At 40.4% G+C, this 72,089-nt stretch overlaps 1 protein-coding gene across 1 annotated transcript; it reads left to right on the forward strand.

The window, feature by feature from the left end:
- Nucleotides 1–10,159: 10,159 nt before the first annotated feature.
- On the forward strand, nucleotides 10,160–54,300 carry KIF5B (kinesin family member 5B). The gene is made up of 26 exons (XM_082648167.1): nucleotides 10,160–10,704; nucleotides 17,368–17,455; nucleotides 25,128–25,201; nucleotides 26,200–26,304; nucleotides 26,800–26,848; nucleotides 27,371–27,426; nucleotides 27,511–27,598; nucleotides 27,761–27,885; nucleotides 29,351–29,455; nucleotides 29,766–29,911; nucleotides 31,167–31,315; nucleotides 31,931–32,124; nucleotides 32,996–33,064; nucleotides 35,063–35,269; nucleotides 37,162–37,305; nucleotides 42,481–42,669; nucleotides 43,318–43,435; nucleotides 43,982–44,047; nucleotides 44,142–44,247; nucleotides 45,001–45,102; nucleotides 46,119–46,179; nucleotides 46,288–46,359; nucleotides 46,502–46,606; nucleotides 47,530–47,746; nucleotides 48,318–48,434; nucleotides 51,844–54,300. Exons 1-26 carry the CDS (start codon nucleotides 10,579–10,581, stop codon nucleotides 51,858–51,860), a joined length of 2,895 nt encoding a protein of 964 aa, XP_082504293.1. The 5' UTR covers nucleotides 10,160–10,578; the 3' UTR covers nucleotides 51,861–54,300.
- Nucleotides 54,301–72,089: the final 17,789 nt, after the last annotated feature.

Here is a 72,089-nt window from a genome sequence, read left to right on the forward strand (position 1 = left end):
CCCACCTCAATTATCCCCATGGTCTAGTCTTTTGCACTGAACTGCTCCAGGCCTATTTTTTTTTCTCTGTGGTAACTCCAGGGCCTGGTGTCTACTAGGTGGTGAGTAAATATTTGTTGAATGAAGACCTCAGTCCTGGGAGATACGCTGTGGATCGGAGGATTTCCGTGATCCGTGCTGTTGCCGAGGTTTGGAGCCAGGGAGCTGAGTCCCGAGTCCACCCTCTTTTCTGTTCCTCATCAGCTGAGCTAATGCAACCGTCACACTGACTTCTGACGGCAAAGAAACAAACTCAATGATGAGTGATGAGTGATGCGAGATTATCCTGACTTCATTCAGTGGCTGACAGAGCTCCCTTGAAGATTTGCAGGAACAGAATTTGTGGCTGTTTGTTCTTCCTAAGGTTATTACAAGTGGGACAGGGAAGTAGGATTTGAGGGGGTCAAGGAGGAAATAATAATGTAGAAATAAATGATGGACCCCAAATTACAGATTATATGCACATAAAGTATGCATCACAGATACGTGTGTAATAGAGAAAGCCCGCGCGCAGCAACGAAGACCCAATGCAGCCAAAAATAAATAAATTTATTAAAAAAATAACTCTTCCCTTTATTTTAATACATAAATCTATATAACCTTTAGAATAAATCAAAGAAGATGAAGAGTTGCCAGTAAAAAAAAAAAAGCTTAATGCCAGAGATTCCTCCTACCTAAAATCTTTGTTTTTACTGTTGATTTGAATGAAACGACACATTTTCCTTCTAGTGGTTTCCTCATTCATCTGTAGTAGAGTAGCTCTTTATCCTCATGAGCATGAGAACTACCAACTGCAAATGGGCTGAGTACAAATCACCTTTAGAAACTTCAAACAATCACGTCCATTTAAATGTTGTTGAATAAAAGGTTTGAAACCTGAGAGGTTCCTCCAGCCAACAAGCTATTCTAATACTATTTTACTGCGACTTGATTTAATTACCACCCGTACAGGATATATTTACCATCCCGGATCTTGAAAAAGACCATAACCCTTATAAAGATTGTATTTATACAGCTTTGTACCTTAGCTTGATTACTTTGCGTATTTGTACAGGTGAAACCCAAAGGTAGGACACTCCTGCAAAAGGTTTAACCGGAATAGACATGCTACAGCACGATCAGGATTAGGGTAAGAGATACGTCATCTTCTTGACTTAAAGATTCTCCTCGTTTAGTCCTGTCTGTAACTAAGATGCCTACGATAAAATATCAGACTCTATTCTTGATCATTATCATACTTCAGGGCCTCCAAAATTAGAGAGACGTTTTCATTACCTGTCCAAATAGGCTTTGTCCTGACTTCTAGTCTTGTGGAGTGACAGTCATGAACAGAATCGAAAGGCAGGTGGGCAGTGGTGACACATCAAGGTTCAAGGTTCCAAAGGTTCTTCAACATTAAGAAACATACTTGGAAGGAGTTGATTCTGCCGACCAGTTAGAAAACCTGGAAGTATCTGAACTCCACGAAGGTATTCACTGAGAATGGATTTCGAGTTGTCTGCCTTGTAATTCAGCTTATTCAGACATTTGTTTTTGTTGTGTTTTTGATAAAGAAAAGAGCAGTTGATGGAAGGGCACAGACTGACTGTCCTTACTATGTTAAAAATCAAGTCTTTAACAGAAACGGACAACATAGAGACTTCCTAAGTGACCCGAGACATTGGTGTAGTGGATGCTGTGATGTACCATCCAAACTCCCGAATTTCCCGTTCTTGCCTGAGGGTGACGGTGGCTCAGCACATCTGTGGGAACTGCCCTCCACAGAGGCAGCTGCCTCACCTAAGATTAGGCCCCCTCCCCAGGGGCAGCCAACATCCAATGATCAGCCCTTTGTCTCGATTAGAATAACTCCCTGCTCCAAAGCTTTGCCATAAAATCAACTGAGGCCTGTGCTGCAACAGCACCCCAGGCCAACTCCCCTTTAAACCTGCTTCCCCCACTCCCTTGCAGGCAGTGCTGTCGAGAGCACTGCCCAATTTACCTCCTGTGAATAAATTTCTGCCTCAGAGACTTTCCCCCATCAAACCCAGCTAAGACATAAGGCAAAATTCTTTGGTAGGATTAGAGATAACCATTTTTATGTCATTGCAGATTATTACTCAATTAAGCTGAATGGACTGGCTGCAGTTAAATTCCTGATGGCTCTCCTGTGGATTTGTTCTGCCTACTCCTAGGGGTACAGACTTGGTTGTATATATGTTCATTTGAAAAGGAGTCTGCAAAAATAAAAAATTGTAGAATATATACAAGTCTGGTTTTTAGAAAATAGAATTAACAAGCTTGTCAAATCACAGTAAATATATGAATGAATAGGAGACACTTTAGTTTCTACTTTCTCAATTATGTGTATTTTCCTTATAATACAATTAATTGTTAATATGGAGTGACTCTCTGAAAAAGAATGAGACCTTGGGCATTGAAGACGTGACCAAGATGTACCTGGTCAAATCATGGTACATCCAGTCCAATGTTCTGGCAGATTTTGTGAAAGATCTTGACAGTCATCCCTGATATCAACTTCAAAATGTCAGGAAGGGGCTTCCCTGGTGGCGCAGTGGTTGAGAGTCCGCCTGCCGATGCAGGGGACACGGGTTCGTGCCCCGGTCCGGGAAGATCCCACATGCCGCAGAGCAGCTGTGCCCGTGAGCCATGGCTGCTGAGCCTGCGCGTCCGGAGCCTGTTGCTCCGCAATGGGAGAGGCCACAACAGTGAGAGGCCCGCGTACCGCAAAAAAAAAAAAAGTCAGGAAGTTTACCCCAAATACCCATTCTTTGTGCTGTCGTGGCACTGCTTTTACAGAACCTATCCCTGTGATGTACACTTATTCTAATTCCCCCACTAGACTAGGCCTTCCTCAGTGGAAATTATGCACATCTGTATCCCTCTACCTCTTGAGCGTAGTAATTAATAGGCCCTTACTGAATTCCAGTTTCAATCAGTAGAGGATTTATTAGCACTTATGAGATCTTGGGCACCAAGCTAAACATTGTTTGAGAAAATGAGTCACAGTTACTACCCTCCAGGAACATATTATATTCCTGGGGTTATAACCCACTTAAACAGCTAGAGACCATTTAAGGGTGGCCAATTACATATGATAACCTAAATATTCACATTTATCTTTGATTTCCCCTGACGCTCCACTAAAGTAACAGTACAGAATTACAAAACTCCTAAAGCCATAAGTGTAGAGAAAACTTGAGAACAGATCATCAGCAAACAGGATTTCAGCAAAACGTTGGAAGTGTGTAACTGCCTAAAAAGCCCCAAGGTTGCTAAAACCTAAGCTTGCAGGGCGGAAAGCCAGAAGTCAGTCAATTCTCCACACAGAAACCCAGAAAGCTTGCAGACATCAGGAGGCGGGCGTGCAGGGTAGAGCTGAGAATAGGAAGAGTTAGTTGGAAGTTTATATAGGGAGCTGTTAAAATGCAATTCCCCCGACCAAAGCGCCAGAAGATTGCAGCTTCCCCAGCACAACACGGGGAAGGAAGCTCACTGTGGAGAAGTCGAACCAGAAAACCTGTGGAGTCTGGGACACCAGACTCTGCTGAAGAGAGGGGTGAGTTGCCTGACTGAAAATAGGGAGACACAATAAAATTATACAAACTGAATGTCGACATCGCCCAAACCTACTCACCTCAGAGAAAACTGGCCACGAGACTCATGTTCACCTCCCAAGAAACTGGAGAATTCCTCTCTCAGGAAACTAACCAGTCCAAAAGAAATGTCTACGTAAAATGACAGCTTAGAGTTTCCCTGATGAAATTGCTAGGTCCTGCCCAATCACACAATGGTGAAGAACATCACTCTCCAAACCCTACTCACATGTACAGAGCTTCTAAGTGTTTAAGTTTCTCACTCAGCGTATTAGGACACCAAGGGCCACCACACGTTTGAGAAAATCCTCTAACGTGAGTGACAGAAACCAAAACAAACCACAGAAAAAATTCAGAAAATTAAAAAACAAAATAGAGCCTCAGAATAAGAGAAGATATTGTTCTATGAAGCAAGAACCAATTTCACTAAAAACTCCATTCAGAGAATAAAAATTCAGAAAGTTATATCTATATAAATATATATATATATATACACACACACACACACACAACAGAAGAGTTGAAAGTAAAGTTGAGAGAATCTCTCAAAAAGGAGAACAAAAACCAAGGAAATGGAAAATAGGAAAGAAAAGAGAAGTATAGATAAAATGATACTAAAAGCTGCCTGGAAGAAAAATGCAGATCACGCACAAATGATCAGGACTCAGGGGAAATCAGACTTCTCCACCACTGCAGTAGGAGCTAGAAGACAGTGGACAAATGCCTTCAGACTATCAAGAGTAGCTTTATTCTTCTAATGAAGATTTGGAATGTGTCAGCAGCAAACAACTGGGGGAAAGTGAGGCAATTATTAACTCCAGGAAAAACAAAAAATTGTACAAGATAGAAAATGTAATCATAGTACATTACATGGCTAAGCTGTGAATAACGATTATTTAGAATGTAAACACTGTACACTAATTTTAAAATGGTGATAGAAATACATTGGGAAGGGACTGCTCTGGTGGCGCAGTGGTTAAGAATCCGCCTGCCAATGCAGGGAACATGGGTTCGATCCCTGGTCCGGGAAGATCCCACGTGCTGCAGAGCAGCTGATCCTGTGCACCACAACTGCTGAGCCTGCGCTATAGAGCCCGTGAGCCACAACTACTGAGCCTGCGTGCCACAACTACTGAAGCCCATGTGCCTAGGGCCCATGCTCCGCAACAAGAGAAGCCACCGCAATGAGACGCCCGTGCACCGCAACGAAGAGTAGCCCCCGCTCACCACAACTGGAGAAAGCCTGCATGCAGCAGTGAAGGCCCAACGCAGCCAAAAATAAATAAATAAAAAATTTAAAAATAAATAAATAAAATAGATAACCAATAACCAACAAGGATTTACTGTATAGCACAAGGTATTATTGAGTACAAAAATACTCAATATTTAGTAATAACCTATAAGGGAAAAGAATCTGAAAAAGTATACACAAACACACACACACACACACACACACACACATATATAGCCGAGTCACTGTGCTGTAACCTAAAACTAACATGATATTGTAAATCAACTATACTTCAATAAAGAAAAAAAAATAAATGAAAGCATTTGGCAAAATCTAAAATAAAAAAAAAAAGAGAAAGAAAGAAAAGAAAACAAATATGAAGGGAAATACCAGAAGAGATTGCTCAGAGTTAAAGTGATTGCTTTAAAAAATAGAAATGGGGATTGGACTGGGTGGAGGAAGAACTTCTGTTTTTCACTGTTGTAATTTTACTTTTAAACTAGAACATGTTGTTTGTTTGTTTGTTTTGCGGTACACGGGCCTCTCACTGTTGTGGCCTCTCCCGTTATGGAGCACAGGCTCCAGACGTGCAGGCCCAGCAGCCATGGCTCACGGGCCTAGCCACTCAGCGGCATGTGGGATCTTCCCGGACCGGGGCACGAACCCGCGTCCCCTGCATCAGCAGGCGGACTCTCAACCACTGCGCCACCAGGGAAGCCCACATGTGTTATTTTTATTAAAATATTTTAGGGACTTCCCTGGTAGCACAGTGGTTAAGAATCCTCCTGCCAGTGCAGGGGACACGGGTTCGAGGCCTGGTCTGGGAAGATCCTACTTGCTGTGGAGTAACTAAGCCCGCGAGCCACAACTACTGAAGCCCACATGCCACAACTACTGAAGCCCGTGCACCTAGAGCCCGTGCTCCGCAACAAGAGAAGCCACCGCAATGAGAAGCCCATGCACCGCAACAAAGAGTAGCCCCCGCTCTCTGCAACTAGAGGAAGCCCGTGTGCAGCAACGAAGACCCAACGTAGCCAAAAATAAATAAATTAATTAATTAAAAAATTTTTTAAATGTCCTAAAGAATTAAACTATGATAGTAAATACAGTACAGGGGTTTTCTGTCTGATCTGTAAAATAATTCTGTGCTGAAAAACCATTTGCAGATGGGGAGACTTGACCAAAGATGGGTAGGATTTGGATGACACAAGGGAGAGACATTCAGGGTGGGATCAACATGACCTTGAAATTAGCACATTATAAGGGCGGGGGGTGGGGGGGGCAGTCAGTGAAATGGCCAGTTGCCAGGAGTCAAGAAAGTAAGTTGTGGAACAGTGGGAAAATCCTGCTTACATAAGGGGAAGTCAGATGGAAGAAGGACTTGGGATTTAAGTAGAGGAACTTGAACTTGTTTGAGAAAAAAGGGACTTGTAGATTCTTGAGAAATGAAATTATGTAATAAAAGCAGTATTTTAGGAAATTTAATCTGAAAATTGTATGCAACTAGTGGATATGGGAGGCAATTGTTCAGTCTTTTTCATCATTACATCCCCAGCACCTATTGGGTGCTCATAGGAGCTCAACCTGTATTTCCTGAATGATCAAATGTGAAAGAGGCTGGGAGGTGTTGGAGGCATATAAGCATGAAGTAGTAGGGCCATGGACCAGGAATGAGTAGTGGCAATGGAAAGGAACAGGTATTTCCTGAACACATTTGAAAAAGAGAAATACTCTAATTTCCTATTCAAAATGCCCATTTTTTAAAAAGTCACTTCACATTAAATATGAAACAAATTTTCTTATAGTAATGTTACAAACAGTGGTTATGTTCTCAGACCCCCTCCAACTATTTATAATTACTCTAAAATACAGTCCAACCTAAATACACCTATTATACATAAGTAACATTTTATAGGATTATTTCCAGGAGATAAATTTTAAGTTCCAAGTTGTAGGTGATTATTCCAGTTATCTATTGCTATGTAACAAATGTTCAAAATTGAGTGCCTTAAAACAATAACCATTTTATTACAGCTCATGATTCCATGGGTCAGGAATTTGGGCAGGCCTCAGCTGGGTGATTCTTTTGCTCCAAGGGTACCAACTGGGATTACTCACTGGTACTAAAGCGGTGGGTGTGCTGGTCTGGACTGTACAAGGTGGTTTCCTTCACAAGTCTGGTGCTTGGGTGGGGATGGCTGGAAGGCTGGGATCAGCTGGGTCCTATTGACTCCAGCATGGTGTTCTCAGGGTAATTGGTCTTCTCATGTGGCATTTCAGATGCCCCTGAAGGAGTGTTCCAAGAGAACTAAGTGGAAGCTACAGGCTTCTTCTCACCCAGTTTCAGATAGCCCACAGGATCACACTTCTGCCACCTTGTACTGCTTACAACTGAATAAAAGGGCCAGCCAAGAGTCAAGGAGAGAGGCTACACAACAGTGTGATCCAAGTAGGCATGGTTTACTGGAGGACATGCTTTGGAGGTTAACTTGAACAGTGGAGACTTAATGTTCTAAAACTGTATAGGTGGGGCTTCCCTGGTGGCGGAGTGGTTAAGAATCCAACTGCCAATGCAGGGAACACGGGTTCGAGCCCTGGTCCGGGAAGATCCCACATGCCGCAGAGCAACTAAGCCCGTGGGCCACAACTACTGAGCCTGCGCTCTAGAGCCCGTGAGCCACAACTACTGAGCCCATGAGTCACAACTACTGAAGCCCATGCACCACAACTACTGAAGCCTGCGGGCCTAGAGCCTGTGCACCGCAACGAAGAGTAGCCCCTGCTTGCCCCGCTCACTGCAATTAGAGAAAGCCCATGCACAGCAACAACGACCCAACGCAGATAAAAATTAATTAGTTAATTAAAAAAAAAAATCTGTATAGGTGAAAGTACCACTCACATTTTCATAAGAAAAAAGTTACGTTGATGACTCTCAAACTATACCCTCAAGGAAACCTACTGTTTCACTGCTAATGTTGAATAATGGTGGTCTTTTCTATATTTGGAAGAAAAACTGAGATGAACCATTTTAAAAAAATCATTCTTTTATTTTCTTATGAAAATATTTCTTAAACCCTTTTGCCTGATAGTCCTCACTCGTGTGATAGGGCAATTTTTAGAAATACTTTGGTTTTGGGAATTCCCTGGTGGTCCAGTGATTAGGATTCGGCGCTTTCACTGCCAGGGCCTGGGTTCAATCCCTGGTCAGGGAACTAAGTTCCCGCAAGCCACGCGGTGCAGCCAAAAAAAAAAAGAAAGAAAGAAAGAAAAAAGAAAAAGAAAGATTTTGTTTCTCACATAGCCTTCTTCTCCTTCCTGGTTCTCTGCAGTCAGGCACTCTGTGCTCCCTCGCACAGAAGTGTGTATGTCAGACACGAAAGCAGAAGACTCTTGCAGACACTTCCCTTTCTGGATTTTGTTTTCATAAAGCCTGAGCTTCCAGAATCTGTCGTGCAGGAAGAGGGGAAAGGTGAGAGTCAAAAGGCAACAAAAGGACCTTGAACAGCAGAGGTTCCCAGAGCTTCACGGCTTAGCCTTTCCATCCACCTCCATTCCCTCACCAGACCCGTGAAACCTCCTGAGTCACTTCTTTGGATCCTCTACTCCATGGAGCAGAATCTGAAAATCACTGCTCTAGAACAATTATTCCTCAGCTCTTCTGAGTTGGGGAACAGTCGGGACTGGTGGAATGGAAGTTGAGGAACTTCAGATACACAGATTCCCATGTTTCTCTTCTGCATGTATAGGGGATGAAGGAAACATTGGAATGACAGGTGCTTGGGACTTTTTAAGCCTGGGAGTATGGAAGAACGCTGATGCTGGTCATCAAAAATGGAGAGCTGAGTAGTTGCACTCAGTATTTCCAGGGAGCAGAGGATAATTAATTTCATCTCTGGAATGCTAAATTGGAGGTTAAGGTACAGCATTCTAAAAAGGTGGCCTAGAAGCAGCTGGTGAGATGGGAATGTCACACAGGTGAAAAGGTCAGGGCTGTAGATAAGAGATTCCAACAACTGTTGAAGAAGGGAGTTCGGAGAGAACAGAGCAGAGGGCTGAGAACAGAAGCTTTATGAGACCCTGCTACGAAGGATGAAAACTGGTGACCCACCTGCCACGTCAACCTCCTTGAGTGACTGTTGCTTTCTTACTGAAAACATTGTTCTCTAAAATCACAGACTATCAGAAATTGCCCATTGAAAGTACATCAGTAAGAAAAAAACATCCCACTCTTGCCGCAGAGTCTCAGGCACAGAGAGGCAGCCCTGAATGATTTCTAAGCCAGGTGCAGAGCTGTGGGTAAGGGGTTTCTGGAGACAACGTTCCACATCTACCTTAACCTTGTAGTTCCAAGGAAACGAGACTTTGGGTCCACTTGTAGTCCAGACATGATGCCACTCACAGCTCTGCGTTGTTGGGACCGATCAAAACACAACTTCATTTAAATTTTACCTAAACTCCGCACTTCCCCGAAAGTCCTGTAACAACTCCATCTTTTTCTGTGTTTGGTGAGATGCCCCAGGGCTCCTAAGATGCGAACTCTCCCCCATTACCGTGGATCAATAAACCTGTCTCTGTGGACTCTAGACTCATTTCTGGGGGTATTGGGACGATCGGGCGAGGACAGAGAGCATCGGAGGCTTTCACAGTACACTCCTCCACTTCACAGACAAATCCTGGGGACCAGGAGAAGGGTTTCTAGTTGTCTTTGCAGTTCTTCCGTCTTTACACTCCAGGTACCGAGACTGACGAGTTCCATAACGATTATTACGGGGTCACTGGGACCCCCAGTTCCCCGAGGGCCTTCTGTTCCACATTTCTTCAGCACCTTGTATTACTCAGACGAAATCTCCTTTTTCTTGCTAAGTCCTGTCTTCCCAACCCACTTCTCGGGAATGAGCGACCGCTTGAATCAGAAGCCAGGTACCGCCCTTCATTCAAATTTTCCTTTTTCTGGCAAAGCGCTCTAAAAAGGTGGGCTAGGAATCAATGTATCTCCAGACCAAATAGAAAGCAAACACTTCCCAAGAGGAATATAGTGTTTTACTTAAACCACAACATCAAGCAGTCTTAACGAGTCCCTTGTACTCTAAAGGAAATAAAGCTAGCGCTTCAGCCAACTCCGGCGAATCCTCCGGCGGGATCCACAGGTCCCTCTGCGCGTGCTCGTCGGGAAACTTGGCCCTGCGACCCCGGCGCGGAGCGGCGGCGCGGGCGCGGATTGGTCGCCGGGGCGCCGGGCCCGCCGCGCGTGCGCAATGCTCCTCCCGCCCCGCGCCGCCCCTCCCACCGCCCGTCGCCCGTCCGCGGAGTCTGGAATGAGTAGGCGGTAGCGGGCGAACCGGCGAGAGGAGATCAGGGTGGGCCGACGCTGAGCGCGGCCTGCTCTCTCCGAGGAAGAAAGAGGAGGTCGTGTTCCCGGTCTCCGGGATCCCCCAGCCCCGCACCCTGCCCCGCCGGCGAAGGAGAAGCTGAGGAGCCGCCGCCGCCAGGCGCCGCCGCCATGGCTGCCATGATGGGTCGGAAGTGAGCCTGCGGGCGACGGTGCCGGCGCGGGCGCTGCAGCCCCGGTCCCGGCCGCTCCGCCGGGGAAGCGCGACGCCGCGGACCGCGGGCCCTCGGCCTTCGCGACTCCAGCCCCTCGGCTCGGCCCGTTTCCTCCAAGACTGAGCGGTGGGGAGTGGCTCCCGGCCTCCGGCCCCGGCAGCCAGGAAGATGGCGGACCCGGCCGAGTGCAACATCAAAGTGATGTGTCGCTTCAGACCGCTGAACGAGTCTGAGGTGAACCGCGGCGATAAGTACATCGCCAAGTTTCAGGGAGAAGACACGATCATGATCGCGGTGAGTGCCCCCAGCCCCCTCTTTCGGACCCGGCCGCTCCTGGAGTTCAGGGAAGCGGGGAGCGAGCTTTGGGGGCCCCGATGGCCCGGGGAGGGGCGCGGCGCCTCCTCGGGTGCTCCTGGGTCGCCCCGCCCTGGTCTGCGGCGCCGGCGACGGGAAGCACCCGCCCTGGGTCCGCGGCCCTCCCGCACCTGGGGCGCGCGCGGGAGGGGCGGGGCGGGGCGGGCGCGGGTTGCGGGCACCGGGGCCGGCTTGCGTGCGCTTGCGGGTCCTGGTGCAGGTGCTGTCGGGGGGTCGCGCCACCGCCTCCCCACGACTTCCCATTCGGGCGCGTTGAGCTCTGAGACCTGCCCTCCGTACTTTAAATAGTCACGATGCGTGGTCTCGGGGAAAGCCGTATGCGTTAGACTGCATCGTCTCCCCTACGGGGAAAGGGAAACTGCACCTAGCGCAGTTGGACCGGTGCCCTCGGTGGTCGCCCAGCCCGCCTTCGAGTTTACAGTTACACACGGCGAACGGGGAGGGCTGCGAAAAGAAGTAGGTGTCTTTTGAACTCGGAGCAATCGACTTCGTTTCGTCTTGCATCGGATCTGGCCGATTCGCTCTGGGTTATAAATGGGTCTCACTCATTGGGTTTTACGGGGTAACGGTATGGGAAAGAGTGTGAACTCTTTCGTGTGTATATCAAAGTATTATAACAGAAAAAGGGAAAAGAGAAAAAGGTAAAATTGGACCAGTTTTTTGAGAAAAAGGTAAAATTGGGCCAGTAAACTAGGTTTTTTTGAGAAAAAGGTAAAATTGGAGAAAAAGGTAAAATTGGACCAGTAAACTAGGTTTCTTGTTAGTGTCAGCTTCCTACGTCTACGGTGAGGAGCTACCTTGAAGAACTTGATAATATGCCGAGGATGGTGAGATACTGTCCTTCGTAGTATAAACCATGACATGACTAGGCTTGGCGGATCATTGTCAACTTCTGAGAACCAGAAAGTAAGGTGGGGTTGGTGTCTGTCTTTTTTCGTTTTTGTTTTTTTTTTGAGGTCTGATCTCTGGTATTGAAAGGTCTCTGAAAATAACATCCCCAGCTCAAGGAGATTAAAATGGGTGGCAAGATACTGCCCACAGAACGGTGAACTGTGACTGGAAATGAAAGTCATCTTTCTTGGTGATGCCGTTTGACAGAACTTGCTTCTACATGACTGTCATGCTACCCAGTGATAACGTTGACTTTTTCTCTAGTGGTATTCCACATTTGGCATATGTTTGGATAGTTAATTTGGAAACCAGACAAAGGGATCACGGGAGATGGAACGTTGAAGATGAAAAGCATTGACATGTAAGACAGAACTGAAGTTCTTTAGAGTTTTTATGTGAACGTTTCCAAAGTTCAGCTCTAGAATATGGATGTCATAGCTCCACGTAGCTCAGGAGGGCTTTGGCAAACAAGTCGTTAGGTTCCTAACAAGTGCCAGCTACTACTGTGTGAGGACTGTCAGGCTGGTTCTTTGTTAACAAGTGCACAGAAAAACTCAGACTATAAATGACATCGTGGTGAGGCCAAGAAGTTAAGCACGAAAGTAGTCATCCTTTTCGTTCAGGGTGATACATTGTGCGTGCGTGGAATCAGAGGAGGCTTGCAAGGCCTGGGTTGTTAGTTGGCAAACACTAGTAGGCTGCTAGTTTCTCACAGAGTTTTTATGGTTATTCAGCCTCTCAACAGTGGTTGAACATCAAAGCTGTCTTCCTTTCAGATTTGTAGTAAGAATGTCTTATTACTTCAGATATTTTTTTGTATGCGTATTTACACAAATCTATAAGTATTATCAAGATTTATGTTTTGGAATGATAGAATTTAGGATTCACAAAATGTTTTATGATTAGGTTAGAAGGCAACCTTCTAACGCAGGCCAAATGTGACATAAGATACGAGGAAAGAGTTAAAAGAATATAAACAATTACCACAGGAAGCATAACGTTTATTTTAGGTTGTTTCCTTTGAATTTCTTTACTTAGGTTTCCTTAGCATTTAAATAAATTTAAGTGATAATATTAGAAATCATGGGTGAATGATTTGAGTTGTGAATCAGTAATGTAGAGTTGGCCTTTAGATAAACTGGTAAGCATTTTAGTCGTTTGTTTTTGTTTAAGTATAAGCAAAAATACATTAAACTGAGTGTGATACAGCTTTAAAAAGTGTAAGGCAACATGTTTAATTCATTATTTTCTGAAACCAGTGTTTTGCATATAGTAACTCATTAATTACTCTGAGGTCTTCCCCCCCCCCCAATTTTTTAAAGTGCTTTATTTTATCTTTTTAAAAAGTTGTCTGGGAATTTATAAGGGCAGCTAGGAGGGGTGGAATTAGAAAATCTCCAGGTAAAAGTCATCCCATGGTTGGTTTTGTTCATTTTACTGGATCCTGATCCTGATTCAAAGTAAATAGTTTAAGAAGGAATTGCTGCAGTGCAGCATTTAAAATTAAATTGTCTTAAACAATTTTACAACATTTTGTACACAGCTTTCTGGTTAAATCAAAATTAAAAAAATAAGTATTTTAGTTTACAGTGTTAACTGAATTGTACATGTAATCAGTGCTCACGTAGAAGATAATTTTTTAGGATTCTGATTTTCCTATAAATTCAGTTTCCAATATTTTGTCCAAACTTTTTCCCTGTTACTCATATAATCAGTGATTTTAATGTAATGTGACCTCATGGCAATGTAATCTTGTAGTGTTTCTCTGTGCTTTACAGCCTTTGTACAGATTTTTTTTTGTAATTAAGTGCTCAGTGAAGTGCTATAAATATCACATATTGAATGAAATAAATGCATTATTTTTTTGAACAACTTTGAATGATACAGATAGAACTATTTGCTTTAGATATGCAAACTTGTTATCCACAAAAACTGGGGGACCAGGGCAACACCTGGTTATATAGTTCAAAGGAGCCTGCTGAAAACACCAAATAAAAAAATCAATAGAAAAAGTTATTCCCACATTTATTTATGCATCGTGAAAGTGGAACGTGTATATTTGCATCGTTAAGCATCTTTACTAATCATCGTTCCTTATGTGGTATACTGTAGAGGACAGAACCCAAAACAGGCTGTTGTAGTTCATTGAAGTTAGACCCAGTTCCTTACCTCTAGCACAACACGATTTCCCCTTTCAAATGTATGATGATTTGGTGTTTGATCCTGATTACCTTAAATACGAAAATTAAAAGAGAAGAAGCCATCATAATATACCTTTACAATTGTGGAATGTTCACCCATAATCTATCTAAGGAATCTAACTAAGGAAAATCTAATATGATGTAATCCCATGTTATCTGAAAATCACTATTCAGAATTCCAGAGAAAGACATATTCCTGCCAGAGGGTGTCCTTTGTAACCAAATTTGGTGTTCAGCCTGGTCCGTGCAGATTCAAATAGGAACCACTTCACTTAAGAAATCTAAGGTAAGGGCTTCCCTAGTGGCACAGTGGTTAAGAATCCGCCTGCCAATGCAGGGGACACGGGTTCGAGCCCTGGTCCAGGAAAAACCCACATGCCGCGGAGCAGCTAATAAGCATGTGCATCAGCTACAACTACTGAGCCTGCACTCTAGAGCCCACGTGCCACAGCTATTGAAGCAGGTGCGCCTAGAGCCCATGCTCCGCAACAAGAGAAGCCACACAATGAGAAGCCCGCGCACCGCAACAAAGAGTAGCCCCCGCTCGCCACAACTAGAGAAAGTCCATGCGCAGCAACGAAGACCCAACACAGCCAAAAATTAAACAAACAAAATCTCCCCCCCCCAAAAGTATTATTTGCCTTATTTTGGAGAGATACATTTGTCACACTATTACCTGTTTTTTGTTAACTTGTTTCTTGCAAGTAAAATTAATCATGAGTGCTTCCCTGGTGGCGCAGTGGTTGGGAGTCCGCCTGCCAATGCAGGGGACATGGGTTCGTGCCCCAGTCCGGGAAGATCCCACATGCTGCGGAGCGGCTGGGCCCGTGAGCCATGGCCGCTGAGCCTGCATGTCCGGAGCCTGTGCTCCGCAGCGGGAGAGGCCACAACAGTGAGAGGCCCGCGTACCGCAAAAAAAATAATAATAATAATAATCATGAGTTCTTTAACCCTAGAAGCGGTCTCCATTTCGATTTAGTTAACATTACTTGATCACTTATATTCGATCCTAGTATATAGCTGTTTAACTTAGTATTCAAGAATCTATCCAGCCTTATCCTCTATTATTCTTTGAACCCTACTCTCTGTACTAATTAGTATCATTTCTAAAATTGTTACTCATTTACAATATCTGATACCTTATAAGGTGCTAAATAAATGTTTGCTGGATAAATGAATAGGGAAAATTACTTTCTTTTTGATAGAAAAAATATTAGTATGGTTTATTTCTGTTATTTTGACTGTACTTGTGTTTGTTTTCACAATTGTTTATCTTGAATACATCTTGTACAATCAGTGAAACAATAGATTATCTTTTATTAGCCACACCTGTAGATTAGTTAATGTCTCAGAATCTTAGCAAAAGGACACTTTTATGTATGTTGTAGCCAAAGAATAATCAGCCATTGAGATGCCTACATTTAATTGATGCCAAAGTGAGGTCATCTGAGTATATCCTTCAGGAATGCTTTCAGCTGCAGAGGGAAAACAAACTAATAGTGGTTTAAATAAATAAGAGGTTATTTTTCTCACATAGGAAGTCTGGAGATGGGCCTTTAGTTCTACTTGCTGACTCTGTTACCCTCTGTCATCCTAAGTTATTGACTTTCCCTTGTCGTATTTGTCATGTTTGCAAGATGGATGTTCCAGTTCCAGACCTTCATTCCAGAAAGGAGAAAGGGTAGCTTCAGCTGAGGCGGTCCTTTTTATCAGGAAAACAAAACCCTTCTCTGAAACCTCCCAGCAGACCATCACTTCATGGTATCTAGAGCTGGGTCATGTGACACTACTTGCAAGGAGACTCCGCTAGCAGGTGGTTAGCTTCCAGCTTGTCTGGTGGGAGGCCAGAAGGGGACGGGGAATTGGGAATGGCTTTGGACAGGTCTTTAGGGGCTGTTTGCGTCATCTTTATTGCTGTTCCAAGCTTTAGGGAGGGGAATTGTGGGGTAGAGTTTCTAAAAAGTATGGTCTTTTTCAGCTGAGACCTAGGAAGTATTCGATAATGTTAAGGATTATTTCTGGGGTCGTGATTGTTTATTTTGGGGCCCAGCTCCCTTCCTTTACTTTAGAAGAGACTAGAGAGCCGTCGTACACTTATTTTCAATACCAGAATCCCCTTGCTCTCTCTCTCATCTTTAGATGCTCACTTTCTCTCTTAGAGTACTAGATTGTTCCTGCCAGCATTTAAACTTGCTCAGGTCTTGTCTATCTTAAAAGACAGCTTTCTTTGAGTCACAGCCAGATTTCTGTTCAGTTACCTCCTATTCTTTTTTCAACCTTTTCCAATCTGATCTTTGTGGTGGTTGGATACTTTTCAGTTTTGCTTTGTCCTCGCAGCTGAATTTGACACAATCACTTCCTCCTTGAAAATTCTTCCTTGACTTGCATGGACATCATACTCTTGATTTTATTCATTTCATGTCTCTGGCTCCTTCTCAGGCTACATCAGCAGTTCTCTAAATGTGTCCCCAAGATCCTTTAAGGGGCCCACAAAATCAAAACTGTTTTTAAAATAACACTAAGATGTTACTTGCCTTTTTCACCGTGTTGACATTTGCATTTGATTTTTGTATCCTTGCACTTCAAACTTACAACATCCTTTGGTTTCTTGAATGCTACAAGTTCCCTTCAGCCTCTCCTGTTCCCAATGCCTGGAGTACTTCCCCATGCTCACCCTCCCTCATGAGTAACATTGAAGAGAATGACGGTGAGCTGGGTGCTACTTACTCTTGAGTTCTTTAACATCCCTTCTCCAGAGTGTGTCTCTGGCATTCTTCTGCCTTCCCCAGTCTCAGGTTCTCCTCTAAGTGCTCTCATAGCACTTTCATTAGCACTCCGTTGTGCCCGTCGGAATTCTAGTCACTTGACCATTTGTCTGATGTCTGCCCCACTGTTACTTAGGTTCCACTAAAGCAGAGAATGAATCTGTCTTGGTCATCATTCTAGCATGGTGTCCGGCATAATTGGCACTCCATAAATACTTATTAAGTGGATGAATGGTTGAAATGCTGTTGCAGTAAACTGAAAGCTGAATGGAATAGTGGAAGGAGCCCTGAACTGAAAGACAGGAGATTTGGGTTTGAATTTTAATTTTGTCATTTACAACTTTTGGACCTTTCACGATTCTAATTCCTTATCTGCAAGATGATGTTAGTATTGAAAATAGGGTCTCAATATCTGCCAGAAAAGATACGCATTAAATAAAAATTCACTCAGCAATATGATTGCCCACCACAGTAGTGCTAATTCTGTGCTAGGTTCTGGAAATACAACGAAGACTAAAACACACATGCTTGTTTCTGTGGAGTTTATTCTAGTGGATTTGTTCTCGGGCCCTAAGGTCCTTTCTGCAAAGATTCTGTGACATGAAGTGAGGCATCGTAGGTATCCTATTTTGAAGGTTGAATATATGATGACATCTTTAAAGGAGCTTAGAAATGTCTGTTCACCTTTAATCTGTGTAGTTGAAACCCTTGTTTCTGTTTTTCAGTCCAAGCCTTATGCATTTGACCGGGTGTTCCAGTCAAACACATCTCAAGAGCAAGTGTATAATGACTGTGCAAAGAAGATTGTTAAAGGTAAATATATTTAACCTGCTGAGTTGTTCCAGCAATAAGTCAAATTTTGTTTGTGATCTCTCCTGTTTACCCAACGTTCTCTTTTTCATTTTACCTTCCCTTTCCCTTTAGTTAATTGCAGCGGTTGTTTAAATAATGAAAAGGTCAAATATAGTTAGTAAATCTATTGCTCATATTCCATGAACTAATTTATATACAGTACCTTTTAAAAGGTGTTATGAGAATTATAGTGTGTGTACATTCCAGTTAATACTATTAACCTATACTAAGGTATTTTTCAGGTTTATGTTTTCTAAAACCATAGAACCTTAGAGCTGAGAGGGTGTTAAGTGATTATCTGGACTTACTTCCAGTTACTGCAGAAATATCTTACATCAAAGGGATCTTATGATTAAATAGCCATTACTTCGTGAAATGCTTTATAGCACTTTTTGACAGGTCTAATTGTTAAAGAGTACTTACGAGATTGAGGCAACATCTGTCTTCCTGTAGTGTTCACCAGCGTAGAGGGGTTGGGATTCAGTATCAAGTGGAAGGTTAGGATTAAGTAGGAGCACAGACATTTCATCTAGTGACAGGAGGAAATGTAGAGTTTATGGATAGAAGTAGGTCCATTCGTGTGATGGCGGGAAAATGTACATGTTCTTTTCATATTAATTCCAGTTTGTCTCTGATGTAGGGAGCGAAGTCATCACAGAGAGTGAGGATGGGAGAGGAGGTTCTAGGAAAAGGTACAGAGTCTTCTAGCAGTGTGGAAGTGAATGGATTAGGGAGGTGTGGCAGCATTGCCAGGCAACGTTAAGAGCCCACTTGTGGTTAGCTGCCAGAGAGCTGAATTTACCCAGTTGTATTTTGCCAGGCAAGTACAAAAGAGGGAGGGAAGGGCAAGCGATGTAGTCGAGAGTGCTGCTAATGGTGAACCCTGGAATCTAAGCTGCCTGGGTGGGGGAGGCAGGATTTAAGGGACAGTGAAAAAAGGTGGTAAGGTTAGTGTGTTATAGTCTCAGTGGAGTCAAAGGTTTTTTGGAATCAGGGTAATAGAAGGAGTAAAAGGAAGTGGATACTTGGTGTTAGGAAGGCAGTGCAGTTAGTAATGAAAGGTCTAGAGTGTGACCATGGACTTGGCATTGGAAGGAGAAAAGGATAAGATCATGGAGAAAATAAGGTTCAAGGACCTAGAGTCCAGAGTATCATCTAGTACATGGACGTCTAGTTGTGGGATCACCCACTACGTGGACATGAAACCACCAAGAATTACAACAGGTATGGAATTGGTGAGAGACAGTGGACTGGAGGGAGAATTAATGGGTGATTCTGTAAACGACTGCAAGAAAGAGGAACAGGCAGTGTCATCTTTTGTTGTAAGCATCAAATAGTTTTCCAGATGGATCTGTCATGGAACGCAATTATACTGCATTCTTTGATTTTGACTTACTTTTGTCGTCAGTATAGCAAAAGATTGCTTTTTTAATAACATGAAGTTGTTGATTCATGAATTCATGGGCAGTTTAAATGTATGAATCTTTTTCACATCTGCTGCAGCCAACGTTAGACCCCAATCCACACTTAAATATTGGAGTTTTTTTCATCAGGCATAGAACCAGCATTGCATATTTTTTTCATCTGGCATCTGCACAGGCCTTTAAAGTGCAGATTCCATTTTGTTCATTTTAGCTCATAATCCTATTTTGAGTTTTGTTTTTACAGTTGTCTTACAAGGGATCTGAGTTGGCTATCAGCATGTTTTAATGTCTGTTATGGTGACAAGGATATTGAAGGCTTTTTTTTAAGATCTTTATTTACGCACAGTGGAGTTTGGAAAGTATTACTATGAATCATTTATAAAGCACTTAATGGGCCATGGTTCTTAGCCTAATCTTCTAAAAATGGAACAAGTTTGTTGGCAGTTATTAAGTCAGACTTGGTATTTAACCAACTTCAGATTCTCTTACCTGTACAGTTGTCTAGTTCTTAGCTTACCAACGTATCCACAAGAATATGATGAAAAGCTTGCATCCTTCTGTGAAATCATGGTGCATGACTCTGGTGTTCCCCCAAAGTACTAGTTGAGTGACCCAAACAGGAAATGAGATTAGTTCAGCCATAGCTTTTCCTCAGTGAAATTTTGGTACATTTGTCTGAGGTTCCCAGAATCGATTGACTTTTTGCTTTTAGAAAATGAGTGTAGCATTTACAAGTTAGTCATCTTTTACCTCCATTCCCTGTGGCTTTTGTGAAATTTTTATCCATGGGATGTAATCCTCTTACAACTAGAAACTTGGGCTCATTTAAAGCCATTCTTTGGCCATCCTACCCACCTCAGACCCGAAGCCGCTCTCAGCAGTGTTTTTTCTATTGTTCATTTTGCAGATGGTGTTGTAGAAGACGGTAATACATCGTTTGTTGACATAGTCACCTTTTCTAGGCAGTGCAGGTCTACTCACTTCTGAATATTTTAAAAGCTCTCTTTAGGGCCTTTTTTTAATTTTGTTTTGTTTTTATAAGACTCACTTATCCTGGGCTTTTACCTTTCTCATACTGTTCTAGTGATTTTTATCTCTTGTACATCTTCGGTTATGAAGCCTCTTAACAATAGGCTCATACCTACCTTTCTCAGAACTCTGCAGTCTGTGGTCCTGACATCTAGTGTACTTGTTTCTACTACCTTTTATACTGTTTCATTACTATTTACAACTCTGAGATGACATCATTCTTTTTTTGAAATCTCTCTCCTTTTCTCAACATTTTGATACTTTTTACCTTTTACCAGCAGATTCCTGCTTTACTGTTGGGAACTGAGTTCTGGATAGCAGTTCCCTTCTTTGCAGTATGGTTAAGAGCATAGACTTTGAAATCAGACAAACCTAGGTTGAAGTCTAGACTCTGCCACTTTCTAGCTTGTGACTTGTAGCAAGTTCCCCAGCCTTTCTAAGTCTCCATTTCCTCTGCTGCAAAATAAGGGTACTGTGAGGATTTTAAAAGATGATTCATGAAAAAGTACTGACTTGCCCTGGACAAGACACAAACGTGGCGGAGTTGCCAGTAAACACGTAGCTTTAAGGAGAGTGATGGGGGTGGGGGCTAGGTGAGGTGTCAGGGCAGGAAAGCAGTTAAATACGTGGCACGCTGGACTTGGGCTCTTCACTGGCACACAGGGCAAGTGGACGGCCATGGTAAGAAACTGGTAGGCAAGAACTGGCAAAACGATGGGTGGGCTGGTATTTCTTCTGAGACGTGGATTCGATGAGCAAGCTGCCGGGACTGAGGTGAGAGCAGCTTGTGTGCTCTGGGCTCCTGACAGCCCACCAAGGTTGCATTGTTTCATAAATATCTGTACAAGTATGTAACTTACGTATAGGGCTGTTACCTTTTCCTTTTTGTAGATTCGTCAGATAGATTTTTTTTGTTTTCTTTTGAGCATGCTTTATCCACTTGTATTCTCTTGAACTCTGAACCCGAGTGATGTCTACAAGTTGGTTTCCCTGGTATAAAGTAATTGTCATTTATTCAATATTTGCTATATGCCAGGCATCTTACCAGGCCTCCAGGGAGTCCCCAGTTTCCCACCATAGCTTCCTGACCTGGACTGTGTGCCACTGTATCCACCTTAATTTTTCCAGGTGTAGCCTGCCATGTATTTATTTTGGTTCCTCTGTTCCTTGAGAATATAATGTAGTAGTTAAGAGCTTGTCTTTGGAACCAAGACTGTCTGGGTTTGCATCCCAGCTCTATCTTACTGGCTGTGGAACTGTAGGCCACAGTTTCTCAGTTTCCTCATCTATAAAATGGGACTAAAAATAGTACCTTCCATAGGGTTTTGTGAGGATTAAGTACATTCATATATGAAAGATTATCAGAGCCTGGCACATAATGCTTTCAAATGTTAGCAGTAATGTATATATTTTAAAAATTTATTTATTTTATTTATTTATTTTTGGCTGTGTTGGGTCTTCTTTGCTGTGCGCGGGCTTTCTCTAGTTGTGGCGAGCAGGGGCTACTCTTCATTGCAGTGCACGGGCTTCTCGCTGTGGTGGCTTCTCTTGTTGCGGAGCGCGGGCTCTAGGCACGCAGGCTTCAGTAGTTGTGGCTCACAGGCTCTAGAGCGCAGGCTCCGTAGTTGTGGCACGTGGGCTCAGTTGCTCTGCGGCATTTACCGCCACCAGGGAAGCCCAGCAGTAATAATTTTATATGATGACTTCTAATTCTCACAGCCTTCCCCTAAGCAGACATTCTGCCGATAAGGAAGCTGAAGTTCAGAGAGATTAAGTGACTTTTAGAAGGTGATAAGCTGTTCCTTCACTTGCTAAATACGTTTTTCTTGTTTACAAAGTATGAAAGTAATATTTGTCCATAGTTCCACCTCTGTCTGTTTCTCACAAGAAAGGCAAAAGTATATTATAGAAGGGGAGGGACGCTTTAGAAAGATGCTGTATGAGTAATAGTAGTAATCATTCAGCAAGCATTTGAGTTCCTACTAAGTGCCAGGCACTGTGCTAGGGGTTAAACACAGCCCTGGCCTCAAGGATTTTACAGGCTAGTGAGGAAGGCAGACAAGTAAACTGATGGTTGCAATACACAGTGATCAGTATTATGATTAAATGCAGATGCTACAAGAACACCTTGGGACTCTTTCCCAGATTCGTTTGGGGGTGGAATTGGATTGGAGAGAAGTAAAGCCTAAGCTAGTCTTAAGGATGCACAAGAGTGGGAGGGAGAGTGAGGGATTTACTCCAGACAGAGAGATGCATGTGGGCTAACTGAGGCAGCCCACATGAGAAAAGTATCACCTGTGTAGGGAAGAACATACATTATGATATGACTGTGACGTTGAACCGTATTAAATTGTCAGAGTCAACCATTTTTACCAACAAAAACAGCAGTGTGAGGGGAAGGATGATGGGAGATGGAGCTGAATAGGCAAAAAAGAGCCAGTTCCAAAGGTGCCTAATTTTATCTGATTACAGGTGTGTGCTTTCTGGGATTTTCAAAGAGATGAGTATTATATTTGTGTGTGTGTGTGTGTGTTTAAAAGAACTGTAATTTTAAGATATGTGCATTTCATTGTATGTAAATTTTATCTCTGAAGAATAAAACTGCAGAACACTGAATTCTAGCCAATGGTGTATGCATGCTGGAGTATTTAGGTGGAAATGAAGTCTGCAGTTCACTTTGAAATGCATTAAATAAATAAGACAGATTAAGATGATTAAGGCAAACAGTAAAATGATAAGTTAATGATAGAATCTTGGTAGTGGTTATAGGGGTGTTCACTGTAAAATTCATTCCGTTTTTCTGTATGTTTAGACTTTTTCATAATAAAGTGTTGGCAGTTAAATCACTATAGAAAGCAAAGGTCAGGAATGGATTTGAAGGTAGGCAAGAAGGGATTATTATTTTCCTAATTAATAACAGTTATTACTTTAATTATAGCCTGGTGCCTCTAGAAACCACCTAGTCACTGTTACATCCCTACTCCCAGAACAGAGAGCCTAGGTCGTAGTGCTGAGCAAATACTTGAACATTGACTATTCCATAATCTCTGTAATCATATAAAATTTTTAAGTTTTGCTTGAAGTCCCAAATACAGACATGTGGCATACATTGATTATCCTATGAGCCCTCATATGATGTATTTCACCTAACACAAAATTACCGTAATATCCTATAGACATATGCTACTAACATGATCTTGGGAAGGTCACTTACTCATTCACCTGCCAGTATTTATTAAGTACTTATTGTGGTAGTTGCTAGGTAATTGGATCATATCATGAATGAACCTTTCATGTATAGATCTAACAAAATTAGGTTTTATGTGATTGATTAAAAGATCTTAAGCAGAGGGTATGATACCAACAGGCTGAGAACAATTATATGTAAAGGAAGTGGATTGGAAAGGGTCTGGTGCTTTTTTTTTCCCCAGGTGATTGCTTCTTCAGAATTACAGAAATATTGTAATCTTATCTATTTTATTCTTTTTTAAATTTTTTTATATTGCTTTGGTAATTGTAACAAATGTACCATATTTTTATTTATTTTTGGCTGCGTTGGGTCTTCATTGTTGCGTGCAGACTTTCTCTAGTTGCGGCTTGCGGGACTACTGTTCGTTGTGGTGCGCGGGCTTCTCATTGCGGTGGCTTCTCTTGTTGCGGAGTATGGGCTCTAGAGCTCAGGCTCAGCAGTTGTGGCTTGCGGGCTTAGCTCCTCAACGGCATGTGGGATCTTCCCAGACTAGGGCTCGAACCTGTGTCCCCTGCATTGGCAGGTGGATTCTTAACCACTGTGCCACCAGGGAAGTCCAGTCTTATCTGTTTTAAATGTGATTCTTGAAGTTATTTTGCTTCCCTTCATAAAACTGAAAAGATTTTGAATGAAAGTTTCAAATGTTTGAAATCTCCTAAAATCTTCCCAGGGAAGTAAGAAGTACTAATACCTTCTTTTCCTTATTAAATATTTCTGTAGCAAATCTGTTATCTAGTTAGCTGTGCCCAACGTTGGGACCTTTAAAAATTTCTTTTCTTTTCTTTTTTCTTCTTCCTTTTTAAAATAATCAATTAAAAAAAAAAGACAAGAATTGACTTGCTTACTGCAGGTTTACTTTCCACTGTTAACATCTGCTATTTCCAACTGACGTTTCTCTTTTTACTTTGGCTTCCTCTAAAATAGAATGTAAATATATATATATATAAATTTATTTATTTATTTTTGGCTGCGTTGGATCTTTGTTGCTGCGCACAGGCTTTCTCTAGTTGTGGCGAGTGGGGGCTACTCTTCATTGCGGTGCGCGGGCTTCTCATTGTGGTGGCTTCTCTTGTTGTGGAGCACGGGCTCTAGGTGTGCAGGCTTCAGTAGTTGTGGCTCGCAGGCTCTAGAGTGTAGGCTCGGTAGTTGTGGTGCACGGGCTTAGTTGCTCCATGGCATGTGGGATCTTCCTGGACCAGGGCTGGAACCCATGTCCCCTGCATTGGCAGGGGGGTTCTTAACCACTGCGCCACCAGGGAAGTCCTAGAATGTAATTTTATAGTACCTTTCTTTTTACCAAAACAAACAAAAACAAAAACCAAACCAAACCAAACAAAACATACTGAATCCCTGAAAACTGGAAATTAAAAGGTCACCTTGTTCACTCACATCCCTCCCAACCCCCCCTTTAGCCTAGTAAAGGAAGATGCTTAAATGTTAATGGTAGGCCTTAGGATACACAAAGGGCTAGAAAAGTTTTTCGCTGTTTTTTTTTTAAATTCCACGGGACCTCCCTGATAATCGGTTTTGAAGTAGGACTGGGCTTGTTACACTTGGTATAAGGAGGTATGTTGTGTGGGTTTGTGAGGCTTAACCACCAGTTAACCACCAATCAGTCCTACTTCTAAAAGCTATTTCATATCTGTATGCAAGCTGCCAGAGCACTGTTTTTCTTTTCGGTCACATAAAGCTTTGGAATACAGGTGTAATGACGTCTGAGATGTACATTGACAGGAGAGATGACTATAACCAGTGGAATTTAAAATTTCCTTCTTCCTGACAACAGAAAGTGATCTGGGCTGGAGAGAAAGGAATTCCTTAGGTGAATCATCACTAAGAGGATTACTATTAATATATTCTTGTTTCCTTTAATGCCTTGCTTAAGGGGGAAAAAAATCCCTAATGTATAAAATCTCTGATTTTTTCATAGATGTGCTTGAGGGGTACAATGGAACCATATTTGCATATGGACAAACCTCCTCCGGGAAGACACACACAATGGAGGTAACATCTCACAGTCTGTACTTAGATGTAGTTTGCTGTGCACAGGGCACTCATTCGTTATTTGTGACATCGTTTTACCATATGCTTAAACAGCTTTATTTACTCTGTTGCTTTGTCTCATACACGTTATACATGAGTAACGTCGTTGTTGCAGTCTAATCAGTTCCTGAGTTTGAATGATGAAACCGTATATTTGAAATTATATCTAGCTTTGTTTTATCCACATAACCACAAAATTATGAATGTTTTAGAATTAAGTAAGAATTCTCTGTCACCTTATAATGGGAAATTTTTAATGTTTGTGTACTTTCAGTTCTATTCAGAGCACTTAATTTTTTCCTCCTCTCCTTGGTCGTGTCCATGTGTCCGTCCTGTTTCCCCACCCCCAGCCAAATACTTGCCCCTCTTCTCTCATAAGAAGGTCTCCAAAATTATCAGAGCTGCTGTTAATAATAAATGTGAACCTGCTCAAGCTTTGCTTCTAGAACACAGCCTGTAATTTTCTGCCACTGCTACAGAGTATCTGCTTTTATCATTTATCTGAGCATTCCATATAAAGTAAATGACTGGCTTATTTTAGTGTCACTCATGTTACTCATTTCCATAACGTCAGAGAACAAGCACATTCCTAGCATTTGGATGAATTTGACTTGAAGTAGATGCAACAATGCAGATTTATATGCCGAGCAACTAACAGACATTTTCCTAGAATGTGTTCATTTACAAATGTGCATAATCTGATCTAACAATTAAATAAAAGGCTAAGATCAGTTGGTAACCCACATGGTTGGCATATATTATTTATGTGTAACTTACGAAAACATGTAACAGTTAAATTAGGTTTTTTTAGGTATTTTGTACAGCCACATTTTGTTTCACAAAAAATTGCAACAATTAGAATTCCTATCCTCTGTTGACTGTAAATTATAGATTAAAAGTTTTGATTTTTAATTTGTATGTTACAGTTTGTTTAAGAACTGGTTTTGTTTTCTGTTTAGGGTAAACTTCATGATCCAGAAGGCATGGGAATTATTCCAAGAATAGTGCAAGATATTTTTAATTATATTTACTCCATGGATGAAAATTTGGAATTTCATATTAAGGTAAAATCATTGGGGAAAGGTTGTATTTTATTTTATTCCTAGAATAATTCTGTTCAGTACTTTTTCTTTTAAAAAAGTATTCTTAAATATTTTAAAAATTATCTTACAGGCAGGTGTAGCTGAAAGATTATTAGAATTAGTAAACTCAGATCCCTCATCTGCCATGGTAAACAAGTAAGCTGAGCCTCTCTTGCCTTAGCTGCCTTCTCTGTAAGATAAGGGAGTTTGGCTACAAAGCTCAAAAGTTGTGACTAATTACACCTAATTGTCTAATTTTAGGAGAAGATACAGAGTGGAAAATGTACTTTAGTTACATAAGGGGTTTGGTGGATTTAGGGCTTCTCATTAGAATAAGAGCTGTGGCTGAGTTGTCCCTGTAGTCTAGATGGTACCTGGAACTCAGACCCCAGTAAATATTTAATGAATAGGTGAATAAATTACTTTGTAATTTTAAATGGTTGATTTTTCTTTTCCTTTATTCCCTCTGCCCTTTAGGTTTCATATTTTGAAATTTATTTGGATAAGATAAGGGACCTGTTAGATGGTAAGTTAAATTCTTGCTCTTCGATCGTTTTTCAATATACCACATACTGCTTTTTTTTAGTAGTAAATGTGAGACCATTTCTGAGTAGCCTATATGAAATTGACTTAAATTATAGGAAAAAGTTTTAATTGAATGCCTTTGGACTTATTGAAAGCATATATTGTGGGCGCTTTGTAAGTAGTAATTAGCACATTGGACTAGAGTCCGGGAGCCTGAGTCTTGAGTGCTCATCATCTGTCAGCTGTCGGTCAGAGACACTGTCCTTGGCAAACCATTGAACCACTCCAAAATATGGGTGGCAGACGTTGGCCTGGACCTAAAATTCTATATTACTGCATTGGTTTCTATATAAATCTCCTACTGTTTCTATAGGCTTTTGCTTTTATAGTGATATCTACATATTTTTGAAGTTTATGTATTATTATTAGGCTGCTTGGGGAGAGAAACAGTTGATTGACTATTTCACAGCCAGTGTTAGAGTTTAGGGAAATGTTGTTAATGTTATTTATTTTTCTTTTTCAGTTTCAAAGACCAATCTTTCAGTTCATGAAGATAAAAACCGAGTTCCCTATGTAAAGGTATGTATAATACAGAATATTTAGAAAAGCCCTACAATAACATTTTTTTAGGATAGTGACATACTTTAAACATTTGTTTTACAGGGGTGTACAGAGCGTTTCGTATGTAGTCCAGATGAAGTTATGGACACCATAGATGAAGGAAAATCCAACAGACACGTAGCGGTTACAAGTAAGTAGCCTATGTATAAACACTAGTTAACGTACAAACTGCCTTAAAATATCTATCAAGTTGATTAATTGTAAGATTTTTCTTAGGTGAAATAATGCTGTAGAAATTATTAGTAAGGGAGAGCCGTGTTTGTTGATAGTTGTTTGTGTGGTTTCTTTGCAGATATGAATGAACATAGCTCTAGGAGTCACAGTATATTTCTTATTAATGTAAAACAAGAGAACACGCAAACGGAACAAAAGCTGAGTGGAAAACTTTATCTGGTTGATTTAGCTGGTAGTGAAAAGGTAAAATCTTTATATTCTGATAGATATCTAAGCATTTTTACGAACTTTAACTCAGATTTGGGCTTTTGCATTATTTATTGTTATATATTGAAAATGTATATCAAATTGAATTTGGTAGCGTTTTTGAGAGTTACAAGCATTTATGCCAATGCTTTGTCATTACAAATTTACTGTCATTTGGGCCACAGTCCAGTTCAACCAATAAGTGTTATCCTTGACTTAAGATGTGTACTTTTATTGAGAATGTGTTGAGTGTATGTCATTAAGAATTTTACTAGGTATCCTTTTCCTAATTTTTAGTATCTATTTTATTCATATTGGCAGTGAGCTCTCTCTGAAAACTGGTAACTATCCATTAGTCCTTTCGGATTTTGTTGTACTTCTTTCTTTCCGACGATTATTTAACTATTCCAGTCGTATATAGTCTGATTCTAGTTTATGTCAAAATCAAAATAAGTTCAAATGTTTTAATATTGACCTACATGTGAAACTTTTTTGCTGTTCTGCTAATCTGTTGTTTCTTCTGATTAGAATGACATACCTGTTCCCTTCTACGCAAAGTCTTATACACATACTTCAAAGCCCGTCTCTAATTTTGTGAATACTGAGAGGCTGTTTTTTCAGCCATCATTGCTAACATATTATTCTATTATCTTTAATATATATTTTATATTTTTCTAATAGAAGCAGATTTGCTTATATAATATAAATTTGGTCTCTCTCTTTAACAGTTACAACATCAACATTATGCTTCAGTAAATTTTTTAAAGTTTCTCTTTAAAGGGGGTTAACAGGCCTCCCTGGTGGCACAGTGGTTAAGAATCCGCCTGCCAATGCAGGGAACACGGGTTCGAGCCCTGGTCTGGGAAGATCCCACAGGCTGTGGAGCAGCTAAGCCCGTGCACCACAACTACTGAGCCTGCTCTCTAGAGCCTGTGAGGTACAACTACTGAGCCTGCGCTCTATAGCCCGTGAGCCACAACTGCTGAGCCCGTGAGCCACAACTACTGAAGCCCGCGCGCCTAGAGCCCGTGCTCCACAACAAGAGAAGCCACCGCAATGAGAAGCCCGCGCACCGCAACCAAGAGTAGCCCCCGCTCGCCGCAACTAGAGAAAGCCCATGCGCAGCAGCGAGCATCCAATGCAGCCAAGAAAAGGGGGGGGTAACAAATTAGTAAACTACAAATGTACGTGTAAATTGGTTAATTTCAGGAGCACACCTAAAAATAAAATTTGGTATCTTCTTAATCCCATTTTTGTCATGCAGCTAGTTACTTGACCAAGGTCTCAGAAGAGTCATACTCAATAAATAATGATAACTTACAGTAAATGCTTGGCAAATAAAATCATGAAACTTTCCCTTTTCTTTTTTACTAGTTACTGATGACCTCTGAGCTTTTTAGAAAATCAAAGAAAATCACCTAAACTCGTAATTTTGTTTCGTTTTTTTAAATCTTATGTATAGGTTAGTAAAACTGGAGCTGAAGGTGCTGTGCTGGATGAAGCTAAGAACATCAACAAGTCCCTTTCTGCTCTTGGAAATGTCATTTCTGCTTTGGCTGAGGGTAGTGTGAGTATACTTGTCTTCTATTTCCCTGTCGTTAGTTAGTGGAGAATTACAGATAGATACCTACATGTGCATGGATGTGTGAGTGAGAGAGGGATTCACTGAATCAGTATGTATGAATAAGTTGTCTTTTAGGGATTTATTTTATAGTATTAGTATGTATATCCTAGTTTCCATCTTAATAACTAGCATTTAAAACAACTGAAATCATTTTGTAGTTTATTGTAAAAATATATTTCTACAACAAATTTTATTACATAGAAATCCATTGGTCCTCTGTTTTTTTTTCTTGTTTGTTTGTTTTTGTACATAGACATATGTTCCATATCGAGATAGTAAAATGACAAGAATCCTTCAAGATTCATTAGGTGGGAACTGTAGAACCACTATTGTAATTTGCTGCTCTCCATCATCATACAATGAATCTGAAACAAAATCTACACTCCTGTTTGGTCAGAGGTTTGTTGTTAAGAAAATGCGGTCTATACCGCCTCCTTCTCTGCTGCGATTGCTGCTTATCTTTTTTAAAAAATGTGTTTATTGAAGTATAGTTGATTCATAATATCATGTAAGGTATACAGCAGGCATACAGCATAGTGATTCAGTTTTATATATATATTCTTTTTCAGGTTCTTTTCCCTTATAGGTTATTACATAATATTGAGTATAGTTCCCTGTGCTGTAAAGTAGGTCCTTGTTGGTTTTTTATTTTATGTATAGTGTCTATATGTTAATCCCAATTGCTTCTTATCTTGTTGTAAGTGCAACAGAAGTCTTTATGTGATTGATACTATCACCCATATTTTAACTTACTGGTTTATATTTTTGTCTCCTCTTCTGGACTAGAATCACCTGAAAACCAAGTATTACATTTACATACCCTCTGTAGAAAATGCTTGTTGAATTAAATAAAATTGAATGGGATATCAAAAAAAGAAAAGAAAATGCAGTCTAAATGTAGATAGGCCTTTTGTTTATTAAATCTAGGAAAGTTTCAGGTAGATATTCAAATCAGTGTGTATTGTTAGTGTGCTAGACACAGTTTTTTAATTGAGAGGCAGATAGTATAACCAAGGTCCATCTTGTAGGCTGCTTGGGTTTGAATTAAGTTTTAGTACTTAAATTTTAGTACTAAAGTTAGTACTATTAAGTACTAATTTTACTACTTAAGTTTTAGTACATTACAGTCAAATGTTAACTTGAGTCAAATTTATGTGAGAAGCTTCAATTCAGCATTAAAGAAAACAAACATTTGAATCAGATAATAAAGCAAAACCTGACACATAATCTCCTATGTTAAGCCTGTTGACATATGTGACCTGTTCACGTAGTGAGATAACCATATATGAGATGGCTAGCCTGGGAAAGTCAATAATGATGACTCTGTCTCTGACCATCATTGATAATTGCTTTTCTTAATTCAGCCTTATAAATGAATTGGAGAAATGATGGGCTCGTGTTTTTTTATACTCATCAGGTTTTGTTGTTGTTGTTTTTTAATCTATTTACAGATGTTGGGACTGACCCAAATTTAATGGATTGTAAATAAGCACCATACTAATTATAGCTCTTAGGATTTAGTCAAAGATAACTGGACAAGAATAGTTAAGTTAAATTACCAGCCACACATGCATATATTACAGAAATGTAGATACCAATTGAAAGTAATTGTCACATTCTTCCCCCCTCCCCTTTCCCCAACTAATTCTCTTAGGGCCAAAACAATTAAGAACACAGTTTGTGTCAATGTAGAGTTAACTGCAGAACAGTGGAAAAAGAAGTATGAAAGAGAAAAAGAAAAAAATAAGACCCTGCGGAACACCATTCAGTGGCTTGAAAATGAACTCAACCGATGGCGTAATGGTAATAACTTACGAATTTGTTGTTTTGAGTTTGCTGAATCCAGATTTAGACCTGTTTTATAAATTTAAAAGGCATTAGGGATCATCAGATAAAAATGAATAAAATCTTTTACCTTAAATTCTGATTTTACCTGAAATAATAAATAGAGGCATAAAGGCCAACTAGCTAGCTAAAGAAGTCTCAAGATGGCAAGATGCTTAGCTTAGGGTGAAATCAATTAAAATGATATGATTTGGTGACTGGCTTTCGAAGATGGGGGAGAGTCAAAGGTAATTCCAGGGCTTCCCTGGTGGTGCAGTGGTTGAGGGTCCGCCTGCCGATGCAGGGGACACGGGTTGGTACCCCGGTCTGGGAAGATCCCACATGCCGCGGAGCGGCTGCGCCCGTGAGCCATGGCCGCTGAGCCTGCATGTCCGGAGCCTGTGCTCCGCAGCGGGAGAGGCCACAACAGTGAGAGGCCCGCATACTGCAAAAAAAAAAAAAAAAAGGTAATTCCAACTTTTCATATCTCGGGGACTGAGCAGATAAAGTTGGTAAGAGCTGCTGAAATTGAGTAAAATTGAAATTAGTTTTAGACAGGTGGGTTTTATTAACCATTCTGTTGTCTTATTTTAGGAGAGACAGTGCCTATTGATGAACAGTTTGACAAAGAGAAAGCCAACTTGGAAGCTTTTGCCGTGGATAAGGATATTACTATTACCAATGATAAACCAGCAGCCACAATTGGAGTTACTGGGAACTTTACTGATTCTGAAAGAAGGAAGTGTGAAGAAGAAATTGCTAAGTTGTACAAACAACTTGATGACAAGGTAGGTATTGTTCATGTTCAATTCTGTTTTAGAACATTTTTGACTTTTTTTTTATGTTCTAATTTTTATGTTCTAATTTCAATATTATGGGTCCTTGTGACCTATATACATCTTCCTAGGTTTCTGTTAACTTTTTCAAGATCATTGTATTAACAAAAAATATAAAATCACAGTCTCTGTTTGTATGTAGAAACTGTATATGAGGCGTATCTTTTTTTCCCTTTTCTTTAAGCTAAAAGAACTTTCAAAAGGAAATTTGGCATGGGTCCCCGGAGAGCCTTAATGAAATGTTCGTAGAATCAGGGATCTGAGGGCTCTAATAATAAAAGTGGTGCAAGAGATTAGACAGAGGGAACAGAATTGAGTGGAAATAATATCTTATGCTTTGATTATATCAGTAGTGTGAAAAATAGCACAATTTTGAACCAAGTAGAGAGGGTGGGAAGAACAACAGTAAAGAGACCAGAAGAAAACTTTTCTGGCTTTGTTTTTGGTTTTTGTTGTTAGGTGATGTTTTTATTGTATTTTAAACAGAGATTGTAGGTAGGTTTGAAGTGGCTACATGGCTTTATTTTCAATACAAAGCTTTCAACATGTTTATTACTTTTTAGCATTTAAAGTATTTAATGAATCGCTTTCATAAACATAAGCCTTTTTTTCTTATTGTGTGATAAGTATGTTACTATGATTGATAATTGAAATTCCATCTGTTTCAACGCCGTCCTAAGATAAGAGATTGGAATAAGCTATGTTGAATTTGGAGAAAATGACTTCGAAATATTGGGGGGTGGGAAGTAATCAGAATTTGTGTTAGGAATCAGTTAGAACCAGGTTGTGAGCTACTTTGTTAACCTGTTACTAAAAATTCTAGGATGAAGAAATTAATCAACAGAGCCAATTGGTAGAGAAACTGAAGACCCAGATGTTGGATCAGGAAGAGGTAAACTGAATACCTGTCATATTGCTTCCAGAAAAGCTTTATAGTCTGTCCTTGTCACTTAAATATAAAAGATGGAGGCACCTACACAGCTCGGAATATACTCGAGTACATTTAAAACAGTTTTGAATATGTTCGTGCTTTACTGTGGGTATCCTATGAGACCAGTACATCATACAGACTGAAGCAAAGATTGACTTCCTCTTAAGGTTTTTGGGGGTTGGGTTTTTTGTTTTTTTTTTTCAGTTTGAGTTCTGACTGGCGGGGGGAGGATGACTTTTTTCTTTTTAACTCTGTCTTCTTTCCTTATACAGTGCTGTTTTGTCTTATTTTCCCCAAAACATTTCTTTCTTTTTTAAAAAATTTATTTATTTAATTTATTTATTTTTGGCTGCGTTGGGTCTTCGTTGTGGTGCTTGGGCTTCTTGTTGCAGAGCACGGGCTCTAGGCACACAGGCTTCAGCAGTTGCAGCACACAGGCTCAGTAGTTGTGGCTCGCAGGCTCTAGAGCGCAGGCTCAGTAGTTGTGGCACACGGGCTTAGTTGCTCCGCACCATGTGGAATCTTCCTGGACCAGGGCTCGAACCCGTGTCCCCTGCATTGGCAGGCGGATTCTAAACCACTGTGCCACCAGAGAAGCCCCCCAAATCATTTCTTACTGATCCTTGGGAAAGACTTACTACACTGAGCTGGAGTAACCTTAGATTCCCCCTCCCTTTATGAAGCATATTTCGTCATGGAAATGATGAGGGAAGGAGTATAAAAAACAGTTAAACACAGATATATGTCTAAAGGGATTATTAAAGAAAATACTGATTTCTGAATTGTATTGGCTTTGATTTTAGTAATTTGTAGTTCAGGGTATGACTTTTATCGAGGAAATGAGAATATCAGTGAATAAGATCATTTTTTACCCCTTCACCATTTCTACCCTCATCTAACTTGTTGTTCATTTCTGTCATCTTCACTTTCATCTTATTTCTTTCAAGTTCCTTCTCTCTAGTTTTTCACTTTGGACCCTCATTTCATCTCACTTGGCAGAATGGGGGGATAATTGAAAAATGGTCCTTTGTTTAAGGTTTGTTCTGGGGATGGGAGCAAAGACTATACAGCTTCAGTGAGAGATACCCAGCATCAGTGAAATTAATCCTGGTCAGATCATCTTTATTCTTGTTTGACCTCTCGCATTGTTTCTCAAAGGAGCACTAGTAACATTGCATAATTCTCCATTTATATGGTTCTGTCCTGTACATTATAGTAGGACAGTGGGCATCCCTGGCTTCCACTTCGAAGTGCCTTTGGCATTCTGCCCCATTAGAAATACTCCTGTACATTTCCAGATGCCCCTACTTAAAAGCCACCGACCCTGGGTGACTACAGTATTCTCCTAACTAGTCTCTTGGCTTCTTCCAGTTCAAATTTTATTTACTGATAACATGTTTTCCTGAGGCATGGCTCAGGTGCCACCCTCTGTTGCCCAAAGAAAATCTAAACTTTTAAAACATTACTGATTTCTTTCTTTTTCTGTGCCCACTATTGTGAGCCTTGTATGCCTTTTTCTTTCTGTTATGTTAGTTTGTACATGACAGAAATCTTCCTGTCATAGCCACCTTCTCCATGAATACCTGTCCAGAAATATCCCCCCCCCCGTTTCCTATACTACCAAGCAGTTTGTCATGTCCTACCTCCTTTATGACTCTTACATTTCATTTTGTATTGCATTTATTTGTGTACCTGTCTTTCTTCTACTAGATTCCTCAAAGGAATCTTTGATTTCCTTTCCATCTCCCACAGTGTCTAGCACAGAGCCTGCACATAGTAGGCATTCAGGAAATCGGTTGAATGAATAAATGTTACCGTGCATAATAACATCCACATTTCATTCCCGTTGTGATTTGCAAATGATAACGGAAATAGGTTATTTTTGGTTTGTATACATTTTAAAAACCTGTGTACATTTAAAAACCTGGGTAAAACAGTTATTTTTATTCCTTTGTGTAGCTTCTGGCATCTACCAGAAGGGATCAAGATAATATGCAGGCTGAGCTGAATCGCCTTCAGGCAGAAAATGATGCCTCTAAAGAAGAAGTAAAGGAAGTTTTACAAGCCTTAGAGGAACTTGCTGTCAACTATGATCAGAAGTCTCAGGAAGTTGAAGACAAAACTAAGGAATATGAATTACTTAGTGATGAGCTGAATCAGAAATCGGTAGGCTATAGTTTTCTTTCCTAATACTATACAACAAGTATTCTTAATTGAAAAATTACCTAAGTAACTTATTTCTATATAAGCTCAAGATTGATAACATCAGTTCTTAAGGAACTCAAGTGTCAACTTTATTTCCTCCCATAATGAAGCCTTAAAGGTGGAGGGAGGAGGGTTATCTTTTTAGTTTATAAACATCTATTAATACGTAATTAAATGCTATTTTAAAACATATTGACTATTCCAAATATTATTCTACTGTTAAAAAAGTAAAAGTTGGCTTCTAGTTGCTCAGTAAAGTTATTAGCTAATTGTTCAAACTAGAATTTAAAATGTGCACGTAAAAATAAAATAGCAGGATATGTAACTTCATGTAACTTATGTTTTGTTCACTGTTACGTTTCCAGCACTCGGACCAGTGCCTTCCTAGGACAGTGTAGTTGGATCTTCCTTGTGATTCCCCAGGGGATGAGGGTTTTGTTTTCATAGCTGTAAGGTGGGAATTGCTGCCCCCCAACAGTGATGCCAGAAATAGTATATAGCTGTGATTGCTGCTGCAGTATTTTGAGTATCACCATGGATGAGCTCTTTTTCTTAAAAGTTTTCTTGTTGTTAATGCTAACTTCTTGTTTAGGAATCACATTTAGAGTTGGACCCAGGATCACTGCTCACTATTTATCTCCCTATCCGTGTCAAGTGTCTAAAGGAAATCAGACAACACTATGAAATGGCATTTTTAAAAGGCTTCCTGCCCCTGGAGAAGTTCCTTTTCCCTTTTTAACCTCCCAGCTTACAGTTAGCTTGTAGTTACAGTTTAATACCATGGCGATCAAGACACCTTTATAACTCTTAACTGAGTTGCATTATTAGCAAACCTAACTTCTGTTTGGAAGAACAGTAGGAGTCTCTTACAACTCTGTAAACTGTAAGTGGGTCCTTGGTCACTGATTTCAGTCTTTAAGACAGTTCTGTTTGTGTCCCAGTTTATATATCAGCACTGTATTGGTAAGGAGGTAGAAACCCCTAGAGTGTTCTGCTTCTTTTTATATGCTTACAATATTGCTGTTCAGCTGCCAGAGAAAATGTCTGGTAATTTAGACCTGGTATTACACTGTAGGTCAAACTGAGTGAACACACAATATACCGCTATTCAGATACTTAAGGAAATGAGGAGCTGAAATGATACTAAAAGATATTGACTAAAAGTCAATAACCTACATTTAAAATGCAGTATCTGATCTGTGATATAATGAATAGTTTTACAGCAACCAGATTCGGTTGGGTTTTCAAAATTGTGGTGACTTTGTTGCTGGTAAGCCAGGTAGTGTTTTAAATTTATAGTTATAGTAATTTAACTCAGGTAGTAATGCTGCTTTATCACTCTCTCCTGGATAATTGCTTGTATCATAGTACATAGTAGTAGTAATTATCAGGTGGATTCTTTTCAGAAGCTAAGTAGTATGTAAAAAGCAGATGAAGAAAACATACCAGCCATCTAGAAGACTGTGAGTTGCATTCTAACACTTATTTTCTCAGACTCAGTTTCCACAAACATACCATACTATGGTCATAAATGAAAAGCAAATATAGTTAATTTGGAAGTTTTCCATTTCTAAGTAGAAAACATTATCCAATCTCAAAAATGAGTGAAATAATACAAACTGTTTGCCCTTAATGCAATTACAATATAGCTACTTTACATGGTCTCTTAGGCCTAAAATATTTTTTAAGTTTGAGCTGGGAGCTTTCGCAGAACTCAGTAGAGAATTCAAGAAAATGAAAGCAGAAAATAATGGTTTTGTGAGTACTAGGTGAAAACTTGAAATACCTGTCAATATTTAAATTGATCTTTCATTTAATAGATTTAACAGTACCTTTTGTTTTGGTTCTGTTAGGCAAGTTTAGCAAGTATAGATGCTGAGCTTCAGAAACTTAAGGAAATGACCAACCACCAGAAAAAGCGAGCAGCGGAGATGATGGCATCTTTACTGAAAGACCTGGCAGAAATAGGGATTGCTGTAGGAAACAACGACGTAAAGGTAACTGTAATTACCAAATATTAAGCATGATAATCTTTACACAATTCATACTTTCATTTTTCACAGAGTTCTTTTCATACCCATTATCTCCTCCTCACAACAGCCATTTGTAGTAGATGGTATTAACTTAATTTTAAATAGCCGAGGAACAAGGGGGAGAATAAGGGGTGCTTGGGGAGACATGCTCGGTAAGTAGCATTTATTTGGACCCCATGTTTGTTTTTTTCCTCTTTGTAAAGGTTTTGTGCTTAGAAGTTATGTTAATAGATTACCACACAGGAAGTATGTAATTGAAACAACAGTGAAAATTAGCTCAAGGAGTAAACTGTGAATGAATTTGATTGCTTTAAATATTTAAAAAGATGAAAGGTGAGCACTGCTAATTAATGCTCGCTCTCTTTATTTTGAAAAATTTCAAACATATAACAGTAAAGAGAATAATATGAACCTTAGAGTTAATCAGTAATCAAAATTTTGCCACACTTATTTTTTCTTTTCTAATAATCTTTTTCAGGGTGCTAATACTGGTTATATTAGCACTAGCTTGTGGTAAAAAAAAAATTTGTGACCTGGTAGATTTTAAAACTTAGACCAAAAAACCAAAGACTCTTAACTGCAAAAACATACACATAACGTGAAAGATTTGTATGTTGTAGTAGGTATTTGTTTAGACTTCCTTTTTTGATTAAAGTCTAGTTATAGTAACAAAGTAAAGTCTAGTTATAGTAACAAACCCAAACTTAAACTTGGGTTTATAGTGAGAACCAACTAAGCAGCCGTTTAACAAGAGCTGGAAATGAAATAAAAGTTTTCGCTGTGGAGCACACGTTCCTTCTGTTAGATGTTATTCAGAGCTACTGTTTGTTGATGGAGGCAGGCCTTCGTTCTCGTCATCATGTCATTTTTTTAATGCTGGCTCACCTCATCGAAACAGAGCAAAGTGTTGTTATTAAATGCTGGATGACATGGCTTGCTCTTTCTTCCCCATCAGTCTGAACATCCTGTCCTGTCCTGTTTATGGTGAAGCAATGTGAGATTGATCGAGCTCTGTGGGAATCTTCTGGGATGAAAAAGTAGATTTCCTTCATATTACTGAACACTAGAAAGGTGTTGTTCAAAATTTGCTTTGTAGATTTGTGACTTGTTTTTAGAAAAATCCTTCCATTTCATGTTCAAATAATCTTAATTTAAGTGAAAAAGTGGTAAAGATAGAGAAAATAAAGAGTAAGACTGGCTTATGTCTAGTGGCAGAGTGATAATAGTACAGATACCCTGACACCTAAACTGCTTCTTTCACTAAACCATTACAGTATTTTGAAAACAAGTCAGCCTTGCAAATAGGTTCTTTAAAAAAAAAAACAAAAAACAGGATCCTCGATATTTTTGTGTTTTGCATGTAGTTCTTGTCCTGTTAATAAACATCAGTAAGTGCTGCTTGAGCTCTACTTGTTTTGTGTTTTTTACATTATGGTTCACTAGATCATATGTTAAGACTATGTTGGCTTTGTAAGAAACTCCCAAACTCTCTTCCAAACTGGCTTATATAGCATTTTTTGTTCCATCCAGCAGTGAATAAAAGTTCTGTTAATTCACATCCTTACCAGTATTTGAGGTCATCAGTTTTTTTAGTTTGAGCCATTCGAACAGATATGTGATATTATCTCGTTGTGCGGGTTTTTTGTTTTAATTTATTTTTTATTTTTGGCTGCCTTGTGTCTTTGTTGCTGCACGTGGGCTTTTCACTAGTTGCGGCGAGCGGGGGCTACTCTTGGTTGCGGTTCCCGGGCTTCTCATTGGGTGGCTTCTCTTGCTGCAGAGCACGGGCTCTAGGCGCGTGGGCTTCAGTAGTTGTGGCACTCAGGCTCAGTAGTTGTGGCTCGCAGGCTCTAGAGTGTAGGCTCAGTAGTTGTGGTGCATGGGCTTAGTTCCTCCACGGCATGTGGGATCTTCCCCGACCAGGGCTCGAACCTGTGTCCCCTGCACTGGCAGGCGGATTCTTAACCACTGCACCACCAGGGAAGTCCTCATTGTTGTTTTAATTTGCATTTGGTTGTTGGTTTTCTTACCTTCAGTTTTAAGAGTTCTCCTTGTATGTTTTGGATAATAGTCCTTCATCAGGTATGTGTTTTGCAAATATTTCTTCCAGTCTGGCTTATCTTTTCATTTTTTTAAGTGTCTTTTGTAGAGCAGAAGTTTTTAATTTTAACAAAGTCCAACTTACCAGTTTTTTTCTTTCATGGATTGTGGTTTTGGTGTTATGTCTAAAAACTCATCTCCAAGCCCATGGTCACCTAGATTTTCTCCTGTGTTATCTTCCAGAAGTTTTTTAGTTTTGTATTTACATTTAGGTTTATGATCCATTTGGAGTTAATTTTTCTGAAATTAAATTTTTCTGTATTTACATGTGGATGACTAGTTTTTCCAGCACAGTTTATTGAATTGAATTCCCTTTGTCAGAGATTAATTGACTGTATTTGTGTATGTCTATTCCTAGGCTTTCCATTCATTTCTAATGACCTATTTTTCTGTTCTTTTTTCAATACCACATCATCTTGATTACTAGCTTTATAGTAAGTCTTGAAGTTGGGTGGCATCAGTCCTCCAGCTCTGTTGTTCTTTAATATTATGTTGGCTATTCAGGGTCTTACCATTTAAACTTTAGAATCACTTTGTCAATATCTACAAAATAACTTGGAGGGGCTTTGATTAAGATTATATTATATCTATAGGTCAAGTTGGGAAAGACTGACATCTCATTATTGAGTCTTCTATCCATGAATATGGACCGTCTCCCATTTATGTAGTCCTTCTTTGATTTCTTTTGTCATCTGGATCTTACACATACTATGTTACATTTAAACAACCGTGTCATCTGCAGACAAAGACAGGTTTATTTCTTCCTTCTCAAGCTCCTTATTTTTTTCCTCTCTTTTTTTTAATTGAAGTATAGTTGATTTACAATGCTGTGTTAATTTCTGCTGTACACCAAAGTGATTCACTTATATACACACACACACACACATTCTTTTTCATATTCTTTTCCATTATGGTTTATGACAGGATATTGAATATACATCCCTGTGCTACAGTAGGATCTTGTTTTTCCGTTCTACATATAATGGTTTGCATCTGCTAATCCCAAACTCCCACTCCTCTCCCCTCCTGCGCCTTGGCAACCACAAGGGGATGCCTAAGAGTGGGATTGCTGGATCATATGGCAACTCTGTTTTTAATTTTTTGAGAAACTGCCATACTGTTTTCCATAGTGGCTGCAGCCATTTCCATTCCCACCAGCAGTGTAGGAGGGTTCCTTTTCTCCACACCCTCTCCAGCATCTGTTATTTGTAGACTTTAATGATGGCCATTCTGACCGGTGCGAGGTGGTACCTCATTGTAGTTTGGATTTGCATTTCTCTGATAATTCATGATGTTGAGCATCTTTTCATGTGTTTTTTGGCCATCTGTATGTCTTCTTTGGAGAAATGTCTGTTTAGGTCTTCTGCCCATTTTTTGATTGGGTTGTTTGTTTTTTTGATATTGAGTTGTGTGAGCTGTTTTGTATATCTGGGAAATTAAGCCCTTGTCAGTCACATCACTTGGAAATATTTTCTCCCAGTCCGTAGGTTGTCTTTTCATTTTGTTTATGGTTTCCTTTGCTGTGCAAAAGCTTTTAAGTTTGATTAGGTCTCATTTGTTTATTTTTGCTTTTATTTCTATTGCCTTGGGAGATTGACCTAAGAAAACATTGGTACGATTTATGTCAGAGAATGTTTTGCCTATGTTCTCTTCTAGGAGGTTTATAGTGTCATGTCTTATGTTTAAGTCTTTAAGCCATTTTGAGTTTATTTTTGTGTATGATGTGAGGGAGTATTCTAACTTCATTGATTTACATGTGGCTGTCTAACTTTCCCAGCACCACTTGCTGAAGAGACTGTCTTTTTCCCATTGTATATTCTTGCCTCATGTGTCAAAGCTGTGTGATTGACCATAGTTGTGTGGGTTTATTTCTGGGCTCTCTGTTCTTTTCCATTGCTCCATATGTCTGTTTCTGTGCCAGTATCATGCTGTTTTGATTACTGTACTTTGTATTGTCTGAAGTCTGGGAAGGTTATGCCTCCTGCCTTTTTCTTTTTCCTCAGGATTGCTTTGGCAGTTAAGTCTTTTACCTGCTTGGTCAGGTTTATTCCTAAGTATTTTAATTTTTTGGTGCAATTTTAAAAGATACTGGTTTTTTTACATTCCCTTTCTGGTGTTTTATTGTTAGTCTAAAGAAATGCAACCAATTTCTATATGTTTATCTTGTATCCAACTACCTTGCTGAATTCCATTTATCAATTCTAGTAGTTTTTGTGTGGAGTCTTGAGGGTTTTCTGTATATAGTGTATATCATGTCATCTACATATAATGACAGTTTTACCTCTTCCCTTCCAGTCTGGATACCTTTTACTTCTTTTTCTTGTCTGATTGCTCTGGCTAGAACTTCCAATACTGTGTTGAATAGAATTGGTGAGAGTGTCTTGTCTTGCTCCAGATTTTAGCAGGAAGGTCAAAAAGCTCTTATTTTTTTGCCGTGCTGTGCAGCTTGCAGGATCTTAGTTCCCTGAACAGGGCTTGAACCCATGCCCCAGCAGTGAAAGTGCTGAGTCTTAACCACTGGACCACCAGGGAATTCCCCTGAACTCCTTATTTTTGACACTGAGTATTATACTGGAATTTTGTAATGAAAGTTACTAAGGAATGTACACTGACCACAGTTCCTCCTTGGAGAACTTAAAAGTCATCATTTCCCTGCCACCTAAACATCATTATTTGTTAAGTTTTGAACTGGACATATACATGATTAACAGTGAATTTACTGTAGCGGGCCTTTGAGGAGGAAATCCAAAAATTGAAAGAGGCAGGGTTCATTAGTGTTGTTTGTTTGTTTTTACGCTTACATCCATCTTCCTTGTAGGCATGTATTAACTTTAAGTTTTAGAAAGTAAGGAAGGCAAAAATCAAGCTCTGCTTTACTCACCCTTTATTAAAAACAATATTTAATAAAAAATTCCAGACTTCCTACAAATGTTGAGTAGTATTAAAATATTTAATTTTGTTTTAAGATTTTAGAGTCTAATTGGGTAAACACTAACTAGACATTTCTGTCTTTCATTTCTGTTTCCCTTTTTCTCACAGCAGCCTGAGGGAACTGGCATGATAGATGAAGAGTTCACTGTCGCAAGGCTCTACATTAGCAAAATGAAGTCAGAAGTGAAAACCATGGTGAAGCGCTGCAGACAGCTAGAAAGCACACAGACTGAGAGCAGCAGAAAAGTGGAAGAAAATGAGAAGGAGTTGGCGGCGTGCCAGCTTCGCATCTCCCAGGTACGCGCCGCAGAGCAGGGTCCTCATTCCTGAACAGCCGCGTGTAAAGTTTATCTATTGTAAACATGTTACTAAAAATGACCTTCCGTAGGTTATTTTGAGTAACAACATTAAGAGGTTAATTCAATTAGTTTTTCTTACTCTAGCTGCAGTAAAATAACATGCATGATTTAAGTGGGTCATATTTGGTAACGTGTATGTTATGTATGGGAATTTACTAGAGAGCTGTGACTGATGTGACTATTGAAGAATCTAGAAGGATTCTAGGGTGAATAAAAATGCGGGGCTGATTTTGTGGCTTTGGCAACTAAGTGGGTGAGACCATTCACCAAGGTAGGAATTGTAGCAGGAGGGATGAGGGTAATAATGTTAGTTGGAGATAACAGTAAGAATATTATCTCATATGTCAGCCTTTAGTGCCTTATTTTATAAGTGTTAAAAACTTGTACACATGACCATTTCATTGATTAAATTCTTTATCATTGTAAATCTTGCCCCTGAACATTTTAGGTTTAAATATCTTATTCTGTAAATGTATTATATGTTTAGACAATGTCGATAAAACTTGCTTACTTTCAAATATTCTGGACAACAAAGTATGTGTCAGAGATTTTATTCCACCTCATAGCAGTATATTTTTCCCAAAAGCATGAAGCCAAAATCAGATCATTGACTGAATACCTTCAAAATGTGGAGCAAAAGAAAAGACAGCTGGAGGAGTCTGTGGATTCCCTCAGTGAAGAACTAGTCCAGCTTCGAGCACAAGGTACTCACTTCCGGTTATTTATGAGTCATATCTCTGTTGTAAGTTATTACCTACTTTAGTATAATTGTAGTCAACATTCACACTGATAGAGATTAGTAGGAATACAGGTAACTTGGAATAGTAAACAAATAACACATTTTAATGTGGCTTTGAAACATATTTTTGAAATCGTGTTTGAATATTCAAGTGGCCAGTCTAGGAATTTCCCACAAAGTTATAAAGTGGTGTGTGTGTGTGTGTGTGTGTGTGTGTGTGTGTGTGTGTGTGTGTGTGTGTGTGTGTGTGTGTGTGTGTGTGTGTGTGTGTGTGTGTCAGGCAAAGAAAGTAAAGGAAGGCAAAGAAAGTAAAAGGAAACACAAAGAATATAAAGTTACAAGTCAGTATGTCTTGAGCATAGAGAGCAAGATTTACCGTTTGGCATTTGGATAATTTAAAGTCGAGTACTGTTAAGGAACATAGCCTCATAAAACCCATTTGCCCCTTGGTTTATATCAAGAACTCTAAGGCCCATTTCCTCTCTTCTGTTTTCTCTCCCCACCCAAACAGAGAAGGTGCATGAAATGGAAAAGGAGCATTTGAATAAAGTTCAGACTGCAAATGAAGTCAAGGCAAGTTCGACGTAGCATTGGATCCTCACAGTTTTCATTCATCCTTGTTAATCTTGAGTAATCTGACGTAATATCTTTCCCCCAATGATTTTAGCAAGCCGTTGAACAGCAGATCCAAAGCCACAGAGAAACACATCAAAAACAGATCAGTAGTTTGAGAGATGAAGTCGAGGCAAAAGAAAAACTTATCACTGATCTTCAAGAGTAAGTATGCTTTCCTCTGAGATAGCAGAAACTACTGGTGGACAGTATATCCTTATTAGAAACCTGCATTTTTCTTTGAAACAATTTTTGACTTGAAAATGAAGAATCTTTTCATTTATGAGTGGAACTTCTAAGTTCCATAGGAAATTTTGGAAAAATGTCTTAGGTCTTTTGATGTAAATATTCAGTAAAAAGTAAAGAATTCCCAACTTCAGCCATTATTACAAATAGATACTACTGTCTCCTCCGAATCATTTCCTTAACTTTTAAAAAATATTCTTAACTGAGAAAAACTTTATTGGAAATTGTGGATTTTAGAAGTGTGTGTTTTAATAGGAGTTATCGTCTCCATTTTTCTGGGACACATTTTCCTACTTCCAGAACCATATGCGTATAGCACAGAATTTATAGAAATTTGAGATCTGTGACCAAATCATGATTTGAGTAGGAACCAGAGGAGAGTAACAAAAAACGATGGCAAAGTTTGGGACATGGGGCTTATTGTTAATGGATTTAGGGATAAGAATTCAGGGAGATGAAAGATACAAAATCAAGTTATGGTTTCAAACCAAAGTATAAAAAGTACTGTGGGCTGAACGTAGCCCAGTCCTCTTTGCTGCTGGGGGTCACATCCTAACAGAGGAGGCCTGCCATGTTTGAATGGTGAGACTGTGGAATTGGAGAGTTGGAAAGCTTTAATGGGAACATCTAGAAGATGGGGATGTTGATGCTGCGAGGTTTTTACTTTGTCAGCCAGAACCAGAAGATGGCATTAGAGCAAGGGCGCCTGAGAGCGGAGCACGAGAAGCTGAAAGCTACGGAGCAGGACAAAAGCAGAAAGCTACGTGAACTTACGTGAGTAGAGCCTTGGTTCAAGTATAAAAGTGAAAGCTAGATGCGAGAGTTACTGGCAGTACTCTCAGAAATATCCAGTGGATAAAGTTTTCACTTCGTGTAGGCTAAAGGGTGTTTTCCTTAAACCCTCTGAGTTGGTTTGATTTATACCTAAAAACTTGCAATACTTTCTTGTACTTTAGTGAAAGCCAGGTCTTAATATTTCACTGGTAATCACCTAAAACATGACATTTGGTAATTTAGAAGATTTCAGGATCTGCCACAAAAACGGAATTTTTGTCAGATTTGATCTTGCATAAATAAAAGACCATTATTGTTTTAGCCTTGCCTTTTGAACAGAGGTTTTTGCCATTTATTATTTTTTTTATTTACTGACTAAAAGTATAGTCAACACACAGTTTTCTATAATCTGAGCAGGTAGAAAACTCAAGATTATAACTTTCACATACCTTGAATTTATCAGAGACAATTTATAAAGGAACAGTTGGTTAGGATGGGCACACCCACAGGACCAGCTCAGAGTTGATTTTTTAACAATTCTGCTGAATCTCAGCCATAATTTTGTTTAGAGTAACGTTAACTTAAAATGCATAAAATGTTTTAGTCTGCAATAATTTATAATCTCTGTAATTTTCAGTTAATCAGAATTATTTTGGATAAAGATCAGTATGCTATATGATAATGCATATTCTTAAAATATAAAAAGAACCTCTCCTTATTACTTGAATTCTGCCATGTTTTCTTTCATCGCTTCCATTGCTATATTAGGACAGTTTTTTTCTAATAAACCATAGATTTAGAAAATTACAAGGCATATAGAAATTTCTTTGAAAGATACAACATTGGTAAGCTGTTTTTTAAAACTATGATGATCTTTTTTTTTTCTATGATAATCTTTTACTTATTTGTAAGCATTGATCCTGTCAGATAAAAACATTTGATTCAATATTTCTGCTAAATATAGAATTTACGGACTCAAAGTTGAAAATGTATTTGTATATTCTTCCACTGTTTAGGGTTATGCAAGATAGACGAGAACAAGCGAGACAAGACCTGAAGGGTTTGGAGGAGACGGTGGTAAGTAAAACTTGGATATAAATAGGATTGGGGAATATTTAATGGGTTCTTCCCCTAGTTACTCAGTTTGAAGACCTACTTCTAAAAATACTGCTTTCTTAATTCAAGGCGAAGGAACTTCAGACTTTACACAACCTGCGGAAGCTCTTTGTTCAGGACCTGGCCACCAGGGTTAAAAAGGTAATAAAATAATACTGGGTCGGTGTTACTGTGTTTACTGTGTCTAATTGCATTCTGAGTGGAGTAGCCTCACACTGTCATAAGAGTGGGGAGGTAAGCGTTACCCTTACTTGGTCTCATAGCACTTGCCCGTCTTCTCTAGAGCGCCGAGGTTGATTCGGACGACACCGGAGGCAGTGCTGCTCAGAAGCAAAAAATCTCCTTTCTCGAGAATAATCTTGAACAACTCACCAAAGTCCACAAACAGGTAACAAGGAGAATGTTTTGTGTTCGCTGCAATAAAATCTGAGGAGTGGCATGTATCTGAGTCTTCAGAGTCCTAAGGATTTTCATACCCTGAGCCATTCCATTATTTTATCACGCAAATGTAGAAACAAACAACTAGCAGTTTTTATGGGAGTTAATATTCCTAACAGCCTTTAGCAAGAGGTCAATGAAAACGTGTTGTTTTCTTTGTAGGGTTTCAGGTCTGTTAGTTTTCTTAATTTATTCATGGTCATTTTTAAATCTCTGGAAGACAAGTCTTTGAGTTAAAATACCCCCCCCTTTTTTTTTGATCTTTATACATTTAATGCCCCAGAGTCTGAAATACTACAATAATGAGGGAGTTCATATTTTTTTTTTAAGTAATGCTTACTGTGGGGTTTTTTGCTTATTTTTTATTAAGGCTTGATACGTGATTCAGTTACTTACTTCTTAAGTTTCTTGGCATACTTTATTGTATGTCTTTGTTACTAGAAACCTGATGTTTGCAGTAGAGTGAGGTTAAGGGAATTTTAGCCTTTCTTGCTTGCAGTGCTTATTAAGGGACTTGCCAAGTTTATGTGTAATTGTGGATCTTGCTGTATCTAAAAAGGTATTTGTTTCCACCAGATTAGTATCTTAATGAAGAGACCTAACACAGTGTTGTAGCATATTGTCATAGGGAAAAAGAACAGTCTCCCCAATCCCCCAGTATTGAATGAAGTTATATTTTGGGGAGAAACGTATGTGAGGATGATATTTATGGGTATATGTATTCTTTGTTGCTGTCTAAATTATTTAAATTAGCTAAGTGAGAAAAACCTTAGTATAAAATGTAGTTTTTCTTTCAAGAGAAATTATGAAATGTTTCTGTTTTTTCAAATCATTGTTAAAGTCAGAATCCTTATTTTTCCTATATACCTTTAGCTGGTACGTGATAACGCAGATCTTCGCTGTGAGCTTCCTAAGCTGGAAAAGCGACTCAGAGCTACAGCTGAGAGAGTGAAAGCTTTGGAGTCGGCACTGAAAGAGGCCAAAGAAAATGCATCTCGCGATCGCAAACGCTATCAGCAGGAAGTAGATCGTATAAAGGAAGCAGTCAGGTCAAAGAATATGGCCAGAAGAGGGCATTCTGCACAAATTGGTTAGTAGGACACAATAAAACCTTTAAACCAAAAAAAAAACAAAAAAACCTTTAAACCTTGCTTTGGTTTGAATATTTTTATTTACTTGAGAATGTAATCTGATTGATTTGTTATGTGATGTCACAGTGGTTTTTGTCTGTATTTTCTAATTTACCAGAGTGGCATTGTTGGGAATGCAGAGCATTGAGGAATAGCCACCTTAATTAACAGGACAAGGAGATAAATCAGAACTAGACAAGCAAGACTGGTCAGGTGTAGGAGCAGCTGTGTAGAGCGATGTTATGAAAGCAAGAAGAGACTTGCAAGAAAATGTCTTGCACGGTATTTCATGCTTTAATTGCTAGGCATTGATGCAGGAATAAGGTTTTTAAGAGGCTAAGGATTGTATAGGTCCTGGAGAAAAGGATGTAACTGAAAAAGAAAAAGAGAGATAGAGGGATTCACTGAGAAACAAGAAGGCAAAGAAAAACAAGACATTTGGGAATTTGTTGTAAATAAGAAAAGACACTTAACGAGTCATTGGGGTTGTGTGTTATTTGTTCTGAAGTCAGTGTTTGTTTTTCATCCCAGCTAAACCTATTCGTCCTGGGCAACATCCGGCAGCTTCTCCGGCTCATCCCAGTGCAGTTCGTGGGGGAGGCGCACCTGTGCAGAACGGCCCGCCGGCGGCCGTGCGAGGCGGAGGAGGTGAGCAGGCGTGGCCTCACGCGGCGCCCTCGGGTCTGTGCTCTCTGGCTGGCTTCCGAGTCGCAGCTGTCCGTGGGGATGTTCAGCCGTTGGTGGCTAAGCAGTGTTTTGGATTCTCACAGTAGTGTTACGATTTCTTCATAATGTATGGGATTGTAAAAGTAACTTAGCAAGATTTCGTCTAGTTTTTTCATAGTTCAGATCATACTATATGTATATTCAAATTTGTGCTCTTACTGTTTTTAACGTAATATTGGGTCATTTTTCAAAGCTCTGGCTATTGTCTGATGAATATACCATGGTTTATAACTTTTACTGGACATTTAATTATGTCAGTTTTTCCATACTTGAAATTTTCCAACGTTGCAATTTCCATGTATGAAATCTGAAGTATGAAGCATCGTCTTGTGCCTCCTCACTTTCAGGTTGTTTCCAGAAGGTTCCCGTAAGTGGAGTTATGGGAAAGTGAACGCTTTTAAGACTCCTGACACATACTGACACACTGCTCTTCAGAAAGACTGCACCAAATTGTATTTAGCCAAGGACACTGCATTTTGTTGCATCTTTGCCAGTACTGAGTATTAATAGTTTTTAAGTTTCTAATTTAATAGGCTAAAATAAGCGTCTCATTGATTTATTAATGAATTTGGATTTTTTCGTATATTTATTGGCCCACTTATATACGTATGTTTTTTATGAATTATTTCTGTGTCCTTTCCCACTTACCTGTTGTGAGTGGTTTTTCTAACTGATTTATGAGTTCTTGTTGTTTCTTTCTAAATACAAGTAATATCTGTTCCCTGTAGGGGGATGAGGAATTTTCACAAAGATAATTATCAAGAAGATAAATGTCATCCAGAGGCACCACCCGATATATTGTATATATCCGTCTGGAGCTTTCTTTACATATTATAACTTCTAAATTAGAAAGTTTGAAGTGTCTAGTAAACATTCTAATATAACATAGTACCAACATACTACGCTATTCTATATATGTTACTTTGTAGCCAGCTTTTTTTAACTTGGCAGTATATTCTGAACATATTCTTATACAGCATGAATATGTATAATATAATATTATACAGCATGACTGATTATAGCTGCCTAATATTTTATCATATGACAGGAACTCAGATTAAATTCTTCAGCAAATCCCAAGTGTGTAGGTGGTTTGGAAACTAAAAGCAGTAGATAACTCTGAGATAGGGACTGGCTTTGTTTCTAACAGTACTAAAGTCAGTTTATTTTAATCCTGCTTTTTACTTTGTCATTTTTGCATAACATTGGCTCTCAGTTTGAGTGGAAAATTATGCAGTATTCTGGAGGAATCATATTTCCATAAATTTAATATAGTTTTTTGTCCACACGGTAGAGGATTGATACAGTGAAAAGAGTACAGATATTGGAGTCCCATCTAAGTTTGCGTCCTGATTTTTCTACTTTTATGAGCTTGAGCAAGTTACTTTTTAACAGTTAATTTGTCTCGTTTTGACTCCTTTTAAAATTCTTTAAAAATTCTTAAGTGTAAAAGTAAATTACGGATTTATGACCTATTTAATGTATCTCTGAAATAAAACATTTTTCTACATACCACAATAACATTATCACACGTGACAAAACATTTCTAGTATTATACCAATCCATATTCAGATTTTTCTAATTATTTATTTGTGGTTAAGTCTTCTACAGCTGGTTTGTCTACACCAGGGAGTAACCCAGGACTGATGTTTACATGCGGTTATTCCCCTTAAGTCTCTTGTAATCTAGAGTAACACCCCCCCTTTTCTAATGACACTGACTTACTGAATAGACTAGGCCAGTGTCCTTGAGCATATGCCTCCTCGGATGTGTTCGGTTGTTTCTGTGTGTAGTTGCCTTGTTCCTCTATTCCCTGTTTATTAGAAGCATTTATTGGATTCTTTCAAACATGTTTACAGACTACACCGTGGGTGATACGTGTTTAATATTGTGTCACATCAGCAGACATTACAGGAGTTTTCCTGCCAATTAAGAGATGGCCTCTGTTTTTCCCCCTTTGGATTAATAACTTGTTGAGCCCCTTTACTAATAAAATGAAAGCCATTCTTGAGAATTACGCAAGTTAAGATGTCATTACCTAGTACAGCACGGGTGCTGAGTAGATGTGAGCTGCCTTTTCTGGAAGTGGAGCTGGGCAGTTTTCAAAAGATAATTATAAATACAGGTAAAAGTTTATCCGTTTTGGATATTGTCCTCACATTAAAATTCACATGTGAACTTGGAACTCCTGTCTCATTTGCAGAGAGGATAGTCCATGGCCTTTGTTATTTTAGCTTGAAAGTAGAATGCTGATCGCAGTGTCATGACAGCACTTAAGCACATGAGGGAGATGGCTAACCTGGCTAACCCAGGTTTTCAAGACTTGAAGTAACTATAAAAGTATAACCACTTACAGGTTTGTTTCATTGCTGGTCCAAAGGATAATGGTTATTATTTTTTAAAGTCTTGCATCGATCATTCTTAACCCATGATTGAGGAGTATATGATCTACATAAGTGATAAATTGTTGAAAAAATTAGATACTTTGTAGAGATTTTTAAATTATTTTTTAATTATTAAGAAAAACATTTCAAAACACTGGGTTTATTTTGGGAAAAGATGGCAATGTATGAATGATACTGATACTTTCAGTACCCAGTTTTACATGGCTGGTTCTTCTAACTGTGTAATGCTTTGGACAGGTGGAGGTTTTCTAATAAACACGGAGGCAAATAGGCAGCTGAACACGGGATGCCTCTAGGTGACACCTGCTGCTGGGGTTGTTTATTTTATTTTATTGGCCACACCCGCTCGGCTTGCAGCTGCTTAGTTCCCAGACCAGGGATTGAACCCGGGGCACAGCAGTGAAAGCACCAAGTCCTAACCACTGGACTGCCAGGGAAGTCCCTGGGATTGTTTATTTCACTGTCACTTTCCCCACCACATGGACCTCTTGCTTATCCCTACCCGACCCCGTTTTGTTTCTTACAGCTACCATGTGTGTAACATTGCTAGTTAGTTAGTGGTCCTTGGCTTCATGTCACTGCCACTGCCTACTGGCTGCCATTTTATTAATCATCTTTTTCTTTTTTAAAAAAATCTAACTTACACATCCGCTCACTCATAGCTCTTGCGGGGAGTAAAAACATGCAGGGTGACCTCCTTTCAATATTGTACTGTCCCTAAATGGCTCTGCTTAGGAGGCATATAAAAGGAAAAATTCAGTCATTTAATGTTGCCATCTTTTCAGTTTTGGGGAAAATGGTCAAAGCTGTTGGCTAAATGTTTTTAAACTCATTAGTATATCTTATTTAATTCTTTTCATGATTATCTCAAACACAAGTTTTGTATAAATAAAAATATTTTTCTCTGTGCTTTCTTCCATCTTCAGGTGTTAAAAGTAATTGAAGTATGAAGAGGACATTATATCAATGACTATAGCCTGTATCCCTTGGGAACTTTAGAATTATAACCTTTTTTTAGTGTATAAATTGTACCTGGCCTGTACAGCTGTTTCCTGCCCTCTCTTCTCGTAAACTCTGCTGCTTCCCAACACAACTAGAGTGCAATTTTGGTGTCTTAGAAGGGAAAAACGACAGTTTACAACTGTGGCCCTATTTATTACACAGTTTGTCTTTCATGTCTTAAATTTAGTCTTCACTGTGCCAACCTAACTGTGTCATACAGGACTGTGCTTTTTGTACTTGTTTTTTTGTGTTTATTTTTTAATCTCAGTTTAAGTTACCTAGCTGCTACTGCTTGTTGTTTTTCTTTTCTTATTAAAACAATATTTTAGGGGAAATGGAACCTTTAGATTAAATGTCTTAAATTTTACCACTTATAACACTACATGCCCACAAATTAAATCAGGTCAGTACTGTACCTTAAAATCCCTTGAAATGACTTCGGAGTTAAAAATTATCTGTATCATCTCTGAAGTTTGCTTCTGAAAACTACTCTTTGAGCACTGAAACCTTTAAAACTGCCCAACTAGACATTTGAGACTGAGCAAGGCTACTTACTTATCTCATGAAACGACTGTTCTTGAATTATCCTGAATAGAAATACTTTACAATATCAAAAGCAAATCTTCTGCTTTTGTTTAAGAAGGAGAGTTTGGAAAAGGAATTTATTTCTGTTCTTCCCAGTGCTTTAATCCACATAGATTGATGGAATGGAAACACCCTGCTTTGTTTTGGTGAGCCCACTAATTAATAGAAGAATTGGATGGATAATGATTTGTCATCTTACTATAGTGAAGTGAACTAAGATATTATAGGATTAAACATAATTTTATATTGTTAGTACCGTATTGTTTGATCTAAATTTATAGCCTATGGAAATTGAGAAAAAATGTGGAAGGACAAGACAAATATATGGTAAATTTATAAATATATAGGTTAAATTTTGGTCTGAAATCCCTGAGGTTTTTTTACCTGGTACACTAAGTCATAACACTATAATTTATTTCTTGTTTAGTCTAGAAGTAGTAAATTATTTGCAAGTCACTAACAATCCTCAAATAAATTATTTTGTTGGCAGTAGCTGGTAATTTTGTTGCTAAGTGTACCTGTTCTTCTTCCTCAGATGATTAAACTAAGTCAGCAGTTTGTTTTAGAAGCTATAAAAGTTAACAGGGGAAGAGATTTCAATATGTGCTTCATCAGTTGGGGGTGGGTAACTGCAACTGTGTTAGCAGAAATTTGCAGAGAATGGGGATTTAAGGTTACTCAGAAGAGAAAGTTGGAAAGTTCTGTTAGGATCTGGGTGGCAGAATTAACTTTTCGAAAAAGTTTTATATACAGATATTTGTATTAAATTTGGAGCCGTAGTCAGAAGACTCAGATCATAATTGGCGTATTTTTCTATTTCCTTAACTGTTGCAATTTCCACTTTTATAATAGTTTTGATTTAAAAGATAAATTTATTTTTTTAACAGTCAAAAATCCTTGCTGTTACGATCTGCAACCTTACAAATGATTGTATTGTTTTTAGGAATGATCAAAAGAAACACTCCAAAAATTGAGATGAAACCTTGTAGAGCAGCAAGATTGAAGCAGGGCAGTTCACTGAAAAAAAGTGCTGCCACCTATTTGTGATGATAGTTTTCTAAATGGAGAAATGTTTGGCTGCATTCACGTAGACATTTGTATTTTGTTTTCAAACGAAAGCTTGCTTTTTGGGCAATATTCTTAGATGAAGCAGAATTTTTTTTCTCTCTTTTGTCTGAATATGGTAGTTTCATTCTTATAAGATACATCATGGTATTGGTACTATGTAACAAACGATGAATTGTAACTAGCATGTGGTTCAGAGTATACAGTGCTAGGGTTTTTAAAATATCTTAATGGTTCTTTTCTATTTATAATTTCAAACTTTCACAACATGTACAGAGAATTTCCTAAATTTGTTTTCACTGAACTGCTTTTGCTATGGTAGGTCATTAAACACAGCATTTACTCTTACAAATGAAAATTTCTGATCATTTGGAACATTGACACTTATTTCAATTTGCAGTGTCTTTTATTTTTGACTGACTATATTAATGTTCTTCTGAGTGGTATTGATAAATGGTTCAGAAGAGAAACTCAGTGAAATAAAAATATTTATTCATGGTGATCAATTAAATTATTTGCCTAATTTAAGAAAACTACTGTGCATAACTCTCAATTTGACAGGAGGTGATAGAAAAGAGTCTGAGTCCACCTGTGGAATGTGTTGGTTTCTTTTCAGTGCTTGAAGATACATTCAAAGATAATTGGTTTGGGAAGGCGCCATGTAATTATAGCTAACCTGCATGCTGTAAATGTCTTCTGTGTTCAAATAAAGAGGAAAACATTTTTTGGAATGTCATGACTTTCTTAAACTCAATTCAGTGACGTATTAGGTTGATTTTACGTGACCAAGTGGCCTTCTTTCTTGACAGAACAGTGACTAATATGTCATTATATTCATGTGTACTTTGTCTCCTAATGTATTGCATACGCTTTGGACATCAAGTATTAAATATGTAGGCTGAAGAATTAAGAGCTAGAGATGAACCATCAGCCTCCCTTATGTTATTTTACATCAGTGTAGCCTGATACGTGATGAGGACACTTCACCGTGTTATTCTTCCCCCAAAGCTATTAACCCCAGTCTGATCGTGAGAAAAACATCAAACTAACCAAATGGAGGGACATTCTACCAAATGCCTGACCAGTACTCTTCCGAAGTGTAAAGGTCGTGAAAAACCAGGAAGACAAGTCTGAGGAGACTTGGCAGCCGGACGCAGTGACGCAGGGCGGTGTCCTGGGTTGGACCCTGGAACAGTAGAAGGACATCGGGGAAAACTGGTGAAATCTGTTAGCAGTAGTGTGCCGGTTAATTTCCTAGTTCTGACAAAGGTGCAGTGGTGATGTGAGATGGTACATTAGGAGGGAGAGTATGAGGGTGACTCCCTGTATTACCTTTGCTACTTTTCTGTAAGTTAAAATCATTCTGAAATAAAAGGTTTATTTACTAATTTATAAGGCAGCAAGCCACAAAGAACAACAGAGGAGACCACAAGCAGGAAAGCAAAACTCAGCAGACACCTGACTCAACCAGCAGTGGGGAACGCCAGGGAGCAGCTCGGTATCCCCCCCAGAGCACCCCTAAATGGTCATGAATGTGACCTCCGTACCTCTGGAAGTAGGAGTGGAAGGAGGCTGAAATAGGACTAGTCGAAAGTCTATCTAGACCTTTCCGTTTGACCCGCAGATCCCTTCTTCAACGCTGCACAGCTTGCCAGCTGCCCCTCTCACATCCCAGGGTGAGCCTGTGTATTCTCTCGGAAGGGTAAAGCAGAGGGTCTCCAGATGCAAGTGCTGGTGGCAGCTGAGGGTGGGGTGACGTGCTGGAAACGAGGAGTGCGCCCGTTAGCAGTGTCTCCCCTCATTGCCACAGCTCCCCTTTGGCGCTGCTAGGGGTTGAATTGTGTACCCTCAAACTTCCTGTGTTAAAGTCTCAGTCCTCAAGAATGTGACCTTCCTTGGAGGTAGGGCCTTTTCGGGCGTAATCAAGTTAAAGGTCCTCAGGGTGGCTCTTGCCAATGTGACTTGTGGCATAAAAGAGAAATTTGACAGGTGCATGGAGGGAGACACAGGGAGAAGATGGCCATCTACGAGCCATGGAGAGACGAACAGTCCTCCCTTCATAGCCCTCTGACGGAGCCAACCCTGCCAACACCCTGGTTTGGGGCTTGTAGCCTCCAGAACTGTGAGACCATCCATTTCTACTGCCTCGCCTAGTCTGTGGTGCTTGCGTTCATCAGCCCGAGCAGACCAGTGTGATTGCCGACACTGGCAGCGAGCTGGGCCCTCTAAGCATTCCTCCTTTCTTTCCTTCGGTTTGCGTCTTGTTAATACCATCCAGTTGTCAGTGGTGTGAAGGGGGCCGGTGAGGGGCACCAGGCGTACACGGTCCCTTAGTGAGCAAAGAGCCCGGGCCACATGGCCACCTCTCCAGCAGCAGGTGGCCTCCCTCTGGGAGCCTGCCCTTCAGCCTCAGAGAGGAGCTTCCTGCCCACCTGATCTATGGTGGTGGGCGGGGGAAGGGCAGCCTTGGCCCACTAGGATCCAGTGAGGTGTTTCCTCCCCACCACCAGTCCCAGCCAGGGTCTCGACCTGGGCTGCCCGCATCCCAGAGGGATGCTTCCCGCTCACCTAGTGATTGGACCAGCTCTAGCCTGGGAAACCTAGCAAGCTTCATCATCCATTGGGCGGCAGCCATGCCTTTGCAATGAGATCCGAACCCCAGACATGGGGCAGGAGCCCCTTCCAAGTCTGTTCCTTCCCTGGGTACTCTCCCTTAGCCCTAGACTATTCTTGAAAGTTCTCTGTACGCATTTCTAGTTCATCCCCTCGGACCTGGCCTGATACAGAGGGTAATATGAACGTTTGCAATCAGAATACTTAGAAGCCCAACCTTCTTCCATTGCTTGGTCACCTGAATGCTGGCAACCAGGCTTATGCTTTCCAGCCAGGAGATGAGAGGACTTCGGTGAAAAGTTTGACAACTGATACAAGGAGTACCCCAAGAAGCACAGTTTCAGAAATGCCACAGTCAACAGTCCTACTCCTGTGAACCAATTGCTTCCAGTCAGCTTCATCGTGTCCCCAACTTACATAGGTGCAGACAGCCAAGGATCACGAAGCATGTGAAGAAAGCCTTTACGATGACAGGATCAAAACAAAATAATTAATAATAATATGGAGGAAAGTGGAACTATGAAAGGGGAAGAAAACATTTTTAAAAACATACTAAATTTGGGGCTTCTCTGGTGGCGCAGTGGTTGGGAGTCCGCCTGCCGATGCAGGGGACGCGGGTTCATGCCCGGTCTGGGAGGATCCCACATGCCGCGGAGCGGCTGGGCCCGTGAGCCGTGGCCACTGGGCCTGCGCGTCCGGAGCCTGTGCTCCGCAGCGGGAGAGGCCACAGGAGTGAGAGGCCCGCTTACCGCAAAAAAAACATACTAAATTTAATACCTTTCACTTCCACCTTGAAGAGCATGGGTATTAAAGTGCTAATATAATTACCTTCCCTAGTGTATCTTTTTTACTTTTTCTTATGTATAAAAAACAACTAAAAACATGCACGGTTTGTGAGGAAATGACAAATTTCAGAAAATTCAGAATCTGAATACACTCTATACATAGCTTCTAGATAAAGACACAAAATTACCAGATACTCAGAGGCCCCCTGGGCCCATTCTAGTGACTCCCCTTAAGGTTTAATATTGTTCTGGTATCTAACAAAAAGATCACTTTACCTGTATTTTATATAAATGTTATGACACAGTATAACCACTTTTGGATTGGGCTTTTTTATTCCTTATGTTGTCTGTGAATATACCTATATGCTTGCCTGTTGTGATCATGCATTGCCACTGTTGCATAGGATTCCGTAGTGTAAACATTTAACAATTTATCCCAATGTGTATTACAATATGAGTGATTTTCAGTTTGTGTCTATTGAGAATAGCACTGGTATATAAATTCTAGAACTTGGGGGAAAAAAAAAAACCTAATAGTAAGAGCCTCAAGATTTTGACATAGTGAAAAAAGAGTTTGTCTCCACTAAACAAAACAAAAAACCAAGGGGTCATAAGAAAGAAATACTGAGAAAACAAAAAAGTCTTGAAAATAGAAACAATAGGAAGGTTAGAAGATGAAGTTGAGAAAGTTGCCGACAAAGTCATACACACAAAAAAGTCAGAGGGCTTCCCTGGTGGTGCAGTGGTTAAGAATCCGCCTGCCAATGCAGGGGATACGGGTTTGAGCCCTGGTCCAGGAAGATCCAACATGCTGCGCAGCAGCTAAGCCCATGCACCACAACTACTGAGCCTGTGCTCTAGAGCCCACAAGCCACAACTACTGAGCCTGCACTCTAGAGCCCATGAGCCAGAACTACTGAGCCCGCGAGCCACAACTACTGAAGCCCGTGCACCGAGAGCCCATGCTCCGCAACAAGAGAAGCCACTGCAATGAGAAGCCCACGCACCACAACGAAGAGTAGCCCCCACTCGTCACAACTGGAGAAAGACCAAATGCAGCCAAAAATAATTAATTTAAAAAACAATAAAATAAATGGTCATTTTAAAAAAAAAGTTGGAAAATAGGAAAGAAATTAGAAGACCACAACACAAGGCTTCAGGTCTGAATAAGTTAAATAAGAAAATGTAACTGAAGGCCATCTGTTGCCAATGCCCAGAACAGTGGATAAAAATAGAACCACACTAAGGCACAGTACAAAGAAAACCATAAAAAAAAAAACAAAAAAAAAAAACATTTCGTACAAAGGTCTGAGAATCTGAATGTATCAAACAACACTGGAAATTAGAAGAAAATGGATCAGTACCCTCAAAATTCTGAGGGAAAGTGATCTCAAACCTCAGTTGGTATAAAGGTAGGTAAAATAAGGTTTTCAAACACACAAGTTCTCAAAAAATGTACTTCTTATGTATCATTTATTGGGAAGCTATTGCTCAACCAAGTGAGAAATTAAACTAAGAAAGAGGAAGATGTGGGACATACAAAAGAAGAGACCAACAAACGAAGGGAAGCACCAAGGTGACGGCGTCAAAAGCAACCTGTCCAGATGCGAGTCCATCAGTCAGAAGACTGCCAGAGATACGTTTCCAAGACAAATCAGAGTGATTGATGTGTGAAGATTTTGAGAAAAAAATTTATATAACTGAAGATGAGTTTAGGGTTGACTAAATGGTACATAAAACACTAAGGGAAAAAAGAATTACTGAGGGACTTCCCTGGTGGTGCAGTGGTTAAGAATCCGCCTGCCAGTGCAGGGGACACGGGTTCGAGCCCTGGTCCGGGAAGATCCCACATGCCGCGGAGCAACTAAGCCTGTGCGCCACAACTACTGAGCCCGCGTGCCACAACTACTGAAGCCCATGCGCCTAGAGCCTGTGCTCTGCAACAAGAGAAGCCACTGCCATGAGAAGCCCGCACACTGCAACGAAGAGCAGTCTCCACTCGCTGCAACTAGAGAAAGCCTGTGCGTAGCAACGAAGACCCAACGCAGCCATAAATAAATAAATAAATAAATTGATTTGTTTTTTAAAAAAAAGAATTACTTATTCAAAAAAGAATCCGGGGGTGGTGGTGCTGTGATGAATTGGGAGATTGGGATTGACATATATACACTAATATGTATAAAACAGATAACTAGTAAGAACCTGTTGTATAAAAAACTAAATAAAATTTAAATGATAAAGCAGAAAAAAAAAGACTCCTAAATATAACCCAAAAAAGTAGACTCACAGATATAGAGAACAAACTAGTGGTTACCATTGTGGGGGTGGGAGGCACAAACCATTGGGTATGAGATAGATTCACGGATGTGTTGTACAACATGGGGAATATAGCCAATATTTTGTAATAACTGTAAATGAGAAGTAACATTTAAAAATTGTATTAAAATTTTTTAAAATAAGTGCCAAAAAAAAGAATCCTAAGATAAGCAAGAGAGGAAAAGTCACCATAGTATATTACATGACTCAGCTGTGATTGGCACATTTCATCGTAGTAATGGAAACATGGATTGGTAACTAAACTTACAACATGACCTTATTGAGAGGAAGAGGGGTTGTGTCTATGTGTTGATGGTGGTGAAAGAGGGTTCAATCCTCATCTTCCACAGAATAAGACAACTGGCTCCACTTAACCATGACTAATCAATAAGTAGCAGAGATTTGGAGATGAAACAAAATGACAGTGGCTGCTTCTGGAGAGTGGGAAAGAGGTGAAGTGGGGCAGGGGACCGCTGTTTTGTTTGGGGTAGAAGGAACCACTGTTTTTGAAACAAGTTTTCTAGAGCGTGTTTGACTTTTCAGGGCTCAGTTTGTATCCTGTTGTAGGGTGGCTCTCCGAGGATGGCTTCAGAAGCATGTCCCCGGTTCTTGACCCAACCTAGAATTCAACTTGCCCATTTGCAGAAAAACACTTGAAAACCTCGAGGTGACCCTTAGGCCTTTTGTTCTGTAATTCTGAGATGCCAAGTAATCTGGTCTAGAGTTATAACATCTGGTGCTCGCTTCAGCAGTCCACATGCTAAAAATTAGAACAAAACAACAAAGATTAAGTAACATTGCCCCTGCACAAGGATAACACACAAATTCGTGGAGCTGTTGCCTACTTTTAATTAAATGTCCTCTGCGTTCAAAAATATATATATATGTAGATCACATCTGAAAGGTTTGTTTATTTTAAACTAAGTCTTCAGGGACTTCCGTGGTAGTGCAGTGGTTAAGACTCTGCGCCCCCAAGGCAGGGGGCCCAGGTTTGGTCCCTGGTTGGGGAACTAGATCCCACATGCATGCCGCAACTAAGAGTTTGCATGCTGCAAAAGAAAGAAAGAAATTAAGCCTTCATAATCACCGACTTTATGTGGAAATAAATCCACAGGTCTTTCAAGCTGAAGTAAGCAGTTCTCGAAAGTACTTTTTTTTTTTTTTTTGGCCGCACAGTGCTGCTTGCGGGATCTCAGTTCCCCGACCAGGGATTGAACCCGGGCCTCAGCAGTGAAAGCACTGAGTCCTAACCACTGGACCGCCAGGGAATTCCCAGAAAGTACTTCTTTCTTCATTAAATGAATGCTTCCAAATTTTGAAGATTTAGAAGAGAAGTGGATTTTTTTTTAATTGTGCTAAAATGCACATAAAATAAAATTTACCATCTTAAGCTTTTTTAAGTGTGTTGGAAGAAAAGTGTTTGCTTTGGGGGTTTGTGTGTGTGTGTGTACACAGAAATTAGCTCAGGACTGGAAGTATTTGTGTCACGATCTACACCAAAATATTTATTCAATGTTCTTCAGTTCATATTAGCTTGATGGAATGATGTTATTAACATTATAAACTTTCAGATGTTTCCACTGTAGGTAAACTCAGAACTGAGGACAACTATTTAAAATATTCAAGAAATTAACCATTTTTTCACCCACTTAACAGTCAAGAGCCAATGGAAATGAAAAATCAGATACTGTAAGTAAATCTGAGAAATGAGAAATCCCAAATAAGCGCCCGTTGTTTCTTGAGAGACAGACATCACTAGTATGAGCTCCAGGAAACACCCCCGTTACCATCTCAGATACATTCTTTTCTTGCCGAATAAAAAGTTAGGCACACAGCTTTTCTATACAATAAGTGGAATTGTGCACAGCCGCCCTGCATACTGCTCTGAAAATGAACTTTTGTTTTATGCAAATGCAGGCGAATTAGAATGAACAAAAGGCACACATTTTAAGGCTGAGAACATTCAACTGAAAATGAAAAACGGATTTTTCTTCTGATAGAAAACCAGCTGGAAAAATTTTGCAGCAGGCCGGTTGGGGGCAGACCTGAGGCCTCTCAGCAGTCCCCTCTTTGCAAGGCGGCTGCCCACTGGCAACGACTTTCTAAATGCCCCTGTCAGGGGTCCCGAGGTGGCCCCTCTGCAGGCGGGGCCCTCTCTCTGGTCCCCCCGCCCCGTGGGGGGTGATGAGGGCCAGCTCCTCCCCGCACACACCGCTGGAACTACCTGCTCACCCCAAGGTCCAAGCCGCCTGCTGGACAGCGGGGCCCACAGAGGTCTGACGGGGCTGGGACACTGCTGCAGACACCTTCTTTTTTTAATTTATGTAATTGAAGTATAGCTGATTTACAGTGTTGTGTTAATTTCTGCTGTACAGCAAAGTGACCCCATTATACATATATATATTCTTTTTCATATTCTTTTCCATTATGGTTTATCACAGGGTATTGAATATAGTTCCCTGTGCTCTACAGTAGGACCTTGTTGTTTATCCATTCTCTCTCTATAATAGTTTGCATCTGCTCATCCCAAACTCCCACTCCATCCCTCCCCCACCTCCCTCCCCCTTGGCAACCACCAGGCTGTGCTCTATGTCTGTGAGTCTGTTTCCATTTCATAGATAGGTTCATTTGTGTCATGTTTTAGATTCCACATATAGGTGATATCATATGACGTTTGTCTCTGTCTGACTTACTTCACTCAGTATGATCATCTCTAGGTCCATCCGCGTTTCTGCTTCAGACCCTTTAAGGGGACTTTCACAGGAGAGGAAGGAGGGCTGGAGACCCCTGCTTCGGAAGCCTGATGAAAGGATGCTTGGTTATTCAGGAATGTTGAGGTCCTGGTTCCTGAGCCTGGACACAGAGGCAACCATCAGAGAGCCTTGCTACTCTGCCCGCCACACACACTCCAGGGTCTGTTTTCACTCTGCTGTCTAACAATCGCTCCATTGAGAACTCTGTGGCTGGCAGCTCCACTGCCGTGTCTTCACGGCTGCAGCCTTGGGCCCAGCCCAGAACGAGGGCACCTCTGCCCCGTCCAGTTTACACTTTCTTTGCCACTCTTCCCTCTGTCCCTTTCCCCCAAGAACTCCATCCATTCCTCGGATTTAGATGTTCCCATCACTCTTCTGGCAGAACGTGCCTTCTGACATGTACCCTCATGACTTTAAATATTATCTATATGCTGATAAATCCAAAATCTGCTTTTCCAAGCCTGATTGCTCCCATAAATTCCTAACTCATGTATCCAAATGCTTACAGGCCATTTGCACTTAAAGACCCCACAGGCACGTGCAATTCAACACGTCCAAAGTGAACTGAAAAAACCCCTGGCATCATGTGCGTAAAGTCCACAATTGCTTACTTGAAATCCTTGGGGACAAATGTTTTATGGAATTTTAAGTTCTTCAGAATTTAGAAAAGATAATACATAGTATATATATAACAGCACCAGTGAGGTCTAGGCCAGTACCATGGAATCAAACATGATTTTTCTCTTCAGCAAAATGTACCACTATTCACATTAGCGGAATATGCAAAGGCTGAAAAGTGTCATGTCAGTTGAAGTCATGTTTTATTATCAAAAGAGTTGCACCAAACTCACAAAAAACTTAATTTTCAGAGCCTCTTAGCTATTGGAGTTGTGAATAAGTGATTATTGAACTTTGTCACATATGACATTAAAGGGCTAATATCCCTAATATACACAGAGCTCTTAGAAATTAACAAGAAAAAGAAAGATGAAAACCCAGGAAGAAAATGGACCAAGGAGGGGACTTCCCTGGTGGTGCAGTGGTTAAGACTGCACTCCCAATGCAGGGGGCCCTGGTTCGATCCCTGGTCAGGGAAGTAGATCCTACATGCATGCTGCAACTAAGAGTTCACATGCCACAGACTTCCCTGGTGGCACAGTGGTTAAGAATCCACCTGCCAATGCAGGGGACATGGGTTCGAGCCCTGGTCCAGGAAGATCCCACATGCTGCAGAGCAACTAAGCCCGTGCACCACAACTACTGAGCCTGCGCTCTAGAACCCGTGAGCCACAACTACTGAAGCCCACGCACCTAGAGCCCGTGCTCTGCAACAAGAGAAGCCACCACAATGAGAATCCTGCACACTGCAACGAAGAGTAGCCCCTGCTCGCCGCAACTAGAGAAAGCCCTCATGCCACAACAAAGACCCAATGCAGCCCAAAAATAAATAAATAAAATAAATAAATAATTTTAAAAAATGAGTTAACACGCCATAACTAAGACCCGGCGCAACCAAAGTAAATAAATAATTAAATATTTAAAAAAAAAAGAAAAGAAAATGGACCGAGGACATGAATAGACCATTCAAAGATAACATTTTTAAATGTTCAACCATACTAATTGCAAGTTGCAAAGAAATGCAGCTTTTTGCAATAGGAAGATGTTTTCTGCTTATCAGATGAGCATGGATGAAAAATAAGTTAGCAAAAGTATAGAGAAATAGGCACTCACATATATTAGTGAGTTGATATTTGGGAAAACCTTAGGCCACTTGCCTAGTAAACATACAGCAAGCTTTATATAAATGTTAAATAAATATTGCTGGAAGTTTTTATTGATACAAACTTTTTCAAGGCAACTTATCAAAAATCGACATCTATTAAAAATTTATATGTCTATGTCCTAGCCTCCAGAACTTCCAGTTCTAAGAATTTATTCTACCAAAATACACCAATGTGCAAAGATACATTGTGTAGAAAGATGTTCGCTGAATCACTGCAGTGATGAAATTTGGAAACAACACCCCATCTTCGGTGGTGTGTTTCTTCTGCTCGACAGACTGATAGGAAGATCTCAGCATCATATTCAGACACAGTAATATCCAGAGGAAGAAGACAGTGTCTTCCTGTGACTCTCTTTTAAGAGTGGAAAAACTTTTCCCAGAAGCTTCCCAGCAGACTTTCTCTTCCATCCACTGGACAGACCTGGGCTACATGAACATTCCCAGGCCAAAGGGAATGGCATTACTCTATCTTGGGACCCATTTAGGCTCTTAAGAATTAATAAGAACCCCAGAGAGCTTTCTTTTCCCCTTCGGTTAGCTAAAATGTTTTATTTTTAATTTAATTTTTATTCTATATTGGAGTATATTTTATTTACCATGTTGTGTTTGTTTCAGGTGTACAGCATAGTGATTCAGTTATACATGTACATATATCCATTCTTCTTCACATATGGCAGAAATCACATATGACCTCTTAACAGATGCTTTTGCCTGATCCTGTATGTATTTACCTACTTTTGGTCATAAGAACATAAATATTATCTTATTGCACCAACCCCAGTGTATTAGTTATCTATTGCTGTTTAACAAATTGCCCCCAGATTCAGTGGCTTATAGATTAAAATGTCGATCTTTCCGTTTTTGTGGGTCAGGAATCTGGGCACAGCTGAGCTGAGTTGCATGAAGTTGCAGGTGAGCTGACGGCCCGGTCTGGAGTCTCATCTAAAGACTGGACCTGGGCAGGGGTGGGGGGTCGGGGGAGGAGCCACTTCCAAGCTCGCACACCTGGCTATTATCAGTCTCAGGAAATCGGCTTCCAAGCTCTCTCACCTGGGCCTCTCCATGGGGCTGACTCACAACATGGTCGCCGGCTTCCCCAAGTGAACCAGGCAAGAGAGAGCTGGAAAGAGAGCGTCCAAGATGGAACCTGCAGTCCTTTGTCACCTAATCTCTGCATCGAGGCCATCGCCTCTGCCACGCTGTCTTCTCTAGAAGTGAGTCACTAAGTCTAGCCCACGTGCAAGGGAGGCGGGGATCAGAGGGGGATGATTTCAGAGGCTCCTGCCGCGACCAGAATCAGCCTATGATGACCTTGTGGAGAGGAAGTAGCGAGTTGCGCTGTTATTTTTGTCTGCTTACTGTCTATTTGGGAAAAGACCTCTTCCTCTTCCTCAGTCTGTGTGGCTCTGGAGACCGAAAGCTCCCCTCACCCTGGCTCTTTGGGGGGTGGGCAACTTTGTGGCCGGAGGGAGTGATTCAAGGATGAGCCTTTCAGAGCCTTTTTCAGGAACTGACAGGGGTGCTGGGAGAAACAGGGTCTCCTAAGCTCACAGGTGCTGTGAAACATGGAAAACTGGAATTCTTCTGGCTTCTATGTCTATATATAGGATTCCTTTGCTCCATGTGAAAAAATTCTTAGTAAAACAGAGCTGAGAGGAGCAGGGTGAGTGAAACACACCAAATCCTCGTAACATCTCCGCCCCTCCGTGCCCAGCTTTGCCTCAAGTCAGGCTTAACTTTTCTTTTTGAAGTTAGTTTTGAATTGGGTTTTCATCACTTACAACAGCAATAGAAAAATGGTTCTAACATATGTTAGAACCATTTGGGACCCCATCAGTAACATGGAGGGGGTCCCAAATACTCTATCTCCCCTTAATAAAACCATCATAGCAGTACCTTTTGTGGAATTATCTAACTACTTATAGTATATTTAAAATTTTCAACCTTATCAGCATAATGCTTGGAAAGTCAAGCTCCATGTTTTTCCTATTGTGTGAACCGTTTCCTTTATTCACCTTAAATTTACTTTTCTCAGGATTCAGGAAATGTCTTCTTGTTCCATTTAAGTTCCCTAAGAGCAGGGAGAAATGCCTTCTTAATTATTATTTCCTGTCCAACTTGTAGCGCAATAGCTGGCCACATAGCAGATCCTCAGTAAGTGTTCAATGAACGAATGAGTAAACGAATCTTTTAAGTATCCTTGAGGTTGCTGTTCCCTAAGTTCAAGACGTAACTTTTGCCCATATGAAGACCCGTTCAACATTTTCACTTAACTTCAGGTTATTCCTATATACTTAGGCTTTTCATAATCACTGCTCCAAATAATTCACGAAAGCATTAAGCAAGACTAATCATAGGAGAATGCCAGTGTTTACACTTCTTCCCCCAGGAAATGCCCTAGATCCTAAACCATTGTTCTCATCCCTGGGCAACTTCCCTCCACGTCACCCCAGTCTCCATTATACCACGAGGACTCAATTTTTAAAATAGGCTTTTGTGTGGAACTTTGTGAAAGGCTTTTTGAAAATCTTAATAGATGCCATTCATGAGCTTTTGTCCATACGCATATGCACCTCCTACAAGAGCTTTATTAGATCGATGAGGCCTGATTTCCTCTTGGAATACCATACGTTCCCTCCAGCTCCTTCCTTGCCTCCCCCAGGTGAATTGGTGTACAATTGTCTTTGGGGGAGAAGGGCTCAGATCTTCTCTGTGGGTCTGCTTTGACGGGTCTTTGATCCTTGTCAGGTATTGTAGAATCATGTAAGGTGGAGAATGTCAAAATCAAACTCTCCTAAAAAGGGATGAATAACTATGGTTAAGTTAGCATGTTGAGGTCAGAAACAGGGCTATAGGGACGCAGGTGTGGTCAATATGGGCAGAAAAAAGGAAGTTAGTTTAGAAATATAGGAAGTTGGTGGTTGCCAGTAGAGGGTCAGGAATGTCTCAGGTCCTTTAGGAATTTGATAGTGTCGTTGGTTTCCCCTTTCTTCATGCTTCCATCCTGCCTTGGAAAATGTTCCTTCTCAGTCATTCCCTGGAGGCTCTTTTTGTCTCTTTAATGTGGTTGTTCTCCAGGTTCTGTCCTTGGTTTTATTTTACCTCCCTCTAATGTTCTCCATTGTCAATGTCATGTCCTCCCTTGGAGTAAGGTTGTCTATTTATTCTATAGACTGATAGAAATGTAAGTCATAACAACGATACATAGATGTGTAAATTTCAGGCACGCACTTCTTCTCTGAGCTTCAGGTAAGTCTATTCACCTGCCTAGTGGACATTTCCATGTCGATAGCCCATAGATGTTCCAAACCTGTGTCAAAAACCAAAGAACATCTTAACATGTCCAAAATCAAATGCATTATCTCTATATAATTTAAGGCCTTTTTTTTTTTCCCCTTGGCCACACTGCACGGCTTGTGGGATCTTAGTTCCCTGACTGAGGATTGAACCCATGCCCCTGCAGTAGAAGTGTGGAGTCCTAACCACTGGACCACCAGGGAATTCCTGAGGACTTTTTCATTATAGATGACCAAAAACAAACAAACAGACAACAACAAAAAGAAACCCACCATATTTCATGGAGTCTAAGGAGAATCTGAACAGGATAGCAGTACAGCTAGGATCAGAAAGACCTGGAACCAGGACCTAAAATCCTGATGATTTCTCTCTCCAAATTATACCTCTACATTCCCCCATGTATCTGTTTCATAGCTCCCCTTAATGCAGACTAAATTCTTCTGCTTCTCCATCTACCTGGTGGGAAACAGAGAAGATTTCCATTTTGCCTGCTTCAGTCATACAGAGCAAGACTGACCTGATTCTTTCTGGGTCTTCAGTTCAAAATCCCAAAGAAGAAAGTCATTGACCTGGCCAGGGCCAAGGTATCCGCCCATCAATCAATCAACTTTGGCCTCACATACAGGGTTACAATGTACATAATTTGAAGCTGTGCTGTAGTTCACTGATGCTCTGCTCATTTTGCGTTCAACCTTTTTTCCCTGTGTTTCATTCTGGAAAGTTTCTATTACTATGCATTTCTACTCTTTTCTTCACTTGTGTCTTAATCTGCTACGAATCCCATCCAGCATATTTTTCACTGGAGAGATAATATTTTTTGTGTCTAGAAGTTGCTTGGTTTTTTACTTTATTCCATTTCTCTACTTAATGAGCTTAATCTTTTGTTTGGATCCGTAAGCGTATGGAATATATAACCATATATAATTATTAATATAACAGCTGTTTTAACGTCTTTGTCCACTGATTCCATCTTTGTCTAATTTGATGTCTCTGTCATCCCTGGGTCTGCTTCTATGGATTTCGCTTTTTCTCCTCATTATTCAGTGTACCTTCCCGCTTGTTTCCATGCCTGGTCATTTGCCACTGGAGGCCAGGTGTTGTGAATTTTACCGTCTTAGGTGCTGGGTATCTTTCTATTCCCATAAATGTCTTCTTGAGCTTTATTCTGGGAAGCAGTTAAATGACTTGGAAACAGTTCAATCGTTTCAACGCTCCTCTTAAACTTTGTCAGGCAGGATGAGAACAGCCTTTATTCTGGAGCTCATTCTGCCATTCCACTGAGGCAATGCTCTTACGCATACTCTACCTGATGCCCTGTGAATTACAAGGTTCTTCCTTCCAAGATTATTCCCTCTGACCCTACCCTTGAGTAGCTTCCCCACACTCAGGTGCAGATCAGTACTCACCTGAAGACTTTCGGGGACCCTGTGCAGGTCTCTGGGGCTCTGTCCCTGGGCCGTGCTCCCCGCCCTGTGATGCTGCCTGAGATCTCCATGCCAGGACCTCCCCAGACACCCAGGCTCCACACTGGCTCCCGTTCTCTAAGGTGCCCCCTGGAGACGCTCCGGGCAGGAAGCTGAGACAATCACGGCACTCATCTCATTTGTCTGCCCCCTCTCAGGGACCATTGTCCTCTGCTGCCTGGTATGCAGTGTCTGAAAACACTTGTTTTCTGCATTTTTCCTCCATTGGAAATAGTTTCAGAGGGAGGAGGGTAAAGCCAGTCGCTGTCACTCCATCTTGGCCAGAAGTAGAAATCCAGTTGAACCTTTTGGAACTATTTGCAGCTTCTAAAAACTCTGGGCTCTTGGGGCTTCCCTGGTGGTCCAGTGGTTAAGACTCCACACTTCCACTTCAGGTGGCACAGGTTCAATCCCTGGTCGGGGAACTGAGATCCCGCATGCTGTGCAGTGCAGCCCAAACAAGTAAAAAAATAAAAGATAAAACTCTGGGCTCTTGAATGTCTGTGCACTTTTATGTCCGCTTGAAATGTCCTTCCTTTCCACCCTGTCTGCCTGGCAAGACTCAGTTCTGGCATTAGCTCCTCCCAAACCTTCCGAGTGCCCTGACGCCTGCACGAGCATCCTTCCTCTGTGCTCCACGACATCATTCGCACACCATGCAGGCTGGTCCCCTCAATGAACTCCAAGCCCTGTGTGCACAGATCAGAGCTAATTCATCTTTGTAGCTTGGAATTTAACACAACAGGTGCTCAACATATGCTTGGTGAAAGGAATTGAAAACTGTATATAATTACACCCAAACAGAGAGCAATCTTCGCTGTTTATTTCACAGTATTTTATAAGCTGTTACCTGCAAAAATGGGCTATCACTTAAACATTCCTCTATTCTGAAGTTCTGATATTACATGTCTTTGAGTCAAGTGTGTCATTAGCAAAATTCTCAGCCATCAGACTGAGGCGATTCTCCAACAGAGTAGTTTACTTAGAAGCGTATCTCTCAAGCCCTCCTACTGAGGAGGGTGGCAGACGGCTGGCATATGTCTGTGCATTTGGTTTGTTGCTTTTGTTGAACATGAGATATTTTCAGTGTGTCACAGATTTTGAAAAACGGCTTGTGTATTTACAGCCCACGCTGAGCAGACTGCAACCGCAAACTCCAAGCGAACAACCTCATCATTTGCTTCTTCATGTGGTGAAACACTTCCTTGACTCAAATCAAAGTCACACCACCATCTCTAGCAGGGCTTTAGAGCCTATGGAGGTGCAGTGGACACTCAGTGGAAATAGATGCTAAAGTTTGACATTAGATTTGTTGGGAGTTAGACCTCTGAGATCCCATCATGTGTCCTTCCTGGACTACACATGTTCTTGTATGGTAAAATCCCCCCCACATCTCCCTTCCCAGACCTCTAGCACACTGTGTAGTTTGAGCTTAAACCGACTTGAGGTCTCAGTGCTTTCTTTTTTAACCTAAATAAAAAATTTACCGGGGGAACTTCCCTGGTGGCGCAGTGGTTAAGAATCCGCCTGCCAATGCAGGGGGACACAGGTTCGATCCCTGGTCCGGGAAGATCCCACATGCCACGGAGCAACTAAGCCTGTGGGCCACAACTACTGAGCCCACGTGCCACAACTACTGAAGCCCGTGCGCCTACAGCCCGTGCTCCACAACAAGAAAAGCCACCGTAATGAGAACCCTGCGCACTTCAACAAAGAGTAGCCCCCGCTCGCCGCAACTAGAGAAAGCCTGTGCGCAGCAAGAAAGACCCAACACAGCCAAAAATAAATTAAAAAAAAAAATTACTGGGATTTCTCTGGCGGTCCAGTGGTAAAGGCCTCATGCTTCCACTGCAGGGGGCGAGGGTTCAATCCCTGGTGGGGGAACTAAGATCCCACATGCTGCACAGCGTGGCCACAAAACAAAACAAAACAAAATTTACCTGAAAAATAACTGACATAAATAGGACATGTTAACTGTAAAAGAAACAAAATATGTGTATGAGCAAGTAAATAATAATCACCTGTCATCACACCACTCAGAGTGTATTATATATCACATATTATATATCACAAAGTGTATAATATGTGTTTTTTTAAAATTTTATTTATTTATTTATTTTTGGCTGTGTTGCGTCTTCATTGCTGCACACGTGTTTTCTCTAGTTGCGGCGAGCGGGGGCTACTCTTTGTTGCGGTGTACGGGCTTCTCATTGCACTGGCTTCCCTCATTGTGGAGCACAGGCTCTAGGCACATGGCCTTCAGTAGTTGCAGCACGCGGGCTCAGTAGTTGTGGCTCTCGGGCTCTAGAGCGCAGGCTCAGTAGTTGTGGCACACGAGCTTAGTTGCTCCGCGGCATGTGGGATCTTCCCAGGCCAGGGATCGAACCCATGTCCCCCACATTGGCAGGCGGATTCTCAACCACTGCGCCACCGGGGAAGCCCTATAATATGTATCTTACATCGTACCTGCTATTTTGTAAATTGTAATCTCCTCCCACCCTGTATCTTTCCAAGTCAACTAATATCTTTTCTAATTCTCCAAAGCAGTAAAATTTAAAACAAAGTCTTCTACAAACATTACTTTTTGTTATGCGCCCTCTCTCTTTCTCTCTGGAGTATCTGCATTTTAATTAAAAACTCTTCATTTGCAGCAACATGGATGGACCTAGAGATTATCATATTAAGTGAAGTAAGTCAGACAAGGACAAATATCATATGATATCACTTATATGTGGAATCTAAAAAAAGGATACAAATGAACTTATTTACAACAGAGAAATAATCTCACAAACTATAGAAACAAACTTATGCTTAGTTACCAAAGGGGAAGGGGGGCAGGGATAAATTAGGAGTTTGGGATTAACATGTACACACTACTATATATAAAATGGATAATCAACTAGGACCCACTGTATAGCACAGGGAACTCTACAGTAAGTCCTTTACATTTGAACGAGTTCTGATCCGAGAGCGTGTTCGTTTAAGTCCAGCAAAGTTAGCCTCGGTACCCAACTAACACAATCAGCTCTGTAGTACTGTACTGTAATAGGTTTAGAATAATTTTCACACAAACTGAACATAAAAAACAAACAAACACAAAAATAAAGAAAACATTTTTAATCTTACAGTACAGTACCTTGAAAAGCACGGTAGTCCATTACAGCCGCTGGCGTCCAGGGGCTGGCATCGAGTGAACAGGCAAGAAGAGTTACTGACTGGAGGAGGGAGAAGAGGTGGGCGATGGTAGAGGTGAAGGGTCCTCAGCAACAGGAGACGAGGGCAAGCTGCCATTTCACTCAGGCCAGACATTGATGGAACGCACGTTCGCACCTTTGAGTGTTCTCAACTTTCTCTAGCCTCAGGCCGTTTCCTCATGTGCTGATCACACACATGAAGACCTGAGGGGAACCCTCTGCAATTCCCAAAAGCTCTCTTTTGTTGTCTTCTTTGCTCTCCAGTACTCCTCCCTGCAAATTCTAACCGCTTTCATCTCAATTCTATCCTTTTCAA

This window comes from Grampus griseus (assembly GCF_964374135.1).
Source record: "Grampus griseus genome assembly, chromosome: 2".
Classification (NCBI taxonomy): Eukaryota; Metazoa; Chordata; class Mammalia; order Artiodactyla; family Delphinidae; genus Grampus; species Grampus griseus.

Excerpts from the sequence above, each read along its gene's own strand:
- KIF5B (XM_082648167.1), top strand. The coding sequence starts at position 10,579 with ATGGCGGACCCGGCCGAGTGCAACATCAAAGTGATGTGTCGCTTCAGA. Across the intron at positions 29,456-29,765 it reads CTGCTTTGGCTGAGGGTAGT|ACATATGTTCCATATCGAGA; the intron begins GTGAGTATACTT and ends TTTTGTACATAG. Across the intron at positions 37,306-42,480 it reads TAGGAAACAACGACGTAAAG|CAGCCTGAGGGAACTGGCAT; the intron begins GTAACTGTAATT and ends TTTTTCTCACAG.